The 72089-nt window shown below is 30.9% G+C and overlaps 7 protein-coding genes across 10 annotated transcripts; 3 read left to right on the top strand and 4 right to left on the bottom strand.

Moving 5' to 3' along the window:
- The first annotated feature begins 6169 nt into the window (after positions 1-6169).
- LOC100776269 (pentatricopeptide repeat-containing protein At4g13650-like) lies at positions 6170-10602 on the top strand. Its single transcript, XM_026126288.2, is given in 5 exon segments — positions 6170-7502; positions 7505-9148; positions 9151-9790; positions 10022-10194; positions 10279-10602. Coding segments are annotated over 3 exon segments (2655 nt in total). The 5' UTR covers positions 6170-7015; the 3' UTR covers positions 9675-9790; positions 10022-10194; positions 10279-10602.
- Positions 10603-24571: 13969 nt separating this feature from the next.
- LOC100776805 (GATA transcription factor 9) lies at positions 24572-26346 on the top strand. The gene is made up of 2 exons (XM_003548012.5): positions 24572-24873; positions 25364-26346. The coding sequence occupies exons 1-2, from the start codon at positions 24778-24780 to the stop codon at positions 26105-26107; spliced, it is 840 nt and encodes a 279-aa protein (XP_003548060.1). The 5' UTR covers positions 24572-24777; the 3' UTR covers positions 26108-26346.
- Positions 26347-28558: 2212 nt separating this feature from the next.
- On the bottom strand, positions 28559-32193 carry LOC102666963 (glucan endo-1,3-beta-glucosidase 8). The gene is given in 3 exon segments (XM_006599373.4): positions 28559-28921; positions 28923-29786; positions 30795-32193. Coding segments are annotated over 3 exon segments (1449 nt in total). The 5' UTR covers positions 31139-32193; the 3' UTR covers positions 28559-28680.
- A 5043-nt stretch (positions 32194-37236) lies between these two features.
- On the bottom strand, positions 37237-51112 carry LOC100819202 (general negative regulator of transcription subunit 3). Its single transcript, XM_006599371.4, has 16 exons — positions 50822-51112; positions 50615-50746; positions 47342-47479; positions 47164-47214; positions 45984-46073; positions 45753-45899; positions 45468-45575; positions 44806-44868; positions 43422-44120; positions 41708-41878; positions 40843-41008; positions 40468-40610; positions 39221-39496; positions 38986-39120; positions 38728-38909; positions 37237-37528 (listed from the first exon to the last, which is right to left on the bottom strand). Exons 1-16 carry the CDS (start codon positions 50912-50914, stop codon positions 37462-37464), a joined length of 2661 nt encoding a protein of 886 aa, XP_006599434.1. The 5' UTR covers positions 50915-51112; the 3' UTR covers positions 37237-37461.
- A 1983-nt stretch (positions 51113-53095) lies between these two features.
- LOC100790855 (E3 ubiquitin-protein ligase SIRP1) lies at positions 53096-54935 on the top strand. The gene is made up of 3 exons (XM_006599370.4): positions 53096-53213; positions 53363-53436; positions 53542-54935. The coding sequence occupies exon 3, from the start codon at positions 53583-53585 to the stop codon at positions 54549-54551; it is 969 nt and encodes a 322-aa protein (XP_006599433.1). The 5' UTR covers positions 53096-53213; positions 53363-53436; positions 53542-53582; the 3' UTR covers positions 54552-54935.
- Positions 54936-55439: 504 nt separating this feature from the next.
- LOC100790331 (pyruvate kinase, cytosolic isozyme) lies at positions 55440-57848 on the bottom strand. Its single transcript, XM_003548889.5, has 3 exons — positions 57547-57848; positions 56578-57039; positions 55440-56377 (listed from the first exon to the last, which is right to left on the bottom strand). The coding sequence occupies exons 1-3, from the start codon at positions 57778-57780 to the stop codon at positions 55565-55567; spliced, it is 1509 nt and encodes a 502-aa protein (XP_003548937.3). The 5' UTR covers positions 57781-57848; the 3' UTR covers positions 55440-55564.
- A 5730-nt stretch (positions 57849-63578) lies between these two features.
- On the bottom strand, positions 63579-66779 carry PHR28 (MYB-CC domain-containing transcription factor PHR28). Of its 4 annotated transcripts, none has more exons than XM_006599366.4 (7): positions 66359-66779; positions 65984-66194; positions 65825-65901; positions 65332-65392; positions 65134-65218; positions 64952-65021; positions 63579-64622 (listed from the first exon to the last, which is right to left on the bottom strand). In XM_006599366.4, exons 2-7 carry the CDS (start codon positions 66189-66191, stop codon positions 63870-63872), a joined length of 1254 nt encoding a protein of 417 aa, XP_006599429.1. In that variant the 5' UTR covers positions 66192-66194; positions 66359-66779; the 3' UTR covers positions 63579-63869. The 4 variants fall into 4 exon arrangements, with proteins under 4 accessions (XP_006599429.1, XP_006599431.1, XP_006599430.1 ...); XM_006599368.4 differs by having other exon boundaries at positions 63579-64619; XM_006599367.4 differs by having other exon boundaries at positions 65332-65389; positions 66359-66777.
- Positions 66780-72089: the final 5310 nt, after the last annotated feature.

Below are 72089 nucleotides of genomic sequence, written 5' to 3'. Positions count from 1 at the left end.
ACGGTATTTTAATCACTAATTCCTTAGGTGAAAAGATAGAAGTTCATTCGTTAAATGTCAATCCCTTGTATATTTGATAAAGGAACTTGCTTTAAGTGTAATAACCAAAGATAACTAATAACCTTCATTTTATTCCTAGCTATGAGAGTTAATGGGTGTTCTACCACAAATCAAGATAAAGAGAGTATTTTTCAATCACAATCTCATCATAAAATCATAACAAGCATTAAGAGTAAAGGCAAAACACTAACATTGAAGAATAAGATACATATATAAACATCTTTCAAACAAAATACATGAGAGTATAAAGTTTAGTTACAATCTAACCCCAAGCAATGACAAAATGTAGCTATTCATTCCCATGGGTAACACCAAAATGTATGATGGAAGGAAGAAAATGGAAGAAAAGAGCAAGGAAAGCCTTTTTCCTCCCAAAGGAGTGAATTTTACAAGCTAAAAACGTGTTACCCTCAAATGAGCACAAAATCTATTTATACAATCCCTATAAATATGAACTTTAGTAAAGATATGCTTAAGCAAAAAATTTCAAGCTTAAGCCAAATAGCTTTTGACTTAAGTTGATTTGTCCTCTACGGCTCCTTTGCATCTTCTCTAAAAAAGAACTTCAATTCAAGCCCACATTTCCTAGCTTGAGTACACTTTGCTACAAATTTTCACTTCAAGCTTTCAAAAATTTTGTTCCAAGTCACTTCAAATTCCTATAAAATAATTCATCCATAAGCACATGCAACCTAGCAAAATGATAAGTTAAAGAAAAAAACTACAAATTCACAAATTAACATAAAAGACATAAACAAAGTCCTAAATAAGATAAAAGATGAAATAATTGTCTAAATTAATATCTCTCAATTAAGTATTTTTGATAACTATCAACTCTTCATGTCCTTATCCTAACAGAAGACATGATAAATTCATATTTAAAAATGTAGATTTATATTTTTTTAAACCCATCTGTTGAGTTCACATGATAAGTTCACAAATTTGGATAAAACTATGAGGAACTCATCACATTCTTTACAATTTTAATTTACTTATATAATTATAATTTGATTTTATTTTATATTTTGTCTCTCAGAGAAAATATTTCAGTTCAGTCGTTATTGTCTATCATCAATAAAATATCATTTCATATTAAATATTTCATATTTTTGTTCTTTATTAATATACTAACACTTAGTTTTTTCATTTATAATTTGAGTTTTTGTTTGTTTCTTATTTTGTTAAATAAATAAATATTTTAAGTATATTATCATAGATCAATTACATGTTGATATGTTAAAATGGACTAGAAATTCATTTAGAATGAACTTATAAAGGTAATACATAAAATAAAAAAAGAAACTAACAACCAACATAATAATACTTCTTAATCACATGTCACATCTTAATTTGAAGAAAAGAAGACATAACATACAACAATAATTTTAATTTAGTTATAAAAAACAACCTACATAATATAAAAAAAAAATGTTAGAGAACTATAATCTTTTTAAAAATTTTAGGCCCCTTTTAGTTGTAGATCTTGTGTCGTCGCACCTTCAGACAAGTGTTAGTCGTTATTCATAAGTTAGTTTTATGTTGAATATTTGCAAGGAAATAATGCCGTACCTCCAATTTATGATTTTTTTTATAGGAATTGTACATATTTTTATGTTTAGTATGATTTTATAGAGTAGATACTCTCATTCTGTGAATTAATGTTGAATCCGACTCAGTTTTAGGCCAAATAAGAGAAGATTCAAGTAGCTGATGACTCGCTTAGCGAGGAAAATCCGCTCAGCGAGTGGCATCCGCTCAGCGGGTTGGGAAACCCTAGAAGAGGATAAGTCAGAGATGTGCTCGCCCAACGCGCAGCCAGCCCGCCCAACGAGGATGGTGTCTTTTCTCACACTCAGCGCGCCCAATCTCACTAAGCCAAAATTCACTTACTCTAGCTTAGCGAGCCAATCTCTCTAAGCGAGCCTTTGGAAGCTGAAAGGTTAAAGAGTCTTTAAAACACTGAAGTTGGCAGAAATAAGCATAGAGTTTAGAGAGAGCGCATATTTTGAAGAACAAAAGACAGAAAGAGAGCAGCACAGAGAGCTTAGGTTAGAAGGAGTGAATCCTCAACCATCTTTTGTCATTTTCTTTCACTCAAAACTATTCCTTCCTTGTATTGTGAGATTGCATTACTTGTAATGGAAAGCTAAACTTCTTTGTCGGGGAGTTATGCTGAAAACCTTGATGTAACATTCTTTCACTATCTATTTAATGTTATTTTTACGTGTTCATTGCTTCTATTTATGCTTATTTTACATGCTTGTGGCTTGATCACCCATTTGTATGTATAGTTATGATTTTTATCATTGGAAAATGCTTTAAAGCCTTAGAACTTGGTAGAGCAAACTAGAAATCTGTATGCTAGGAATGGAGTGTAATGATCTAGTCCATATTATGTTGTAGGCTTAATGCAACTCTCTTAGACTAAGTTTGTTGAGGGATCAAGGACGAAGTTTAAAGAGAGTTAGGCTCATTTACTAGAGAGATCTTGGTTTGAGTAGTTTCTCAGCATAAGAACACTAGGATAACGTTAAATAGAGAAAAATACATATTAAACATCAAGAGAAATTCAGTTGAACGACCCAACATTTTTTTACTTGATAGTTTTCACCTTCATAATTTTAAATATTTAGTTTATGTTCAAATAAATTTTAGTACAGAATCCAACTTGATATTTACCTTGCTTTTAATCCATACAAATGTTTGCACACTAAATATACAAATGTCTGAGTGAAACAAATTCCTTGAAGATACGATACTCGGTCTTACCGTTTTATACTACTTGAGTGAATCGATACACTTGCCGACCTTCGAACAACAGGGCCTAGGACCACCCCTGAATATATATTAGTAACTGTTTGCAGTGATAAAATATTAGTAATTGTTTAAAATTGTTTTAAAATAGTAAATATTAAATATTTTATGTGTTTTTATATAATAAATATATAGTTAAGGGGCTCTAGGTTGGTTGAGCAGGTTGACACTGTCTTCAATCTTCACAGATAAACAAATAAAAATATATAGGATATCAATACTACAAAATGATGTAGAAAATAATGAGGATGTCACACATAAGATACATGTAGGATAACTAAAATGGAGATAGACATAAAAAATTATTTGTGATTGAAAAACAACTACTAGACTCTAAATAAGGCAAGTTTTATCATACTATTTTTATGTCTGATTATATTGTATAAAAAACTTGACTCAAGTCCCACAAGAACGTAAATTCATTCTCGCTCTTAATATGAAGATATTATTAATAGATAAGTGCAAATAAATAAATAAAAAAATGAACTAGACACATGACATGAGTCTTCCCAATGCATACTCTAAAATCACTAAAAAAAGAATTTAAATTAATTTAAAAGGAAAATTAAATATATTATATTAATCAGATTTTTTTATTTAATCATAAACTATTATATATATAACAGTATGGGAAGGAATTTTAATTTCTTCCTTTTTAATGAGAATTTGAAATTATTTCAAATTAGTATATTAAAATACTTTATTAAAATGATAATATTTTAATTACTTTCAAAATACCCCATCCAAACATATTAGATTATTGGAAGGTAATTTAATATCTCTGTTGAAATACTTTACCTTACCTGATTAAATTTTTCCATCCAAACACAATTAAGGCAAGTTTTATCATACTATTTTTATGTCTGGTTATATTGTATAAAAAACTAGACTCAAGTCCCACAAAAACGTAAATTCATTCTAGCTCTTAATATGAAGATATTATTAATAGATAAGTGCAAATAAATAAATAAAAAAATGAACTAGACACATGACATGAGTCTTCCCAATGCATACTCTAAAATCACTAAAAAAAGAATTTAAATTAATTTAAAAGGAAAATTAAATATATTATATTAATCAGATTTTTTTATTTAATCATAAACTATTATATATATAATAAAATTATTAATTTTTATAATAATTATTTTAAAAAGTATATATAAATATTTTTTAGTTAAGGAAATTAAATTCATATTTTCACACCCATGGTACAAATGTAATTGTAGAAATGCTAATGACATACTCTCAACTCATTTTTTGAATATTCTTTGTTATTACTTGAAAATTATTAGAAATTATATAATTTTGTGACTCTTGCTTCTTTATTAATAAATTTCACTCATAAATTTATAATTTTTAGAAGTTTTTAATCAATGAAAGATAGCATATTACAAATAGTGTTTAGTACATGTGTTACACTACTAATTATAACACTACTCCTATAGTTATAGTGATATTTAGTAAGAAAGAATAAAATAAATTGAAAGAATAAAAAAAAAGTGATGTTAGTAAGAGGGTAATATGGTCAATTGGACAACTTATGTCATGGCCTGAGTCTTTTTATTTAAAGCCTCGCAAGCATCCCGTGAGGTCGTGACTCCTCAGGAGTTTCCCGCCTTTGAAAGTCTCAGTTGAGGATTTGAAATAATATATTAACTAGAAAGAATTCGTAATTTGGGAAAATAAGAGTGTGTTTGGTTTGCTTTTTCATTTTCTGTTTTTATTTTCTGAAAACTATTTTTATTTTAAAAATATTAAAATTCTGAAAACATGTTTGGTTTGACTTCTTGTTTTCTGTTTTCATGAAATAAAAATACTGAAAATTTATGATATATTGACTTCGTGTCTTTTTTTATTTTTAAATTTGCTTAAAATTACATTCATTATCACCACAATTTCATTTTTACCCGAAATGAGGTTTCTGTTCTCAACTGAAAACACCGAAAACGAGAATGTATTGTTTTCATTTTCTGGTTGTTTTCTATTTTTATTTTCACTAAAAATATTTTCAGAAATCCAATCAAACACATTTTCATTATTATTTTCTGTTTTCAATAAAAATGAAAATAAAAAACAACCAAACCAAACACCCCTAAAATACCTACTACCTATCACCACTCCGTTAGATTCTTATATACATTGGCATCTAGTATATTATGGCCATTCCAAAATGGTTTGAATTTTTGCAGAATAAATTCAATAACCTGATAAAATGTGAAAGTTGATTAAGTTTTTCTTAATGAGGGTATATTTTTAATTAATTTATATGATTAATCAAGTTTTTGCTCTCTTAATTTTTTTATATTATAATTTGCACGAGTTTCTCTTGTATTTGCAAGCATTTCTTGTTTTTTTTAATGACTCATGCAGCTTGGATTCAAAATCTAATAAGAAATTTAATGTGGAACACAAAACAAAGATTGATCATGAAAAGATACAAAACAAAAACAAAAAATTGCACAAGAAATAGAATAGAATTTGACCCAAGAAATTAACAAGTTTAACATAAAGAAAAAGATGGTTGATATTAGAAATATTTTTTTTATAGGATTTAAATAAAGAAAACTCAAACTTAAACACATATAAGAACACCATAAAATTTTAATTGCCACAATATGCGTTGATAAAATTATATTTAATTCTTTACCTTATAACTAAAAAGAAAACTCTCACAACTTATGAAAATACTTCTCATTCAAATTCAATTTGATTTTTCTAAATTGAAAAGTTTTTTTCCCCAATGGGACATGACATAAAAAACAAGTAATAGATAAAGTTCTTAATAATAGCAAATCTATGATAGTATCCTCGTCTTGATAAAGTAAATAAATACCAAAAATAAATTAGAACAAATACTAATAAAAATTAATAATTAATATATTAAAATCAATCTCAAATCCTCGTTATATTTACGAAGAATAATTTGAAATCCCACAAAATAAAATAAACAATTCCGCTCTTATTTTCTTTCTTCATTTGCTACACTATATTTTAGGTCTTCATGTCTTTGGACTTTATAATTCAAAATGTTATTATGATTCATATCATTCTTCGTCCTCTTTTTCTTGAATTGGAGTTATCCTCAATTCTTCAAGATCTACATCTCTCTCTCTTCATCATGAATTCCACTTTTGTTTTGTTGAATTCAGGACTACTTAAAATTCAACAAGAAACTGTATTGGATCATGCTCTTCCCAAATAAAATTCACAAAGTTTTACAAATAAGTAGCAAAAAGGAAATTGTTTTGACAAAACTATACAGTAAAATATGTAATTAAGCTTATAATTTATAATTTATTATTAAAAATTTAACTATTGTGAGAACTTTTGAAAGGACAGAATTGATATAACAGAAAATAATAATAGTTGTAGTATCAATTTTTCTTTCAAAAAAGTTCTTGGAGCAGTAAATTGGGCAAAAAAAAAAAAAAAACAACAAAACAGGGTTTCCAATTCAGTTGTGTTATTGTCAATTCCAACTGTTTCATGAACAAAACTGAAACAACATTCGTGACAACTACCCTCTATGCTTATTTCTTCCCTTTCTCTTCGTCCCTTCTTCTTCCTATGTCCCAAGGCCTATTCTTTTCCACACCAATGCAAATTCCCACTTCAAAATTTTCCCAAACCCATTTTCAATGATCACAGGGCAATGCTAAATTCGAAGTTACTTGGTTATACTCACAGTTCTTGTGCTGAAAAGTTTGATTTTTTTTTTCTTTTTCTCTGTACAGTTACTGTGTGAAAATTTGAGTTTTGCGGCTTTCAGTAATACTGCATTGAGCTATGCCTACAGCAATGACGAAGGGGAAGCAAATGGAATTGATTTCTTGCACCTCATGGAAGGGCGTGGGGTTTGTTTGAATTCCCAGACCTAATTTTGGCTTCTAGAAGGTTGTTTGAGTTCTGGGTCGTTTTCTGATGGTTGGAAGCTTCATGGGAAGATTCTGAAGATGGGTTTTTGTGCAGAAGTGGTTTTGTGTGAGCGTCTTATGGACTTGTACAGGCATTTTGTGACTTGGATGGTGCAGTCAAGGTGTTTGATGAAATGCCTGTAAGACCGTTGTCTTGTTGGAACAAGATTTTGCATAGATTTGTTGCCAGGAAGATGGTGGGTCGTGTTCTGGGTTTGTTTGGGTGAATGGTGCGGGAAAAGGTGAAACCTGATGAGAGAACTTATGCTGGGGTTTTGAGGGGTTGTGGTGGTGGTGATGTTCCTTTCCACTGTGTGGAGCATATACAAGCAAGGACTATAACTCATGGTTATGAGAATAGTTTGTTGGTATGCAATCCTCTGATTGATTCATATTTTAAAAATGGGTTTTTGAATTCAGCTAAGAAGGTTTTTGACAGTTTACAGAAGAGGGATAGTGTTTCTTGGGTAGCTATGCTATCCAGTTTACCACAAAGTGGATGTGAAGAAGAGGTGGTTCTTCTGTTTTGTCAGATGCACACATTGGGAGTCTATCCTACCCCTTACATTTTTTCGAGTGTTCTAAGTGCCTGTACAAAAGTAGAGTTTTTTAAGCTTGGAGAGCAGCTCCATGGCTTTGTTCTGAAGCAGGGGTTCTCTTCAGAAACCTATGTTTGCAATGCCCTTGTGACATTATATTCAGGTTCGGGAACTTTATATACGCTGAGCAGGTTTTTAATGCGATGTCACAGAGGGATGAAGTTTCATATAATTTGCTCATCTCAGGTTTAGCTCAACAAGGATATAGTGACAGAGCTTTAGAGTTGTTTAAGAAAATGTGTCTTGATTGCCTAAAGCATGACTGTGTTACAGTTGCAAGTCTTTTGAGTGCCTGTTCATCAGTTGGGGCTCTTCTGGTGCAATTCCACTTGTATGCTATAAAGGCTGGGATGTCTTCAGATATTATCTTGGAAGGTGCACTGCTTGATCTTTATGTAAAATGCTTGGATATAAAAACCGCCCATGAATTTTTCCTTTCAACTGAAACTGAAAATGTGGTGTTGTGGAATGTGATGCTTGTAGCTTATGGCCTGTTAGACAATCTAAATGAATCATTTAAAATATTTACTCAGATGCAGATGGAAGGCATTGTACCAAATCAATTCACCTATCCAAGTATTTTGAGAACTTGCTCTTCTTTGAGGGTTCTTGATCTAGGAGAACAAATTCACTCTGAAGTCCTAAAAACTGGCTTTCAGTTCAATGTGTATGTCTCTAGTGTGCTTATTGACATGTATGCTAAACTTGGAAAATTGGATAATGCCTTAAAAATCTTTAGAAGACTAAAAGAAACAGATGTTGTTTCTTGGACAGCCATGATTGCTGGGTACCCTCAGCATGAAAAGTTTGCTGAAACTCTTAACCTCTTTAAAGAAATGCAAGATCAAGGGATACAATCTGATAATATAGGATTTGCAAGTGCAATTAGTGCATGTGCAGGTATCCAAACACTTAACCAAGGACAGCAAATTCATGCTCAGGCATGTGTCTCTGGCTATTCAGATGATCTTTCAGTTGGTAATGCACTCGTTAGTCTTTATGCTAGGTGTGGGAAAGTACGAGCAGCATACTTTGCTTTTGATAAAATATTTTCTAAAGATAATATATCACGGAACTCATTGATATCTGGTTTTGCACAAAGTGGACATTGTGAGGAAGCACTGAGTCTATTTTCTCAAATGAATAAAGCTGGACTAGAAATCAATTCATTCACTTTTGGTCCTGCAGTTAGTGCTGCTGCCAATGTTGCTAATGTTAAACTAGGGAAGCAGATTCATGCTATGATTATAAAAACTGGCCATGATTCAGAAACTGAAGTTTCTAATGTTTTGATCACATTATATGCAAAATGTGGTACCATTGATGATGCTGAGAGACAGTTTTTTAAAATGCCCAAGAAAAATGAGATTTCTTGGAATGCCATGCTTACTGGTTATTCTCAACATGGCCATGAATTTAAAGCATTAAGCGTTTTTGAGGATATGAAGCAGCTTGATGTATTGCCAAATCATGTCACCTTCGTGGAAGTTTTATCGGCCTGTAGCCATGTGGGTTTGGTTGATGAGGGAATTAGCTATTTTCAATCAACGAGTGAAATTCATGGTTTGGTGCCAAAACCTGAACATTATGCATGTGCTGTGGATATTCTCTGGCGGTCTGGTCTCTTAAGCTGCACAAGGAGATTTGTTGAGGAGATGTCAATTGAACCAGGTGCAATGGTCTGGAGGACCCTTTTAAGTGCTTGTATTGTTCATAAGAATATTGATATTGGAGAGTTTGCTGCAAGTCATCTTCTGGAACTGGACCCAAAGATTCAGTAACCTATGTTCTGCTTTCAAATATGTATGCAGTAACTGGGAAATGGGGTTGTAGGGATCAGACAAGGCAAATGATGAAAGATAGAGGTGTTAAAAAAGAGCCTGGTCTTAGCTGGATAGAGGTTAATAACTCAGTTCATGCATTTTTTGGTGGTGATCAGAAACACCCTCATGTAGATAAAATATATGAATATCTCGAAGATTTGAATGAACTGGCAGCTGAAAATGGTTACATACCGCAGACCAATAGCCTTTTGAATGATGTAGAATGACGTCAGAAGGGTCCAGCACAAATTATTCACAGTGAGAAACTAGCAATTGCTTTTGGATTACTTAGTTTGTCTAGCTCAACTCCTATCCATGTTTTTAAAAGCCTTCGTGTTTGTGGGGATTGCCATAACTGGATTAAGTATGTCTCTAAGATTTCAGATCGAGTAATTGTAGTGAGAGACTCATATCGCTTTCATCATTTTAAGAGTGGTATTTGTTCATGTAAAGATTACTGGTAAGATGGCCGAAGAAGGTTCACTAAAATGAAAGAATCCCCCAAGATTTGCAGGATGGACCAGGATTTATGACGAGTGTTGCAGAATATTTTTCATTGGTCAGTTTGCCTATGCCATTGGTAAGAACTCTAACATGAAATAAATGGAAAGATTTTAGGACAAGAAAGTCTTGATGCTTATGTTCTTCAACTTTTGTATACATAGTATGTTGTGTTCTCTTCTATACCTTTACTTCATCTGAATCAGTTTTCGAGTACTTTAGTTGGCTCCCTTGTATTAAAAATCAACGTTATGTTAGTTATTTTTTCAGTAAGTATTATGAAGCCATGTTTTTCTATTCTTCTTTTCAGGTGAACAATAATATCTGAAGCATTTCATGACCTTTATCTGCGTGTATTCCTTTTGATCCAAATATCATGCTTGAGCTTTTGGTGACATTTGGTTTGAGCCACAATGGTGATTTGGATATCTCTTCCACGGATATAAATACTCAAAATTGAAGATCTTATAAATAGGCTTGGAGGTATTTCCGTTGATCCTTCTAGGAGATCGTACACAAATCATCTTTTATCAACGTTGATTTATTTATTTTTTTGTACAAGAACAGTCACAGTAAAAAAGGGAACACCTGAAGAATGGCGTCAGGATTTATCAAGATCCTCTTCAGAACCATGAATTAATCCTCGGTAGCAGTTGCACATGCCCCGATGTCATGTCATACACATTAATTATCCTACGGAGATCCACATAATTTTTAGGTCATTCTAAAAAGTCATTGTAATTGTATGTTAAGTTGTATGTTAAAATTGCCAGATATTATAATAGCTTGGACTTAGTTTTGCAGCTGCTTGCTGGCTCATCTGCATAAGGGCTAGTATTTGTTGGCCCTATGAAATGATGTATATGATTGATATGACAATCTTGGATTTTATCTTCACCTACTGTGGGCATGCTTATGCTGTGAATTGGTGAAACCTTATTTTGAGGAGAAAAATAACTTGTCATCCAATAAACAGATTACCCTATCGTGTTTGCGATGGTGTTACTCCTATATACTTCATGAATACATTCTATCTCTTATGTTCCCAAATTTTAAAACAGTATTATAGCCCATCTTAAGTTTATTATTGGCCAACTATATTTATGTACACTTTAGATGTTTATTCTCATACGCGAGAGTGTTGTTATTGGACTACCCACATCTATCCACACTGAAGATATGAAATTTTGAGGATGTATGATGTGTTGAAGTCCACATTAATTGGAGCTATAATCAATGTAGTCTTTATACAACTTAAAACTTAGTCAATTCTTACATTTTAAGTTAATTTTGTGGAATTGAGTTAGATTTTAAGTAAACATTTTAAGAATTTTAAATTTTTAATAATATTAATATCAAATTCTTTACTTTTCACCTTCATTTTTAATGAGGAAAAGTTGATCCTAGAAGTACAAAAGAGAGATGTAGTAATGTGATTTACCTAGCTCTATATTCAACACACCAATTTTTTTTTAATGAATAAAAAGTGGTATAACATGGAGTTACCCTCAATAAATATTGTTGAGTAGGGCTAATGACATATTAAAACAACTAGTAGACACCACTCAGTAGATTATTGCATAAATCTAAACTGCAAACAATTTTACTCGGTTGCAACTAGTCATAAACTAGTTGTTTCACTATGTCAGGAAATCTCCGTAAGAAAGGTTGCCCACCAAAAGAGATTTTAGTTATTTCGGGAGGAATCAAACTTGCATCCCTGACAATGAGTTGGTGTACATGTCACAAAGCTGTGTATGAATTATTCATGCAAGTGCTGACCAAACACCAACACATCATGCATATCACGTCCATTGCAATATGGGAAAAGCAACGCTAAAACTGTAATTTCAGCACGAAAAAACTTGAAATGGGGCCCTCGAGTCGGTAGAATTTCTGAAATGTAGTCATACTTGAGAATCTTGGTGTAAGAATTTTTTTTCTTTTTGTAACAGTGAACTAGAATCATACTACGTTGGTACTAAACTGAACATATGCAATGTTTTATATATCACTCAACTATTTATCGATTCCTGTTGAGGATATGTTGGCACTTGGTATGTATGAATTTTATTTGTAAATGTAAATTTCGAGTACCTTTTATATACGCAGGGAAATTTAAAAATCTCAAGTTTGAATAGAATTAAAAATCATCAAAATATGCTTGAAATGTTTAAGAATATGGATATCTTGAATTTTCAAACATCCTACGTTTCTCTTGCTTTGGCATGATGTCAAGACAGTTAAGGCATTCAAAATACAGGATTTTGATTTATACGAATTGATATTGAAATGCTTAGTTGACTGTTACTACCTACACAAAATTGTAATTACAGTTAGGGGCATCCGACACATATGGCTCTCATAGGGGATGTTTGGTTAAGGAGATAAAATAAAAAGAAAGAAAGTGAAAGAAATAAAATAAGAAAGAAAGAAAATGAGTAAACATGAGATTATTTGTTAAGTAGTTTGGTAGAAAAGAAAATGAAAAGGAAGATAAAATTTGTTAATCTCCTGTTTGGTTGGATAGTAAGTGAAAGAAAGGAAAAAAAAAGAAAAAATAAAATTACCTAAATATCATGAATAGAAAAAAAAAATGCAATACAAATAAGGATAGTTTTATAATTATATAGAAGAATAACATAATTTTAATATTTTCTTTTCTTTGTAATTCATTCCTCACACTTTCTTGTATTTTAAACTCAAACTTAAAGTTTGAAAATTGTACTAGAAAATCTCAAATTCATCATTTCTTGATTTCTCTCTATAAGAAAGGAGAGAGAAAAACACGAATTTTATGAGACACTCATATGACAAATGGATTCCACTTAAACTTGGTGATTTTTTTTTTTAATCTTTGCCACATAGTGGTTGGAGAGGATTCAAGTCTTTTACATCATTATTTACATGTTTGAAGAGATGGTCCATAATCAATTCACCTACAAGCTTAATGGAAATTTTTTCATTCTGCATTGACTAGTATTTATCACTACAACTTGTAGTTTTGCCATTTACATTATTCCAGAGTAGCAGGTTCTGAATGACTTATACTCTTGTGAGGACAAACTATATCCAAATTGAAAGTTGGCACCTTTAATAGATACAAATGATGAGACTCAAAGTGGTCTTGCAAGTAACATTGCCATGAAAGTTGCATATCCTACATGGGGAGAATAGTTCCTCACAAGACTTTATTATGCTCACGAAGAGGTGCACAAATAAGAGGTGGATTCAACTAATCTCATAGGATAGATGAGGATGCATAATTAAAGTGTGCAAATAGTAAGATGATATTGGTAAAAGAACTTTCAGCACATTGATGGATCATAAAAAAACAGACCCATCATGCATATCCTTGGGGTAGGTGGCTGTTTCCTTTACCACATTATTGTATATTCATATGCTTGCGTTGAAATTGCTGGTCACACTCACGCCTCAGCCGATCAAATTATTACTACACAAATCACTTTTTCATGGGTCTCCAACGCCCTTCTTCAACCATACAGTTATGATCACTTATCTAGTCCTTTCCACTCACACCCAAAACTAGGAAAGTGTGCTCCCTTCATAATTTAGCTGCTCCCCTTTTCTTCCTTCTCTAGGCAGTGCCACATGAGATTGGAGCTTATTTCGGCCATAAATTAAAATATAGAGGGTCAAAGCATAGTTTGTCGAACACAACCTAACAATGAAAGTTGCTTTGGGGAAAATAATGTACAGAGAGTATTTGTGGTCACCTCAGTCATAGGAACTAAGGGGAGCATGTAGAATGATTTTAGGAAATGATGGCGATGGTGTTTGAAGCTGTGAGGATATTCTATTGGAACTATAGGACTCGTGACCATGAGATGGATGATAATACAAGTTTGGTTATTATTGTAATTTGCTGACAGGAAATAAATACTTAAGGCCTATTTGAATAAACAATTTAATCGAAATCAGGTCCTTCTTTTCAGGTTGAGTTTGTGTTGTCAACTACGTCAGACCAATGGAATTAAATGTTATTAAATGTTAATTTTTAACTTCTAATTTTTTATATTTTCTTAAATTTTTATTCTTGATATATTCATCAAATTTTTTAATTACTTTTTAAATAAATCATGATTTTATTAATTTTTTTTCATTTTATATTTTCAATTAGTTATTTCAACATGTTATTTTATCCAACACTTATAATTTAATAAGCTAGTTTTTTCAACTATTAAATAGTTTTTTTTTTCGCTCCAATTAACTTTTCAGCTTTGAGTTGGCTTCAATCACTTATTTTTTTTAAAACAATTATCATAAAAATTATTAAAAACAAGATAAAAATACACTTATTATAAATCATATTTTATTTTCATAAGACTGAGGTAGTGTTTATTTATTTTTTACTTTTCTTTTCCTTAAAAGGAGAATTTAAATATAATACATTTAGATTACCATTGACCATGTATATCAACTAGCATAGTTTGTTTCAATATAACTAGTGGTCTTTAAGTTCAAGATGTAGGTTACACACTTGTGTTTATGTGAATGATGCATGTGATCTTAAAAAAAAGTCAGTTAAAAATTCACCCGAAAAAAAAAGAGCTTATTTTTTTGTAAAAGAAAATAGGGAAGTGGCATTTTAAAAAAAAAAGAAAGAAAACTAAAGTAGTTTTTGAAAAAAGTTACGTTCCTTAACCCCCTCCCCCTCTCATCCTAAACAATGGGATAATAAAACGGAGCTTTTGACTACAACGCATGCCAATGGGCTAAAATCAACAAATAATTTCCATTTTACTTTTATTATAATTTTTAACTAACAATGAATATACCAAACATAAATTCTGTATGCATAAATTTCTTATTAAATATTTATAGAAGAAAAAAAAAGACAAAAATGTAATTTTCTCTCCTAAGTTAAAATTAGTTTGTGTATAAACTAATTTGCAAAACATATCTCATCTAACTTTTGCAAAAATTGATCTTAATGTATGTATACGTTAGTTTTATTTTATATGTTAATTCATTCTATCTTCTTCTTTTTTTCTCAAGGTTTGTTGATAATTTTTTTCAAGGGTCATAATAAACTTTGCAGAAAATTAATCTTCAAATGTCCCTAATTTAGTAACTTCATTAATGTTCATAATAGAACATATTGAACTAAGTAAAAAAAACTTATTAAAAAGTTACAAATTATTTTTTTATTACCACATTATTAATATAGAGTATTCATCGATTTCCAAAATCAATTCTTATTAAAAAATCTAACTTATCACCTTTGACAGTGTTTCCTCTCCTAATCAAGTTTTTTTCCTCCATAATACTTCAATTTGAGACTTTTAAATTACTTTCTTAAAAATAATTAAACACATTTAAAAAATAATAAATACTAACCAGTGCATTAAGAACATTGATTAAGAAACTTAAAATAAAAATATTTTTATTGAAAGACAAAAAATTATGTTGTTAATGATTTTTAAATGTAACTATGATTTATATAATAAATATTTTTTCTTTTTAATTTCTTAATCAATATCTTCAATATATTGATGAATAAGATCCTTTAAAATTAGGCAGCATAAGGGGGGGTTTGGGTTGATAAGAGATCAAAGGCCATTTGCCCGTGGGAGTGAGGACAAAGGACTATAGAAGGGCCTGTTAATTCATAAGCAGTTCCTTCTCTATCTGTCTCTTCTCTCTTCTTTGTATTAAACTGCTTCTTTCAACACCATTTATTTTCAAATCATCCAACGACTGACCCACCTTAAGATTCATAATGCATTTACGTTTTGTGTCAAATCTAGTAGTCCTCCAACATTTGCCAATTCAACTTGCATGTTAGTTCACGAGTTTATAAAATCAAATTCAAATTATGTACGTATGGAAATAATTTTGAAATTTCTTTTATGTTAATTCGAGCTATTTTAATATTTGTGAGTATTAATCGAAGTCTGAAGATGATATGCCACTTCAAAATTACATTTTTTTGTTTGTGAAAATACAATTCTTTCTGAATCCCGAGGACCTTCATGACATGCTTGGGACACTCCATTTATGATGTTTGAAAAAGATTGGGACAATTTATACTTCACTCAGTGACCACATATTTAACAAGACGGGACTTTTTTTTTTTATCATTTGGAAGTAATTTTTTTCCAAAATTACTAAATGGAAATATTTTTTGAATTAATTCTCATTTAGAAATAAGTTATAAAAGTAGCCACGACTTTATAAATAGAAGTCGTAAATCTTTACATGATTTTTTATTTTTTATTTATGTAACTTCAATGAGGACAAAAAAACTCTACCTAGTTTTAGATTTAAGTAGAGCTGTGTCCTTTTTCCCCATTTGGTTTCCACCCCCCTAGGGTCTCTGGTTTTGCTGTGTCTTTTTTTTCCCCCATGAATTTGGTTTACATCCCCTATGGTCTCTTGTTCTTGTCTTTTTTCATAAATTTATTTGTGGTGTTCTGTTTGGGTTGAGTGGTTGTCAACTTAGCTGATATTTGCTTCAATCACTCTGTTTTCCCTTGCATGCCCACCTTTTTTGCGTAAAAAAAATGAGCTGAGTTTATTTTGCTCAAATGAAGTTTTATTTACCACAAATTCCATAAAATTGGATGAGAGGCAGACTTATTTGTCAATTATATATGTCACACCATGTTGATCCCAAAATTTCTCAATTAAGCAAATTAGAGTTTTACTAATAAGATGTTGAGAAACAATTTTTTTTTTTTAAGAAAGAAACCAAAAAATGATGGATATCAACATGATCATATCATGCTCTAGCATATCACAGTGCTAAAAAAACAAGTATTTGCTAGCTTTGCACTCTCCTCTCGCAATACATTTTTTTTGGTGGAACTTGATTCCCAATTTTGTGAAGGGCGAGTTCCTTAGGGATAAACATTCTCTACCTAACTATAAGTTTTGTTAGTTTTCTTATTGGATTTTGGCATAATCCCCCCAATTGTTGCTTCCTTTTTGCTAATTTTAATTTGACGTTCTTTGGGGTTTGTGTGACTGAGTGGCTTCTTGGAGGCGCTAACCTAGTTGGGGTTTTCCTTGTCACTCTCCTATCAACCTCAATTTATTAAAAAAAAAAAAATGAAAAAAAGTCTTTGGGATTGTCCCTATCCAGGCACAGATCAAGAAATTTTAATTTTTTTGGGAGCAAGACTCGTATATGTAAATTTATAGGTGTAATATACTCATTTTTATTTTATTTTAGGAGTGTAATATACTTGTGAATTAACTTTTGAAATTATGGGAACAATTCATAATTATACATACATATATATATTATATTAAGAAAAGTTATAAAACTTGTGGGGCAACAGCCATACAAAGCTGATCAATGTGAAAATTCATCCATAGTCCTATCTAGTAAGAACTCAGGGTTGAAGTGTGGAGCCAATTGCTCCATCATGAATGAAATTGAAATTGGAATTGGAACCTCAGAAATTAAGTAGCATGAGTCATGGTGAAATACAACTTATACTTCTAACTTCTATGTCTAATTATACTAATGCCTAATTTCATAGACAAATTCTAATTCAAGATACATATATCTATAACTTCTACAATTTAGGATGTCTCTATAATTATTCATATATTTTTTTATAAAAAAATTCAATAGAACTAAATACAAAGTTATATAGTCAATAGAAGAAAGTATATAATGATGATAAAGAATAAATAGGTTGGTGGAAAGTACATGTTGACATCGCATTAGCTACAAATATAAAATTAAACCTATCAATTTTATTGAATTAGTTTAAGAAACTTAGGCTGTTTAGATAAAAGCAATGGATTTTATTTTTATAACAATAATTTGTTGACTATTTTAATAAATTATCAATCATTTTTTTTTATTTTTTTTAATTAATTAAAATAAAATAATTAAAAATATGAAGAAAAGGTATATATTTTAAGAATGAATTTAGTATCATCCAACCATATGAGTCCAATTAAGTTTCAGGGACGATAATTTTCCTATTTTTGTGTTTTACTGTAATTATAGAAAAAAGTGAATTAGAAGTGTATTGAATTAGAATTTTGAAAAATTTTAAAATATCATTTTTTTATAACAAAGTCTCTCGTGATATTCAATTAGGATTTTAAAATAACAAATAAGTTTTGTGATATTTAATTAAGACTTTTAAGATTTTTTTAAGGAAGACAATAAAATTTGATAATATTCAAGTAAGATTTTTTATAACTTATAAAAAGTCTTTTGGTATTAAAGAATATAAAAATTTGGGTAGATTGTTTTTTTAAAAAGGATTTTGATGAATTTGATGAGATTTTTTAGTATAAAATATCTATTAAATAATCTCACTCAAATAAAAACATATCAAATATATTCTTTTCCTATGCACTTTTTTCTCGTTATGTGCTATGACTAATCATTTTTTCTTTATATTGACTATACTCATTGCCTACTTAATGCAATATTTTTGTATTTGTCACCTTTAATTTCATTATTCACATGATTCAATAATTCTTCTATCAATTTTTTACTCTCACTATTCCCTTATAATATATGTTTATTATTGCATCCCATTTAAACATATCATTAGATTTATCATGAAATAATTGTAGTAATTAAAAAAAAATCTAAAAATTAACTTATAATTTCAAATCTATTGTTCAAATCCAAAAGGAAGAACAAGATGTTATTACAAGAAAGGTTAGTATAGAAAAACATAAAATTAAAATCAATATAGTTATTAAAATATTAAAAAAAATTATATTGATTTTACTCTTTTTTTTATCCAAACCTTATCATTTCTTATTATTTTTTTATTAACTGTTGTAATTTTGAATGTGTTTTTAAAAATTCATAGAATTCTTTCAAATTCTTTAAATTCTTATGATATAAATTCATTAAAATTCAAACTATCATAAAAGTCTTGTAAAAAAATATGATAAGTCATAATATTTCTACATGATACTTTAAAATACATATGACTTTTTTTAAAATAGTCTTTTAAAATCATAATATGATATCACTCTTTAGTCTCATGTTAGAGTTATTCTTGCCCAAGTTAACTTTTTCCCATGGTTAATTCTATGTTGCTATTTTAAAAGAGTGAAAAATAATTTTGGCCTAAAAATCATGATTTGTGATGAAAAAAAAAAGAAAAATGTTCGACAAAAAAATTATATATGAAGAAGTTTTCCAAAAAAATATAATGTAATGTATACTTTGTTTATATTTTGTATTTTGTCTTATATAAGATTTTTTGTACTATTACATATTTTTTTAAAATATTTTATACGATTAAAAATGAAATTGAAATTAAAATAGATATTGTGCATGGTACTGGTGGAAAACTAGTTAACAAAACACAATTTGAAAATATTACATAAAAATTAAAATATTTATAATAAAATATTATTTCGAAAACAATGAGGAAAGAATAAGGATGTTAGTATGTTACATAATACTTTTAAAGATAAAATGAGATTTTAATCATTGATTATAAATTTAATGATTGAGAGCTTAGTAATTTTTCAGTTTGCTATAGGTGTGAATATATTTTATCACAATATTAATTGTTAAATTTAATTAACAGTTGCAATTATATTTCATTCTTTAAAGCACAAAATTTCCGTATAGAAAGGCTAATTCCCAATTTGACACCAATATAATGCTTAAGGAAATATCCTAATTAAGGAACAAAAAGTTACAAGACATTTGTGAGAGTAAATGTTAGGTGAATAAAATATCTTAATTTTGTTTTTAAATGGAGTGGGAACAAAATATCAGTTTGGTTTAGAACTATGGTTGAATTGTTTTAAACCGTTTGATTTTTAACATACTTTTTCTTTGCATTACGTTTTCCTTAAAAAATATTGTTTGTTTTTATTTTATTTTATGGAGCAACCCAAAGAAGAGATTGATTTTCTCTTGCAAAGGAATTGAAATGATATAATTTTAGCACCGCAAAAATCGAATGAGAAAAGCAACTTGTAATTTTAATTTAGGAAAATGCAAGACAGATTTTGGAGAAAAAAAAATTATGCTATGTCAAGTTGCTTTCACTTCAATTGGCGTAAAGCCCATACTTGAGTGTGATGGTGATGCCATGTCCTAACTGTTAATACTTACATCTCCATTCTTTTGTCTTTTTCAATGCATTCTAATTACTTTTAATATTATTGTAAATAAAATGCTTTAAAATACATTAAGCTTTATTCATAGAAAGCAAAATTTTCTCTTGAAATATTTAATATAATTATATGTATATATATATTATCAAAATTCGAATTCAAAATTACTAGTTAAAATAAAATAATTTTATGTTAGTTCATGCGCATATGTCATGGTTTACTTCCAATATATGTTATCCTTTTTTAACATCTTACTTCAAAACTCAAACAAAAATCTTTTACAAGAAATGAATACTGAAATTAATTTTATAGAGATCGTTTCATGGAATAAAATGCAGTATTATTAAATATAATAAATCATTTATATTCAATGAAAGTAAATAGTATAAAAATAATTTTTTTAAAAGAAATGCATGTATATATTGAAATATCAATTATTTAATAGCACTACACCCATACAGTAAAGCATTTTTATATTATGGTTCAATCATAAATTATTATACAATTATAGTTTTTAATTTTTATACTTAAAATGATTTAATAATATTTTTATTGATACTATATCCATATTAAGATAATAAAATTATATATATATATACATATTAGAAAATTAATTTATTATTTTAAAGTTTACAATGCTATATATAGTTACATAATGATCTAAACAAAAAAAGGATAGACAATAGTTTTGTTATTTTTAATGTGTATTTATCCTTAAAAATTTGATAAAAATATATGAAAATGACACTGTTATATTTTATCCCCAAAATAAAAACCATATAATTGAACCTAAATTTAAGAAATGCAAATGCAACTTATCCTAATTAATGAATGAAAAACCCATGTGTCCGTACGTAGTTTCTTTTGACCACATGCAAATGAAGTTTGAAGGTGCTCAAAATCAAAACTGAAGTTAAATTTAAAAAGGATTTTCAAAGAATCTAAGACAGCAAGCAGGCTGCCACTACCAGTCTGTGCTTGTTCTGGCTGATGCATCTTTTGAGATTGCAAAGTAAAAAAAGAGAAAAAGATACTGCAAATATCCCTCCATCGCGTAAAGGAGACACTTTTAATATATATATATACAAATTGCTCTCACTATGATTGTTTAGGGTCTTGAAAAAAATATTTTTTATTTTTATTAATGCTATAAAAATATTACAGTATTTTTATTTTAAATATTTATACACAAAAAAATATATTATTTTATTAGTTATATATGAATGATTTAAAACAAAAATAAAAAATTGACACAAACAGGTGGTATGGTATGACATATTGCTAAATGAAAAACAATAAAATAAAATATGGATGCCATGAGATATTGCATTCACATGTATTCATATAAGCATTGTACATTTATTTACAATATTTATCATTCAGGTTTTTTTTTTCATATGAAATCATTTTTAAATTATTTTTTTTAAAAAAAAAGATAAGACGTAACTGGTGGTATGACTTAAGAAGTCATAACTTAATATTTTTTTATTCTTTTTAACGGAAGTCGTAAATTTTTTAATGACTTTAGTTTAATTTTTAATTTTATTTATAACTTTAGAGTGGTACATATTTTTTTAACTTATGATTTCAAAGTCTTAAGTTTTGTTTTTTATTTTTTTAAAATTTTTTTACGACTTGAAAGTCATATTTTTTTACATTTAAATTTTTTTATTTTATAATTTTTAATTTACTTGTATTTTCTTTTTTTATTTTGTTTTCAATTTTTTTAAAAAGTTGTAAATAATTTTGTTTATTTAATTATTAAATAAATATTTTTAATTTTACTTATTATCAGTTTTATTTAATATCTTATATATATTTTTTATATGGTTTTATTTAATATTTTATATATTTATTATTTTAAATATTTTATATAATTTTTTAATAATATTTTATCTAAAATATTTTATATATTTAAAATTTAGATAATTTTGTATATTTTAATATTTTTTATATTTAACATAATTGTAGTAATTGTGCATACAAATAAGTAGACGAATAACATAATTTTTATTTTTTATATTTCTTTTTAAGTTGTATTGTTTATATTAATATATTCTGTTATTTTTTATTTAACAACTAATTTTGTTACTAATATTAACTTATAATTATGAAATAATATTATTTATTTTGTATAAAAGAACTTACTATTAATAACATCTAATAATTTAGTAACAAAATTAGTTGTTAAATTAAAAACAACATAATACATTACTATAAAATGAATCATACAACTTAAAGAAAAACTTAAGAAGTAAAAATTATATTAATTTTCTATTTGTTATATACAGTTACTATGATTATGTTAAATATACAAAATATTAAAATATACAAAACTATCTAAATTTTAAATATACAAAATATTTTAGATAAAACATTATTAAAAAATTATATAAAATATGTAAACTAAAAAATATTTAAAAAATATATAACTTATTAAATAAAACCATACAAAAAATATATACATGATATTAAATAAAACTAATAACAAGTAAAATTAAAAATATTTATTTAATAATTAAATAAATAAAATTATTACAATTTTTAAAAAAATTGAAAACAAAAAAAAGAAAATACAAGTAAATAAAAATCATGAAATTAAAAACTTTAAATGTAAGAAAAATGACTTCAAAGTTGTAAAAAAAAACTTACGATTTTGAAGTCATAAGTTAAAAAAAACATGTACAACTTTAAATTCGTAAATAAAATAAAAATTAAACTAAAGTTGTAAAATTTTTTACGACTTTTGTTAAAAAAAGAAAAAAATAATAAGTCGTAATACTTGTTACGACTTATCCTCTTTTCAAAAATAATTTGAAAATGACTCCATATGGAAAAAAAATATGCACAAATGGTAAAACTCCTGGTTTCTTTGTTAACATAACAATTTCATGATATAATAGGGTTGCATACATAATCACACTCAAATCAATCAACACAAGCTATACATTAGGAATACTTCATAAATGTCACTTAGGTTATGAATCACACGCACAAGAATGCATGCATGCACAAGAACAAATAGAAATATTTATTAAAAGTTAGGTATTTAAATATATAATGACAAAGGCTAGGGTGGGCTATCTTAATAGGTAGGCCAAAATGAACCATAACTTTGAAGTGTTATATTGATCTCGTTCCATGAATCACGATTTACATCCTTTGTACAAGATTACTCCTCCCCCAACTCTCTTCCGGGCAATTGTTGTTGTCAATCATCATTCGCCACTGAAATAATTTGTGTGAGGGAGAAGAGATCTAGCGTGAATAATCCTATGTTATTAGATTAATCTGATGGTTAAAAATAATGGTTCACAATTGACTACCTATTAAGGTGGTCCATCAAAGCAATGGCCTTAAATAATTTTGTATATTTTTTTTTGCTCCGCGTTGATATATCTTTGGATCCGTCCTGTCGATCAATATTGGAAAGGGTTCTCCTTATGATTTATTCCTAAAACTTAAAAATTGTGGTGTTATACATGCAAAGAAGAAATGCAAAGGAAGAAAAACAAGTTAACACTCATTGATCTCGCGTCAGGATGTTCTAGCATCACAAAGATACTCCAACTCATAGGATCAACATGAGCTAAAACTAGATTTCAAATTATTGCACTCCCAAGATCAGAGTCATATGCCAATTCATTCATGCGATCTCCCCGATTGGATTCATAAATATCTTTCACTTTAAAACACATGCAAACAACATGATACATGATACAACTCATGAGGACTAGGTTGCGGTAACATTTTCACAACCCATACACATGCCATGTTATATTGCATTCACATGTATTCATATAAGCATCATGCATTCATTCATAATATTAATCATAGACACATTCCTTCATTAACATAGAAATTTCATGGTATAGTAAGGGCAAAATATATGCTATGAATAATCCATAAATTTTCATTTAGGTTATGAATCACATGCATAGGAACACATGCATGCACAACAACACATAGAAAGAATTACACGGGCAACAACAGACATATATACACACTCAAATTTACTAAACAATTATTTATTAAAAATTAAGTATTTAAATAATGGCAAAGGCTAGGGTGGACATCTTGATCGGTGGTTCCCGTAACTCTGAACCATTAGATTAGTATCGTCCCATGGGTCATATTTCACAAACTCTGCACAACATTACTCCTCTCCCATTTCTCTTCCTGACAATTGCTATTGTGGATCATCATTTGCCGTGGAGGAACTGATGGGAGGAAGTAAGGATTTGGTGTGAACAATCCTATGTTATTAGATTAATCCAACGGCTAAAAATAATGGTTCACACTGAAGCAATGACCAAGTGCGTAATTTTTTTTTTACTTCCCCTTGATATATCTCTCGATCCGTCCTATCAATCAATATTAAAAAGGATTCTCCTTATGATTTATTCATAACACTTAAAAATTGTGGTGTTACACATACAAAGAAGAAATATGCAATGGAAGAAAAACAACCATGCAAGCAAGAGTTCAGTCAATGAATTCTACCCTTTTACTTTTAACCCAAAAATAAAAAGATTTTTTTCTTTTACAAAGGTCTTGTAAAATATTTTACTATCATATTAAACAATTACTTTAGTTATTTACAAAAAAAAAACAATTACTTTACTCTATCATTATCATTATCATTATTTTCACGACAAAAGGAAGAAGACACGAGGTAATAAAGGGAGCGTAAAGATGAATTGATGTTATGGAGTAAACATGGTAATGTAAAACTAGAGATGTTGATTGGTGAGTGTGTGCATGAGACAGGGATGTTAACTTTCTCTCGCCGATTGATTTTTGAAAATTTGATTTGTTTTCTTTAGCCTTTATCTGCCGACAAAAACTCAGAGGGCCATAAAGAGAGAAAGAGAAAGAGCATTTAGAGAGTGTTGAGTTGTGTGACATGTAACACCAAACTCACTCAAACCTACCTTTGTTTTTCTCCTTCTTTTTCTTCTCAGTTTCATTCTCTTGCTCATGGACATGGATGTTTGCCGAAATATATCAGTTTCTTCAAGTGAGTGTCAGCAAGAGCTTCCCACCCTTGATGACCTTTTCTGTCATCAGAACACGGTTAGTAGTGTGTTTTGCCTCTTCATTCTACCTTTCTATTTTTCTGCTTTTTGCACTTATTTGATAAAATTTTCTTACTTTGCTACTTGTTTGCAAGTTTTATCAAATGGGTTTTCCTTGAAAACCCCTCCTCCCTTTTTTGTTTTTTTTAAGTGATGAAGAAGTGATTCTTTTGTGTATGTAAACATATGAACAAAATTTAGATACAGTTTCTTTCTTAAGTGTTGCTTGTATCAGTCTTAATTTTGTGTAATAAAGGTTTGCTTTTAAAAAGATTAAGTGGATTATTAAAATAAAACTCCAATTCTGATTGAAAAACTGCACAAATAACACTTTAAGAAACTGTTTTTTAAGTTTTTGTCCTTAATAAACTCTGCAAATACTTTATAAAGTTTCAGTATTTGTTGGTATGTGTGTGTATATAAGTGTTTATATGCTGCCTTGTGTGTGGATTGTTCCAACTAAATTTGGCACCAAAAAATGTGAGCAGGAAGTGGATTTTGGCATGGAATGGTTATCAGTGTTTGTGGAAGACTGTTTCTCTAGTAGGCCAAGTTGCCTCTTGCCACCCTCTGGTGGTGGTGTTCAAACCACAAGCACTAGCACCAAGCCTTCTTCAGGCACAATAATGCCAAGACCCCAACAAAGTCATCACTGTCCTTTGCAGAATTTTGCTGTGCCAGGGAAAGCAAGGAGCAAGAGAAAGAGACTTTCAGCCCCTAGAACAACAAAACACACCCTAAGCACATGGTCACAACATTTCAGCTCACAGAATGATGGGGTGAGTTCTGACCCTCCTCTCTTGAAACAAGCATATTGGTTGGCTGATAGTGAACTCATAGTCCCCAAGAAGAAGGATGTTGAGCAAGAAGAGGGGGTTGTTGTGGTGGTGAAGAAGGAGAAATTGGGGGATTATTATGATGATGATGAGGGTGATGAAGTTAACAACAATAATACCAACAATAATAATAATGATAATGTGCAGCACCCAATTCCAAGAAGGTGCACACATTGTCTAGCTCAGAGGACCCCACAGTGGAGGGCAGGACCATTGGGTCCAAAGACACTATGCAATGCATGTGGGGTGAGGTACAAGTCTGGAAGGTTGTTGCCAGAGTATAGGCCAGCCAAGAGCCCTACTTTTGTAAGCTATTTGCATTCCAATTCACACAAGAAAGTCATGGAGATGAGAATGGGTGTTGGTGTTGCTGTTCTTTCTACAGACAAGAAGTAGTGAAAATCATGTGTTACTAAGGTTTTAAATATCGGTCGCAGTCGCATGCGATTTGTTGACATCATGGAAAATCACAGATAAATGTGACTGATGCGATCTCGACTGCGATCATCAACAATTAAAAAATATTGATGTTGTGATCCAAATCTAAGTCGTGGGCCTTTTTTAAAACCTTGTGTGTTACTATATACTTTTCATGTATAATCAAACTTGAAATTAAGGAACAAATTGTTTGGAAACAGATATACCATCGAGGGGGGAGGAGAATGTGTTACAATGACATCTACATATATATTATGAGCTATAGGAAGCACACTTTCAAAAGTACTAATACAAGTGCAGATTATAGCTTGTAATATACAAGGAATAATTTTTGTTTTTTAATTTCACCATTTTTATTCAAATCATGGCTACTATACTCAAATGTAGTTTTCCTATGTTATAATCCAATTATCCAAAGTTGTACACACAAATTACAATCCAAAGTTCAAAACATGCTACATTTTGGTCTTAACATGCTACATTTTGGTCTTAACATGCTTGTAAGTTCAAAGCATGTTCAATTAGACATTCTCGGAGGAATTAGATATAATATTTTGCATATGTATAGCAGGTGAAAGCATGCTTTAATATCGATCTTTATATAATAGCATGGTTTCATGCAAAATAACATGCTATACATAACCAAAGTTCAAAGCATGCTTGTAAGTATCATGCATGTTCTTATAAAAAATGTCTAGTTGAAATAAGCCTTTGGTCTTAACTCTTGCCTATATAGTAGTATATGCCCACACTATTGTTGCCTTGTATTTTTTTTCCCCAATATTTCACCATTTTCCTAATTTTGGTCTTTTTGTGCTTTGAAATTTCCATGTCAACGTCATGAATTTTGTTCCACTCGGTATCATATGCTTTCACAACAAGCACGTGAGGGTGTGTCTATTTGTTCAAATTTTGCAGTTGGCATGCACTAACACTATCCCCCTCCATTACGATATCCACATGCTCGTGACTTTTGATTTCATCATACTTTCAACTAAGAATAAGAGGAATAAAAAGGAGGGTGGTGAAAAGAATTCCGCAACTTTAATTTCATTGTTTTCTTTTGCACTCGGTTTATTGATTCTTGTTTGAGAATGGGTAAGGAAACGGGCTTTTCAAGAAACTCTTGTCCTTATGGCCATATCTGGAGAAAGATCAAATTTTCCGAGAGTGAAAGTCGAACTAATAGTAACCATCTGTCTAATTAATTTTTTTAATATACGTTTAAGAGTGGAGTTTTGTAATGAAAAAAAGGTATTTTTTATTTATAATTTTTTTCTTTACTTTAGTTTTTTTTAAATAAAAGAAAAATAATAAATTAGTATGAATTTAATAACTTGACTTTTTTTTAGACAGAAAATAATAAATTCCTCTCATTTGCATAAGTCAAGTTATTAAATTAGTATGAACTTAATAAGTTGAAAGTATAGTGAAATTTAATAACGTCTAAGAGTAGGAATAAAGTTTTAATAGTATGAATTTAGGAATAAAGTTTTAAAAATAAATTACTATGAATTTAATAACTTGACTTTTATAAATATTATATAACTATTTTAATTTAAAAGTAAGAAAATCCTCTCTCTCTCTCTCTCTCTCTCTCTCTCTCTCTCTCTCTCTCTCTCTCTTATTTTTAAAACTTTATTCCTAAACAACCGCAAGTGTAATGATTTGATTTTTCTATTAAAAACATTTTCTTCTTTTTATTTTAGAATAGAAGCACTTTGCTCTTAAAGGTCATATTTGATTCATGCAATAGTTTTAGACTTGATTCCTCTAAATTATGTAAATTCAATAATTTTATTAGTTGATAAATTAACCCAACAATTGATATTCCGTTACAATTATGTTTTATTTTACATATGTATGTAATATCCATTGTTGTGTGTGTATTTGTTTTACACAAATCATACTACCAGGCACATTCAACACAATTTCTGCGAGAGAAAATTTTAGTGTTCAACGTGATTGAACACCAAATCAAGCACCGCCTAAGAGCATGTTTGGGTTAACATTGAAGGTGCTTCCAACGTACTTTTTTCAAAGCAACCCTTTTATTACTTTTCCTTCAACTGCATAGGAATTTGTGCAATTAGTGCTTCAATGTTAAAGCAAATATGTACTAAGATTATTCACTTTGTTTTCTAAAATAAATTACTCAGTTTAGAGGAATTAGATATAATAATTTGCAATTTTTTATATAAGCACATTTTTCTTTATCAGTTAATAGTAATTTGCATATGTATAGCAGGTTAAAGCATTCTTTAATATCCATCTTTATATAATAGCATGTTACGTATTACTAGCCCATACATGTGAGGTCCGCAAAATTAGATCACAGAATAAAAAGTCAAATGCATTTAAGAGCAACTTCCTGCCTTTGCAAGGCATACGCTTACCATCCGATCTAAATTGCTTAAGTCTATAAAATTCTTTATTAAATGAATCTTGAAACTATAATACCAAGAACAACAACTGATGAAAATATCCATATAAATAATAGCACCTATAATAATAATGTTATGTACAAGATCCTACAAAAATAGAATCAAGGGTAGTAGAGTGACAAACAAGGAAGCTACTATTGGGGGCCTTAAAGAAGAGGACAAGGAAGGATTTATCTGAACAATAAAATTGCAAGTAGGTGTTGAAATATTGCTTGTTGTGAGTCTTGCCAAGCCTTCAAAATTGCAGGCCATGTAATTCTGATCCTGTGTCTGGTAGTACATATTAAATGCATATGAGGCATTTCCATTGGCATCCAAGTTGTTGCAGAGAACCATATCCAATTGCAGTGCAATCAGCAAAGGTGCATGCATAGTTTATATTATCAGCAAGTTTGCTTAGGTCCTGTGCATCAGGGTTAAACATGCACCAGTTTGGCTCAAGATAGTGCACATTTTGTGCACCAACTAGTAGCTTGTTTTGGCCTTTTCCAGAAAGGTCCATTGGAAACTTGGGCTTCCCATCATACCCAAAAATGCCCCAATGTCTCTCAAAGTTCCCTGGGGCAATGGTCTTGGCATCCTCATCAATGAGCCCAAATAGGTAAACTTCAATAAATCCAGGCCTAAGTGGGGTCCCTTTGTTTATTGCAAGCCTCGGTAAAAGCCCATTATAGAACCTAAATGCATTGCCTACATTAGCATTTTTGTCACCATCTGTGGGCCACCCCACCTCTCCTACCAAAATTGGCATGTTCCCATATCCTACTTTTTCGAGGGCAGAGACCAAGGTATCAAAATTTGCATCAAAAACATTTGTGTATGAAACCCCATTATCATTTATGGGATTGGCCACACCATCAAAGAAGGCATAGTCAAAGGGGAAATTATCATTCCCATAGAGGCTCAAGAAAGGGTAAATGTTTACTGTGAATGGTGCATTGTTCTTTGCCAAAAATTGCACTATTTGGGTCATTAGGTCACTTATATCTGGCCTAAATATTCCTGCTGACGGCACAGGGTTGTTTGGTGGAGACTCATACACATCAGCATTTAAGGGCACTGTGGCCTTTATGGAGTCCCCTAGGCCTGCGTCATTGAGGGCATTTTGAATGTTCTGTAATGCAGGGAGGGTGATGTTCAAGAATGAACCATTGTAGGATTTTAAAAATGGCTCGTTCCCAACTGCTACATACCTGTGAAAGAATACAGATGGAGAGCAAAATGAACAATCACTTAGTTGGGAAAGAAAGGTTTAACTGCAAAATTTTACTTATGGAATCCGAATATAAAACCCATATGCACAATGGATAATGCTTTATTCACCAAGTTACCAAGTTCAAACATCTGAATTGAGAAAATGGCTTTCAACATTCCTTAAAAAATGCCTTTTAACATTCCTTCAAGATCTATTGTTTTCCACTTATCAAAGATGTAAAGGAAAAAGTGAAATAAGTTTTCTCAAAATTATTCATTTTCAAAGTGTAAATTTTAATTAATATTCTAATTACAAAAGGAATAATTAATATGGATCTAAGTGGTAGAATCGGCCAATCAAAATCGACTTTCAAAACACTCTAAAAAGAAGACACACCACAAGTACCAAAAAAGAGAATCTATATTCAGAGAAGGTACTAGTTGAGTTCACTTTTCTATGTCTACTTCTTAAAACCAGATTCAGTACAGTCAAATTTGCATGCATTCATAAAATACTTATATTTTTAACCATTAGATGAACATCAAATGGTTAAATGGTATCATAAATTTGATTTACTGAAATCCTCACACAATTCCAAATTATTGAATGTTTGAATACGTGAAAAATTGAATGCAAATAATCCAAATCCCTGCTTCCCACAATATTTCCTATCCTCCCTAAACTCAAACAGAAAAACAAGGCACAAAACTCTCTTTTCGTCAATGATATTTGATCACACTGGACTTCAAATTTTTCATAAGCTAAGGTAATATATAGGCCATATCATGAAGCAAAATCAAAGCAAGGATCCAAAATAACAACTAAAACAAGAAATCAAATAAACACTCAGATCAGATCAATGATTCAAATATTAAACAACTGCATACTAATATTTTACTCTCCCTCGAGATTAAAAACATCCCACATTCACAAAATTGACATCCTTCAATGTTAATTAAAAACAAAACAAAACAAAAAAAAAGTGAAAGTAAGTAAAATGACTCACTTGATGTTAATTCCACCCCTGAAGTTGTAACGAGTGACATTCTTCTTGACCCACTGCAAGGCACGATCATAGTCATTCATCTCAGCAAGCTGGTTATTGGGAATGGCAACCATGACTTCAATGCCAGAGCCAGATAGAGCACTCATGCTAGACTCATCTGCATCAAACAGTTTCACCTTTTGGATCCCATTGTCCTTCAGCATCTCAACCACTGTGTCTGCCTTCAACTGGTGTGTGGCTTGAGTCCCCCAATTCACTCCAAGCCCTTCCACACACCACCAACACCAACCCATCACACCAATCACCATAACCAATCTCAAAAACCAACCTTTTCCCATCATCATCACCCCCAGAAAATAATAACAAAAGGGTACAAGTACTGTTTATTTGCTCTTTGAAAAAGGTTGTTTGGGTGGAAAGACTAATCCTTTGAGATACTAATCCTTCGAGATAGTACGTAACAAGTGAAGGTGGGGCTTTAGGAATGAAAAATTTAGAACACTTTTTCTTTCACCCCCACAATGAATGAGAATGAGTTGGCGAAATTGAAAGAATTTTAATTAATTTTGAGACTAATGTGATGACTATTTTTTCTCTAATTTTTCTTTTATCAACCTCTGTTGAACTTTGAACAGTGTAAACCGCCAAAAGTTCTGCCTACTAATATAAATCTACGAATTTTGGACCGATCCTTATTCGTTAGTTCTATTGTTTATTGAAAGCTAAAACCAGAGGAACAAGATTACAAGAAGAATCAAGTTTCTTTGTTTCCTGTATTTTTCTAGAAAACATAGGGGAGAAAGTGAGATTGGAACATGAGAAAAAAATTGAAAATTGTCGAAAAAGGTTGGTTGAATTTGAATGAAAATATTGTTCTATAGTATTGCCGAAGTGAAGAAAGACAATAATATTAATTACCTCCACATATTTTTTTGTGATTGGGGGGTAAGGTGGCACCAAATTGTGGATCTAGAGAAAGTTCAAATAATAGCCTACAATTTAAGAAAGTTTTTTGGACTTGGTAAAGGGAAGAAAATAAATGTGATTAATAAATGAATGGTATGAAAAGAAAAATGGAAGTTTGAATTGCTGGAAAAGAACGAGTTGAAAGAGAAAGGTTTTGCTTATTTAGGAAAAGGAGAAGAGAAGAGAGGTTTTGCTTTGTTTTCTTATGTGTCGGTTTTGGATGAAAGATGTGAGAAGTGAGATTAGAAACATGAGCGAGCGTTGATGTTATTTGTTGTGTGAAGTGTGAACTGGAAAGTGGGGAAGAGGTTTTAGACAGAGAAGAAACCACGTCAGTTGGTCACGGTTTCCAAAATAAATCAATTTATTTATGGGGTTATTAAATATTGACATTTAAGGTACAAATTTATGTTGGTGCATTTAAATTGTTATTTTTTTTGCTGAAAATTTAAATTATTGTTATTTTTTTGTTGAAATAATTTTTTTATTTATTAGTATTACTAGAAATGTTTATGGGGGGGGGATACATTTATGACTATGAAAATTAAACTTAAGTTTTCATATATATATATATATATATATATATATATATATATATATATATATTACTTTAAACTTTCGTTGCTAGACAGACTTTAATGGATTATTATTATTAAGAATGTTTAATTTTTTTTCTTTTTTTCTGAGAGGATGATAATTTTTTTTTTTATTATCTAAATAACGGCTATTTTTCTTTTTCTCACATATTTTATATATATATATATATATATATATATATATATATATATATATATATATATATTACATTTTGTTTCTTCTATTTTTCTCTCTCTTAAATGAAACATTTTCTTTTTAATTTCACTCAATCTATTCAAGTTTATTATTAGAATTATTGAAGGTTGACTCTAATTTTGGGTAGATAGGTAGATTGAAGAAAGATAAGTAAACTGTGTTATAATTGATAGGATAAAAAGAAAGAAAAAAATAAGGAGAAAAATTAGGTGAAAAGAAAAAGCTAAAAGAGAAAATAAGTGAATAGAGTTTGTTTTCTAAGTCAAACAAACAAGCGTTAAGTTTGAGCTGTTGTAACTGTTATATTGGTCTTTTTTGGTACATAACTGTTATATTGGTCTACATGTTCATGATTGAAAAGACAATAACTGAAATAAAATTGTAAAATGCTTTGACAAGTATTTTATATATTATAAAATATTTATTGATGCATACAAAATATTAAAATATATGTTAAAAGTATTATAAAATATTAAACTAATGATGATAAAAAATAGAATAAAACCAGAATTATAACTTTATTCATAAATATTACTTTTATAATATCTTATTGTATTAAATGTTAATTTTAAAAATTAATTAATTAAAAATTAATAAAAATAAAATATTCTTAATTAAATAATTAAATTGAGAAAATATTAATTAATATATTGTATATTATTTATAAATATTTAATTAACTTGAGACTTTTTAAAATTTAATATATATTGATGACTTCCAATATGAATATTAAAAAAATAATTTTAAAATTATAGTAATATTTAATTAATGAATTATAATTCATATAAAAGTTTATAAATATTATATTAAATTTAATATTAAATAAATAATTTATATTTGTTTTTCATAACTATTCTCCTTCAAATAAGAAAATTTGTTTAAGGTAGTATGGATTATTAAATACGGGTACCCTGCAGAAATTTAAACATTGTTTTGTGATGCTGTAAAAAATTTGTTCATTCTATTAGATCTAACTCTTATTTTTATTTTTTAAAAGTTAGACCTAACTCCTGTTAATATTGAATAAATAAATTTAAGTATTAGTTAAAATAAAATTTAGTTGGACAATTAGTTTTCAAAAAATATTAATTTAATTTAGTATAAAAACCTTCAAAATTAGAGTTGGCATAAGGGTAAGGCTAATAAAGCCCCCACTTTATACCTTTAAAAGTTTATCCTAGATTCATTAAATAGGATACCTATCATATTATCTACATACCAAACCCAAAAAGTGTTGGATATGAGAGGTGTGTTTTGAAAAACTCAAGTCATTGGCTATAGATAAAAGCAAAATAAAGTATATAAACGAGAGACAACTCTCACTCTATGAGCTAACATTTGAAGTTTAATTAAATCTAAATTTACATTCTAAGATGATATTAGAGTCTATCCTAGAGCCATTGATGGACCTCCTTTGTTTGTCACGCTACAAGCGATAATCTTAGTATGAGAGAGAGTGTTGGAAAATTCACTTAAATTATGGTCACCCCTAAATAGAAGGGTGTATTGAAGGTTCCATATAATAGGTATTAATTTAGCAAAAAATAAGATATGTTGAAGTTTCACATTGCCTAAAGATAATTTTGCGATAAATTATATAAGTAATGAACAATTTCTATCTTATAAGTCAATTTTATAGGATTAAGTTGAACTTATAACTTATTTTTTGACATAATATTTTAAGAAAATAAGTAGTACTTGATAAAAAGATAGTAATTAATCTATTAAGAGTAATTATATATTTTTATCTTAAATATATTTTTAGTCTTTGAAATTTAATTTTTTTTACCCTTGTAAAATCATTTTTTTATTTTTAGTCCTTAAAGCACTTTATATAATATTTTGAATAATAGAGAACTAAAAAAATCATATTTAAACCTATATTTTTTTTAAAAAAAAACCTAAAAGTGTTAAATCAGTAATAATTATAATTAAATGCATGTACATGCATAAAAATTTGTATAATTTTTTAAATTTCAATAGTGACTCTATTAGATAATGTCCATAAATTATTGTTTTACTTGCTAAAGTGACTCCCTTCTTTATTTTTATGTGTAGTGAATCTCTTCTATAGGGAATAGTGTTATGATCTCTATTCTCTTCAACTTTTCCTAAAGAAGAAAAAAGAGAGTCAACAAGGTGATAGACTTATTAATTGAGTTATAAGGTTGGTCTCAGTCTTTTATTTGTTTTGTACATGTTAAGTTTATGTGAATGTGTTAAATTGACTTTTTTTAGTTGTTTCCTATTTTATATTTTTAACTTCTTTTGGTAATTCAGAATCTAATTTTGTACATGTAATTAAGTTAAAACCTAAAGGTAAAACTATCTTCATTTATCTATCATAATAATTTAAAAAAGGATGTTGTATACCAAAAAAGTTTGGAAGATAAACTATTAACAAAAACAGACATTTTAATAAAATAGTAGCTAACCTTAAAATCATTTTATACTTATCTAAATCCAACTTAAAAATTCCTACGATCTACTGATCTAGTGTTTATTTTAACTAATAAAGGATTTTATACCAAAATTAATTCTTATACTATTTACTCTACTTTTTTATTATTATTGTTTTTGTATAATGGGGTAGTATCGAATATTGATGCTACCGATGCTCTCCTGCGGTCAGGTGGTCGGTGAACTCAGCCGTCCTTGCACCATTACCTGTACACATGGGAAGTTCCCTCTGACTGTGTTAAGAGGAGAGACTTTATTTATTTTTACTGAAATGTTAAGAGTTTCTTTTAAGTAATTAAAAATATATTTATTTTTAAAAAGTTACATATATTATATTTCTGCATATCTTATCATATGCATGCAATACATATTTTTTTCACTTTTAATTGTTTAAAATTAACGTTGGACTAATACAAATAAACATATTTTTTTTTTACTATATTTGCATGATACTAAAGTTCGTGAAAACAATTTTTTTTTACCCAAAAGATGTAGTATATGAACAATTTTCAGGACAACGAGTTGTATTCTGATGCTCATTTATCTTGCGGTAGGAAGAGTCGTTTTAAGTGTGAGTTGTTTTTTACTTTTTATATTGATTTCACGTATAATTGATGTAAAATAATCAAATAAGAGACTATTTATTTTTTTCAATTGAGCCCTAACGTATATAACTTATTGAATTAAAGTTTTCCTCTAATAAGCTCACTCGTAATACAAAAAAGATAAAACACTGCTTTAAACTAAACAATATCAAACTTTAAAACCAATGTCATACTTGTAGCTCGATCAGTGTTTACCGGAATAATATATGAAAACTATTGAACCATTAACAATTGAGCAAAGCTGTGGAGTTAATTATTTTGACTTATTTAAATAAATAATGCTTGCATTTTTGTTATTTCGCTCTCGGATATTATTGATTGAGAGCCAATAATTTGTTCTATTGAAAGGTGGAAAGTAGATAGGTATGGTGTACCATTAGTGGGTAGCAAAGTCCCAACGACGACGTTTTGTTGCCTCTACGAGTATACAGTAAACACATGCATGCATGCGTTGCATGTCTCGGTCAACTTGTAAAATGTGGTGGTGTTTATGAGTAATGCCTTGTAGGTCCTGCAAGATGTACATTTATGAAAGAATCACATGAGCCCAATTTTGAGGCCAATTTTTATTATATTCTATAAAATAAAACAAAGTTACAATTTTTTCAGAATTTATTTCTATCATAGCAAATACTTTGAAAATTTTAGTTTACTGTACAGAAAATTATATTAATTTATCTATTGAAAAATATATAAGATAAATTTTACTATTAATATTTTAAACTATAATTAATATTTATTACTCATTATCAAATGTTTTCAACAAGCTATTCTTATCATAAGAAAAACTTAAATACAATTTTATTATTCTTATTTTGTTCCATCCACAATTTTGATTCCTCTATTGAACTTTAGCTTTTCTATTTTAAAAGTTTGTAATCTTGATCCAATCTTTAATTTTATCCATGTTTATTTATTTATTTTTTGTCTAGTTGAACTAGATATAACACATTCATTTAAGATACTATAAAAAATTATATAATTAATTAAAATATAAGAAATCAAGGAAAATAAATTGCGAATGTGATTTCCAATTAATCCATTAAATCTAATCCAATAAAAACCTAATGATAAATTTTTTCATGCGTCGAACTTAAAATTTATAATATAAAACACACAATTGTTTGAGGCCAGTTAGTTTTCGTGGTGCAATCGGCCATTTTGTGCAAAGGAAAAAAAAATACTTTTTTTATATCAAAAAAGAAATGTTACTTTGAAATAAAGTTACTGAGAAAAAAAAGAACACATGATAACCATAAAAAAACTAAAAACATTTTCGTGGTCCAGATCATGGTGCTGATATTACTACTACACATGCAAAATTACATCCTACATTATTTAAGAAAACTTACACCTAAGTAAAAGTATCTGATGTTTTACCATATTTTCTCCACAAGCGTAATAAATATAGTACCGTTCACTCCTCACATTGAGCTCGGACCCCCTTCACAGATCATTATTCAGTATTCACACCACTCATTCCAATTTGTGCAAAAGGCCCTATGTCATTGGCAGATCAGTCCATTAAAAAACTGACCAGTTGCAACCAATTTACGATTGTTAGGGATAGTCGGAATGGAATGAAACATAATACAAGCTATAAAATCAAACATTGGCAATTTCTTAGCATCATCATTCATCATTAAGAAAAACTTTGCGGAAAAGAAAGATTGTGCATGGAAACTTATTCAACATATCTGTGCTGTTCTCTTTACACAAGACATTTTTCCTTCTTTGGAAGGTAAAAGTCGTTTACCGATGCAATAAAATGCTTGTGAAAACTAAAACACTAATAAGAACCAAGATGCTACATATTTACCAGGAAACATCTTTCTAAGAATCTTCTAGACAATAGGCTCATCTTCAAGATAGTTATATTCAAAGGTGAAGTCGGTCTTGATTCTTTGACACCTGAGAATAATCAAATCAAGGCACAGATAACTCAGGACAACCAGAAATGCCGTGTCGAATACCAACAAAATCAACCATTTCATGGACAGAACCAGAAAAGGGAAAACTAGAAAATACAATCAATAGGATTGTTTTGAAATAAAATTGATAGTAGCCAGAAGCACAGCGCCAAACAACAACAAATTTCATGTAAGGAAGGAAGGCAGGCCAAGTGTTTGAGTAGAGTACTACAATGTCTGTCCCCATACCCACATTTTAAAGCAATACCCGTAGTCAAACCCATACCCGCATGGGTAGTAACTTTAATATTTGTACCTTTACTCAGACCTGTTATTTGTATTTTAGTAAACTTGAATATGGTCTCTCATTATGCATTTGCTTGGCAAATTAATAATACGTGAATGCAATTATAATACCAAAATTAATTATGAAAAACCAATAAAAGAAGAATTGATTAAAAGTAAAATAAGAAATTTAATTGGAGAAAATATTTAAAAATAATCCAATTCCAAATTATATAGCATTACAGAGAGAATTCTTTAACCGAGTTAAAAAACTATTTTAGAAACTTTTAAATTGAAATTATAAAATATAATAAATTTACTATGTGGGTAGGAGTAGGGTTGGATAATATAGTGCCTATACTTACACTCATGCTTGCAAAATTTTCTGTAAATACTCATTTCCGAGCCTAGACCCATTTGATGGGCAAATACCTAATTCATCATGGACAATTTTTATGGGCACCCATTAGGTTTGGGTCTAATTGCCATCACTAATTTCATAGACTGAACCAGAAAAGGGAAAACTTGAGATATAATCAAAGTTGTTTTAGAATTAATTTAGAGTAATATCCAATTTAGTCTTTCCAAGATATGTGTGACATCACATTAACCCTTCATTTATCTTCGACATCAAAATGGGCCTTCAATGATAACTAAATGCCCGTTACTTTTGTCCTTTAAGGAACCAAGTTGATGCCACTTTAACTACAAATTTGATGACTTAAACTGACATTAAAGGACCAACTCTGTGTACATATTTCTAAATAGACGACCAACCTGACAAAATGTATCTAGAAGACGAAAATGGATATTTGCTCAAATTTTTAAGAGATAGCCATCTCCAATCTTTCTATGAAGTAAAACATTAATTACTACGAGTGCAGATAGATGAAATTATAAGTTCACTAAGCTTACCAGCCATGCTGCAGATCATCATTTGCAATATGGAAATCAAAGTACACATACGTTCCCTGCTCATATTCATCTGTTGCAACTTTTGGCTCTTCATGCCGTTGAAACCATGTGTTATACTTCCGGTGATATCTCCAAGACTGCTTCTTTAGCTCTTTTGCAGCCATATACTGTTGGTAAGTGTTCTGCAGAAAATAATGAATGTAAGCTTACATAACTGAATGAGAGTAATGCTAATCAGTATCCAAAATGTCCACATACCTGTTGATAGTAAAATGCAAAGAACAGGGTATCAGTGCCATATTGTTCGATACCTACTCTCTCCCAAAAAGCAGGATTATTAACAATAGGTGCCTGTACTTGAGGAAAACTAGGAGGTGTTATCGTAGGGTGTTTCTGCATAACCAAAACAAAGGGAAAAAATGGTCTTATAATCTTATTATAGATAACAGAGTATTCAATAAAAATGAGGATTACTAAAACCAAGAAAGCATACAGGAGTATAGGTCCTAGGACGTTCTGAGTCCTTAGGTTGTGGAAGTTTGAGGTGGGCTGCCTCAAGCATCTGTAAATAATATAATTGATCACGAACTCCGCCAGAATTAGCAGTTGATGCACTGAAGTTGTCACCAAGAGCTCCAAGGTCAGTTGAACTTCTTCCTATAACACCAAGGTTACCAGTACGCTGATTTGATTGTAAAGGTAGGCCAGGAGACAAATCAATATCTCTAGAAGTCTGAGCAGGCTCAGGAAGAGAGGCAGGTACTCCAGCCTGCAGCATAAATGACAAACAGTCAACTTGAATCACCCATGAATATATTTTATACAATATGCCCAATAGATTCTTCCACACCATGTTTAAACATGAATCAAAATATAAATAAGTATTTTTGCTGTCTACAAAGCATAACAAGTTCAGTTCAGCCCTACCCATCTAACTGCTTAAAGAACTATTCCTATTTAGTTAGCTTTATAGCTTTCAAGTTTCAAATCAGATGCTACATGCTATTGAACTAATTTGTTTTTGTATAATGACAAAATGGAAGGAATTAAGGAAACAAAGGTAGAATCAGAAACTGGCTACACCTGCATCTGCATGTGTGGTCTCCATTTTTTTTTTTTGCACAGCAAAAATCATAATATATTATAAATAAGATTCAGTACTAGGTGTACTGAAATATACAACAAGAAAAAACATAGGCAATGAAAAGCCAAACCCAACTATAAAAGACAAAAACAATACAGCTGACAAGATATGCCCAGCCCCTCTAAGAGAGTTCATCCTTCAAGTTAGTTGACCAAAAATTAAAATGAGATTGAAAGTCCTTCTCCATACACTTTAACCAGGACCAAGTAAGGACTTCATCCATGACTTTTTCAGGGTTGAAAGGCTGGTTATTGAAAGCCCTGCATGTGTGGTCTCCATGTACTTCAAATATATGTATATTTATATATTTTACATATCCTACCTTCTTAGGTGGACAATGGTCAGGATTGCTAGTTTTATTTTATTTTTTGGTCCATTCCTTTTGTCACCTGATCTATTTAGTCACTGGCTTTTCCAACTTATGATCCAGGGTTTATTGATATAAATCAGATGCATGCATGACAACAGAGTTTACACAGAAAACATAACATGTAGGTATGTGTGTGCACGTGTAAATATATGCTTCAGCAAGTTGTACAAGTATATAAGATAATGTATCTTAAAGAATATAAAAGTCCATGAGTTAGTCAGCATACAGGAGAATCTACAGCATATGTGGATTTCAATTCATCTTCATTCACAAAATTCTTGCCAATCCCATTACTAGCAGTAGATTCAGTCCCTGAATCATCAGGAAAAATCTGTTGTTGTGGCTCGTCACCCTTAGAATTGCCAACATCTGCAGAATATAAAAAACTGTGATATATCTCATCTTTCACAAAAATACCAATCAAGGTATATATATTTCTAATTCCAACATCAAATCTGGGATAGGCCCAAATAACGTATTATGAATCAATTTTACAAAAAAATATGAACTATTCAGACGCAAGAATGATTTTATACTTTTATAACATCTCTAACAATCTTCAACAAGTCATACGGCTGAATAAGAGTAACACAAAATATACCTGCATCTTTGGAAACAACTAATAGCAATGACTGTTGACTAGATGGGGAATGGACAGAATTTGGTGGCTGCGGTAATGAGGTGGAAGCAATACCACTAAGACCTGGTGACTGGACTCCAAGTCCCACACCAGATTGAGATGCAACAGATGAGCCTTGAGAATTGAACTGCACATATAGTAGGATGCTATAATAGAAAGAACATCCAAACCAGAGCATAAAAATTAAACTGCACAAATAGCAGCATGTCATGTAAAATATATATTTCCAATCCATTGTAGAAAAAAATCAGGTTGTTGTGAAGATGCATTTTATCATTCAATAAAATATTCAAGTATCTGATAGAGTCAATCACAGAGAAGATTATATATGTAAGAAAAACAGAAGAGAAATAAAATTATCTGGGGCCCAGCCCATTAATAAAATTGTTGAACATGGTAATTAAGAGTATCTCAAAGGAAAATTCTACCAGAATGCTATGAGACCGGTGATGCTCAATGGTAGACAATGTAGGGCAGTCAAGTGTCAAAAAAATAGCAAAAGAATTAAGGCATGTTTGATTGTGCTTTTGTTTTTTAGTTTTTAGAAACTGTTTTTTGAAACAGTTTTCAAAAACTAATTTTTAGATGATTAAAGTGGGGGAAGATGTAAATCAAGGATTCCAACCAATGCAAAAATCTCAGCAATTCTCCCTTTAAAAAGTCAGGCACTAAAGAAGTGTAGATGAAATGTTAATTTTCTAACTATACAATATATTTTTTCTGAAATTGGTAGCAGAAGAGTGTCACAAATGGGGCAGTTGGCGGACAATAAATATTCAATCTTTAAATTCTGGGTAAAAGAGGAAAAAATGCAGAGAAATGGTACCTGCTGTAAGAGAGGATTTTGTTGCTGAGCAGAAAACTGCTTAGGATTCCCTGCTACAAAAGATGGCATATTAAGAATGGCACTTTGCCCTTGTTGCTGCACTTGCTGCAACTTCTGCAAATACCTTTCCCTTTGATCAGGAGCTATTTCAGTTCTTCCACGAACCTGAACCTGAAGTATAAAATGAACAAGTCAAAGGTATAAAACATAAAATAAACTACACAGCATATATGTTCCATCCCATTGAAATCCTTACTCCCCATGTCATTATTACATATTTACATGTACTAAGAAGTGTGTTATGCTTCTACTCCAATTCTGCAAGCAAGAACAATGCATTTCCATATAACTAAAAATTTATAGCTTTACAGAACAACTTATGAAATACATACTCTCATTCAACTCCTCAGTAACAAAAAAAGAAAAGGTATCTATATTTAGTGACCTATTTGTAATAGTACAACAAGCCTTAAAAGTTAAAATTGACTGTAAAATCCAGCATCTGATATACCCCCAACATAGGTATATATATGTGCACCCATGTAATTATTTTCCGTGTAAATAGGCCTACATACATATCCAAAAAATACATTCATATATAGATTAGCAGAAGCGCGGAGCTCAAACGAATGAAACATCACAAAAGTCACTAAAACAAGCATGAAAGATTTTTCTAATCTTTGATAATCAAATAATTAAGATAGAAAAGAGAAATGCACGAGAATAAGAAATTCTCAAGAAGTATACCAAGAGAAAAAGGAAAAAGACAAAAGAAAAGGCATGAAAAATCTTAATTAAAGATTCACCATAAAACTTATGAAATGGTCAAGTTCTGGCTACAATCGTTAGCTGTGATGAACTCCATTCACCTATAAGATTACTCATAAACCAAACATTTATTGAATACATAATTCATTTTGAAAATTGCATACTTGTTCTAGTCTTCTGGAAATCTCCATACATATCATTGGATTCCCTACACATGGCTCAAAACACAGAATATTTTATAATTTATATACATCAATATATAGATGGTTTAGCTTGTCTTGTCTACTACGTGAAAATTTATCATAAATCAATATTATATTTATATGATAGTGTAGGAGTTCCCCTATAAAGAGGGGCTCTATGTTAGGAGAAACAAGGGGGTAGCATGGGATCAAAACCTTGAGGCTTTGTAACAGAATAACAGTATGTTAGTTCTAGAATAGAAGGAGAATATAAATAGAAAGGGGAGGGATAGAGGGGCATTAGTTTGGTAAAGTAGTATCAGATAGGTAGTATAAAATTAAAATACAATTAAACTGAGGATGGCTTGCAATTTAGGTACCTGTAGGTATGACTTAGTTTAATAAAATAATGGATTATATATATAAGACGCATGCACAGCTTCAGTATTTACAATTTTAGCTAGATTTCAATTGAAGAACTTGGTATCCTATACCTCTCAGTAACTAAATGAACAACAACCAATAGCACAGCACAATCTAATTGCATATTATTATTTTCTCTGATATTGTCTATTAATAACATTACAAATCTATCTTCAGTTTGAACTTTGAAATCAAGTAAACAAGTTGCAAAGAATAGAGCAATACAGGCATATTTCAAGTTAGAATGCATAACATAATTGGAGAACAAAGTAACCAACAGCTCATACTTCAAATACAACAAATCAACAATAGCAAATGAAAATTCAAGAGAAAAAGTGTACCACATCATTCTGATTCTGGAAGGGGCTTCCAGATCTCCATTGCATGCCAGGAACAGCAGAAGGGGAGAACACTCTCCCAGATACAGTTGCAGCTTCGTTGACACTACTAGAGTCAACTGAGGAAGTTCCATCATTAGGCCTAGCAACCTGAGGCATGATCATTCTATTACTTAAAGGGGATACAAGAGGCTGCACCATCCCATTGCTTCCGAGTCTATCATCACCTACCAATATGTTTCTCTTGGTTATTTCAGGTGCAGAAGGCACTGAACCAAGGGGCCCATTGCTGGAAACCATATTGCCAGAAGCAAGAGGTATGCTATTTGTTGCTTGATTTGATACGCTGTTTCTGCTGATGTTCCTTACGAGTGTAACATCAGAAAGCGATGGAGATGGTCTTTGACCAGGGAAACTATTAATCTCTTCCTCCTTCATAGTGCTAGACTGATTAACAAAAGATGAAGCATCCACAGGACTACTAATCTCCAAGGAACTCTGAACAGAATTTGAACCAGGCATGACTGATGCAATGGCTGGTGGACTCGACAAGTTAGGCACAGGAACATTCATAGAAACAGGAGTAGCAAAATTCCCTGCTGGTGTTGTAGCAGTAGGACTAACTATACTACTTTTAGGAGGTGGAGTTCTTGCGACAAAATCAGAATTGCTATCCTGGGAAGCTGTATCATCAGCTTGCTCCTGGAAAGAAGCATTCAATGATTAGAAATTGGAGTTGCCCAGAGAGGGACCAATCAACAATAAATGGCATCTAACAAGGATATAGGATTTTCTGTGTTAACTGGTAGTTCAGCCACATGCACTTGGTGGAACTACTACAATCATGATCAATCAGCATGTTCTATTCTCAACAAGGTTACTTAAGAAAAATGTCATCAGAAAAATTGTTAAAATTGAATTAACTGGTGCCATATGTAACATATAACTAGGGCTAAAACTACTATTTTGAGTACTTTCTCCACTTCTTATGTACGTGATCTTTTTATTTATTTTTCTTTAAGCTATTTATCAATTTGTTATGATGTCTCATAAAGTCATGCCACTGACAATAAGTTATCTCATTTGACAATTAAAAATCAAAATTCTCATAAACTTGGAGTTAAATACATATATCCTTACCCAAAACGGAATAGAACCTATCCAATATTATTTATATCATTTAAAACCATCAAAAAACAATTAGAAAGGCAAAGCAAGCCTCATGTATCCTGTATGCAATGATATGTCTTTTGCTGGTGCATCATTTTGGAAAATAAACTGCATAAATATTCACTGGAGATTTCTGAAAAAAATCTCTACTTTTCAAGAATAATCTCTCATAAGAAAAATTTTCAGCTCATAGAAATAAGAATTAAGGGATACACACAGATGTTTGTGATGCTGAAGCTGAAGCTGCCACAGAAGGCTTCAAGCTAAGCACAGGTGTCACCTGCCGAAATAGAAAATAAATTAGGAGCTTTGTATATAGAAAAATTCTAAAATATTAACATAAAGGAAATGTCAGCAAAAAAATGTATACCAACAAAAAAATGCATTAAATTAATTTTGGAAAGAAAACATTCTTGCAACCATTCATAGTTATCAATCCCAAATAAACAAGGAGCAGCCAGATCCCAAAACCACTATAGCTGAATCACTACACTGAAGTTTATAGATACAAATTAATTAATTTATGTTATACCTATATAAATTCTAAAAAAAATACCCAAAATAAGGCATATTGGTATTTATCAAAAGTCATAATTATAAGCTACCTAACACACAAGTGAATAATAACAAAAGTCATGTATCATTGAAAAAAGTATAGCATGAAAGAGCAATGTAATCTGTATATCCCAAACCCATTTGGAGAAATAATTGCTTTATTTTGCAGTTTGGTGACAGAGCTTTTGTAACAAAAGAAAGACAATTATTTATCTAAAATTAAGCAAGAAAATATGCAACTACAAATGCACCAGTATGTGTTAGTGTGTGTGGCTGTGCACTCTCTCAGAATTTGCAACAGAGCAATAACCATTAAACAAATACCTTAGCAGGACCAGGGGGAATTGTAACAATATCTTCAAGTGACTCCACCTTGTCTAAGGGTAATGAACTATATAACTCATCAACATCACTAAATTCTTCAAAGTCGTCCTGTAAAATAAAATGAAAAATAGGAAAGACAGAAAATTAATACCAATTCATAATTTTTGCATGGTATCAAACTCTAAGACTTTCTTTGAAAGGACTACACAAAGGGTAAATTTCCTCGGTGATAGTTTTTATTTTTTAAAAGCAAAATGGCAAGAGTGCAAGCTATAAAAGACAAACCTGATTACGGTCTACATAGTCATCCAGGAAATCTTTGACATCATTAACCTGCTCTGGACTTAGTTCATCATTATCTAGTAGCCTCAAGATAAATTCACATTTCTTTATATGAGCCTTGTGCCGAGTAATTGATGTTTCTAGATGTGTCTGACAAACAAAAAGAAACATTTGAATAGCCATGACAGATAAATCATCAACAGTCTCATAAATTGTGTTTCCTTTACTACATACCAATCTGGGAGGCCTGTTCTTTCCTTTCTTGACAGAAAGTCCTTCAAGCTCAGCTTCAAAGTTATCAATCTGATTTTCTAACTCCCCAACCTACTCAAACATTTAAAACAATAATGTTTTCCAGAGAAAGAAATATAAGTACACTATTCGAACTAAATATAACCTCTTCTAAATAACACATGAATACAGAGACACTCCAATGTGAATCGTGAGGTAAGCAGGCAGTAGACTTGTATAAACATCATTATGGAAAGCAAATTTTAAGTACCAATTTGAACTAACAAATTCCCATTAGTGAAAAGGTCACTTAACAGTGAACAGAGAACCTGCATTATTTTCCACATTGTAACTTGGAAGAACCATTAGGTACAAAGCAAACATGGCTGTTCATTTGCCTAACACTATGAAGTTACATTAAATTAAGGTATACAAGCTATCGAAGCAACAAGTAACTGCTATACTTTGATCACAACTGTTGAGATCCCCTGTCAACTACAGATATGGCCAAAGTAAAATTTATAAAGGCTTGTAAAATCCTTATCTAATGATATAATTTTGGCAATTGAGGTAGGCCCAACCCAAATTCAAGATAGTATCCGAGCCTATGATAGATTTTATATTGAGCAACCAACTATCCAAAAAAAAAACTTGGCCCCACGGATTTCCAACACAATCAACCCGGCCCTCTGACTTTCCGAATGCAATATTAAAAAAAAAGTCGTACAATCTCCACACTCCATATGTCAAGTCCTAGGCACGTGGGAGGGGGGTGTTACTGTTGAGATCCCAATCAATTACAAATATGGCCAAAGTATAGCTTATAAAGGCTTGGGCAATCTTTACCTCATGAGTAGCTTTTGTAGTTGAGTTAGGCCTAGTTCAAATTCAAAATTGTATCAAAGCCTATGATCGGTTTGATGTTGGGCCACACCCAACTGTCCAGAAAATAGGCCCCATAGATTTCCTAGTGCAATCAACCTAACCCTACTGCTTTCCTAGTACGGGTGAGGACTATGTGTTGAGATCCCACATTGACTACAAAAATGGCCAAAGTAGAGTTTATAAAGGCTTGGGTAATTCACACCTCATGAGCTAACTTTTGGGTTGAGTTAGGTTTCAACCCAAATTCGAGAACAACAAAAGTAAAAATTAAAGTTACTCATAGCAATTGATTTCATACCACATTGTTCAACCAATCCCTTGTCTCTGATTTAGCCTTCTCTCTAGGATCCTGTCACAAAGCATTGAGAATAAGATACTCTTCATCCCCTAAAAAGGAAGCATAATCATAATACACCTAGAAAAGCCAAAAATAAAAATAAAATAAAAAAGCATATTTCCCTGTGTCAAAGACTCACAGTTTTAGGCTGTTGACCTAAGCCTTCTTTGGAGAATGCTTTTGTCTTTGTCTCCTTCTCACAGATCTTGAATCTTTCCATTTCACGCTCAATAAGCTTGCGTGCATCCACCAGAGCCTGCTCATATGAGGCACTAACCTATGTCACGATGTGTTAAAAGAGAAAACATTGTCAAATTCAAAACCAAGTCAAAAATCCAAATTTTAGTACAAGAATATTTCATACCACCCAATATCACACAAGTCAACCCAGCAATACCATCATCTAAGCCATAACCAGAAAGAAAAGCGCAATATACAACAGATGAACAGACAGGACAAAACATAGTAGCAAACGTTATTCCGCTAGATCCATACTAAAATATGCTCTGATTACAGATTACTAGCTATTCAGTCAAAGAGAATAAGAAACCATTTGCTCCATATTAGCCAGAAAATACATCATTAAAATATAGGATAAGACTTGAGTGCAGTTTCTTAGGTGCTTACAGTGTTGTTTTCCTATCAAAATTGGATTTCACCTCAATAACCAGTGTGACTTTTATCATGCAGCTTATCAAGATGAAACTTCAATTTTAATTGGATAATGGGATCAAAAAGTACTTTAGGAACTACACCTATAAGTTCTGTCCTAAAATGTAAATTTGCTGGAAACAAATTCATTCATCAATAATTTCCAAGGCTTTCCTCTACAAAATTTACAGCTCATTTCAGAAGCCAGCACTCCACACACACACACACAAATGTAAGGTAAGAAATACCAAAACTGAAATGTATAACATGGTTGAGAAGTTAGAAAGAAAGAAAAAATTCAGTTCTTGTTTGGCTTCCAACAACTGAAAAGCACACAACGAATTCTAACAGGACCCTCTAAAACACACAATATTTTGCATATCTCGTAATACAACTACAACAACAACCAAAGCATCCATACTAGATGGGATCAGCTACTTGTTTAAATTCAGTCAAAAACCAACTCTTCATAGAGATCATTCAAACAGTTCCACAAGAGTTTTTTTCTTAGTCTTCCTCCACCTCTATTTATTGGTCCCCTTCATTTGATCAAACTCTAGTTAGGGTTCTATTGGTCTTCTTCTCACACTTCTCACATGCGCAAACAATCACGCTTATCACATGTACCCAAACATCAGCACCCCTTGTGTGGGGCATGGTATCTTATTTACTCACTAATATCTTTTTGACGTTCAAAGTCAATACGTTATTAATACATGTAAAAACTTGCCTATATTTGAATGCAAGAATGTTTAGTCAGTAATACTTCTATTGGAAAATATTCCTCCACCAACTTGAGATATGAAACCTTTTATTAAATAATAAATAGTTACCTGATTAGGTACATTTTTTCACTTTGACTTAAAATACAAGCCGTTTGTCCATCAGTTACAAGAAAGCGGCGATGATTTGACCGATTAATGATTACTTTGCTTAGGTCGTGCTCGAATCACATGAGGTTTCATTACGTATTGCTTTTGGGTCCACCTAGTTTGGCCATCTCCCTTTTTTGCTCTAAGCGAATTTCCAAAACGACATAGCCAACCAATTAAAATGTGTTAGGGAATTAGAATGAAAAGTTCATTCCCACAACATTAGGTTTTTTTCTGGAGGCGGGTTATACCAAAACATAAGGATTGTGTGTGGTAAGAATTTTATCATGACCCTCTGAAACCCTCAATAATTCACATGCCTTGTACTATGCAACAACAACAGGCAAAGCATTTTCATAATAGATGGGGTCGGCTACTTGTTTAAGTTCAGTAAAAACACCAACTCTTCATAGAGGTCATTTAAATCTAAAATTTAACTCCCCAAGGTTTGATCCTGTAGAATGACCCATTTCATCATTGAGCAAAGAGTGTGAAATAAATCAGATCAAATTTTCGATCAAAAGTACTATGTGAAATCCTTAGTTTTCCCCCCTTCTCTATCCCTATCACATAGGTAGAGCTTTTGAATCAACAGAGAACCCTTTTCCTATATCTGTATAATCGACATTATTACATTCCAATTCCTTCCTGATACCTCCTAAGGAAAATACCAAATTGACGGATTAGTGTGAGCTTACTCATAAGGCTATGCACCCTTTGAATAAGAATCCATTTTTTGAAAGATTTTGGCTTTCATGTGTTGGTGGGGCTTCCTAGAGTTTTTTTTCCAAGTCTTCCTTCACGTCTATTTATTGGTCTTTCCTTCATTTGAACAAACTCTTGTTAGGGCTTCTATTGGTCTTCTTCTCACGCTTGTCACTTGTGCAAACAGTTACATATAAAACTATTCATCTGCAAACAAACACCTAACAGCTTAAGAATAGAAAAGAGTTAATTCATGATATGATTTCAAAGCCTCTATGGCCACGTGATCAAGGATTCAATCCTTGTTATCCTCATTCTTCCAAGTAGATGCTTCAGTGGAAAGTAAGGGCTGTTTGTTTTACCCTAGAAATCAATTCCCCACACTGCCACCATAAGATTTGCGGTAAAGATTAATTTAGGCACACATCCTGTTAAGAATAGTCCCACATCGGGTAATTCATGAACATGATAAGTGCTTATATAGCTGGGTAGACCACCCCCTTATGAACCGGTTTTTAAGGGGACCTTTCGGATGCCTTGGCTGCACTATAAATTCCCTTGGCTGCACTATAAAATTTAATACATCCCAATAAGTTTGTGTTCAAGTGAGCGTTGACAAAATTGATTTTGGTTAAAATCGATTTTGAAGTAATGCGATTTATATTTGGATATTTTTATTCTAAAAGCAAGTTAATAGGAAACTCAGAATCAATTTTTATCCAAAACAAAAGCTACCTAAAGGTGCTTCAACTCAAAATCACATTAGCTGCATTTTTTTTTCTTTTTTGATCAGCTAATGTTAATTGTTAGTTGTTAGTGGAGGGATTCGAACCCACGACCTTTCCCTTCTTTCCTTCTCCCTTTACCACCAAGCCAAACTTACAACCAGGCATCACATTAGCTGGTATTTCAATGAGATTCTAGGTAATCCAACATGAAACCAAACACACGCCAAAACAAACTAACACTTTGTCAGGCATGCACACACATTATTTTCCCTCCTTAAAATGTTGGCTCAAGACACAAATTAGCTTAGGAGTGATGACTCTATATCTCATATCATATCATATAACCATACAACAATAATACAATTCGACATTGCGTGTGCTAGGTTCAACTTAAGCCAATTGAAAGAAAGACAGAAATTACAATAACCAGCACAAGATTAAAATGAGAATTTTCACCTTCTTGTCTTTGATCTCACTGGACTGAATCCAAGTCTTAATCTGGTCCCTGTACCTCTGCAGCTTCTTAATCTCCTTCTTCAGGTCCGCCTCGAACTTCTCCTTCTGGTTCGCATTATCGGTGTCGTAAACCTAACGCACCAACGCCATGTGTGAGCCAAAAACAGGAGAAAATTCGAAATAATCGAAGAAGAGAAGAGGACCTACCTTGTTCCAGATGCTATCGAAGACTTCGACGCCTTCCTGAACCTTCTTAAGAACGCGATCAATCTCGCCTTGGAGTTTTCGACTCGCTCCCATTTCCACCGATTCCACTCATGCAACTCGGCCCTGAATTGAATCACTTTCAGTACTATGATCAACTCTGCGTGCGTGCGTGCGTTCATTCAACCTCTGAGCAGTGTTTGTTTGTTTGTTTTTTCCTCTTGTTCGCGAGAGTAAGACCCACTCTTTCTTATAAAAAGTCGTTGTTATCATTGGGCGTGTACACATTTATCCACTCCATGAGACCCACACCAGCACCATTATTCAATTAATCAAATTAAAAGAATAAATATATTCCGATTTTTAATAATTTATTTGTTTATTTAGGTATGGTATAATTGTAATTTTAATATGAATATTTAAATAGGAATATTCATATAAATACATTAACGTTAACTAAGGTTATTTATTTCAATTCGTATTTCATAACAGAGTTTATAAAAGGTGTGCTGTGGAAGTGCTTGTTTTAAAATAGGTCAAATTAATTTATAAACTATTTAATGATTTTTAATTAGATCTCCGAACTATTTGTTTCTTTCAATACGGTTTGTGGACTTATATTTATTTTAATTAGGTCATGGAAGGACCCGATTCAACCTTTAAAATATAAAAAGTTAAGAAGATTCTAATTTTAGCTTTAATGATTTTGATTATTAAACTATTGGTTTTAGTCCTTTTAGTTTTTTTAAATATCCAAAATCTGTTCCCAGTATAAAGAAAAAAAAATATTAGTTTTAAGGACTAAATTTTGGATATTTTTAATAATACCAAGACAAAAACTAATGATTTTGAAACTAACAGTACTAACTAATATCCTATAACACTAACTACTCATTCAACTAACATTTACAATTCTTAACAAATAACAACTATACCGGTATGGCTTAGAATACCTTGGCCCATCTTAAAGATACCTTTACCTTCATGATACCGAGAACATCTCGACCCATGAAAGTATTCTTAGAACACTTAAGAAAAAGATATTAGGATAAATTAATTGCCTTAATGGAGTAATTATCAGGTAAATTTGGATTAACAAAAGTGATAATCGAAAGGTAATGCCTATCGAGCCACATAATCCATTAAAATATATAAAAAGGTTAGACACCCTACCCACTAAATACATACAGAAACAAAATAGAAGAAAAGAGATCAGTGACATCCAAATCATCACTCAATAAACAAGAAGAAATTTGAATTTATCAAAGTACCTTCGTGCATATACAACAACTAATTAAGGTGAGGGTTGTATAATTTTTATTGGTAAAAATTGAAGGTGTCAAAAGATTTATAATAACTCATACACTTTGTTCAACTAACTGAATTTGTCTCCTCAATAAATAATCATAATCTAAATATTAATAATAAATAATTAACTATTTAATTATATCAGAGTATGATAACAAGTGTGAAAAAATAATATTCATTTGACTTAGTAACCCATGTATCACAAAATAAAGAAGTCAAGTAGCTATGTAGGAAGGAAAATAGATTTTCTCATTATTCAAAATAAGAAATTTAAATTGTTCCGGATGATTCAGACTAATGAAGATTGACTTAATGGTAAGAAGTTCTTGTTCTGATTGGGTGAAAGGGCTGCATACTTCTAAAATGGATAAACCCCTATTTTAATTTTTGAGATTGCAAGCATCAATCATTTTAATCTTAATTTTAAAAAATTCTAACTTCAGTATTTAATTTTCCAAAAAAGTTTTTACTATTATTTTATATGAAAAAGACTAAAATGATTTATCCTTTATATAGTTAGTAACTAAAGTTAAGACTTTGTAAAGATAAAAAATAGAGTTTAAGAGTGTGACATGGAGTAATTTGTATGACATGTAGTTTAAGAGTACGAGTGAAATCAGCATCGTATATATAGCACAATAATCTCTTCTAAATCCGTGGACTCAATCCTTTCATATGGATGCTGAAGATTGGGGTGCCATACACATGGACGAAATTTTCTCCTAAGTTCTCTCTCATCAACTTTTTTTATATAAAAAAAAAAAAAACCCATATTCAGATTCGCAAGTTGTGATCCAAAATGAAGTTGATGTGCTTTGTCAGATGTTATAATCTTGCTAAAAAAGATTACATTCTAAAGTTTACCATCCAATCAACATAGCTTTGCATAGTAAAAGCAAATCAAGCAAAAACCGAAATCTAATTTAACCTTAAAAAGCCATAATAGAGCAAAAAATGATTGGTGTAACCCTTCTACCTAAAACAAACCAAAACTAAAAAAGAACATTTGCAGGAGGTATAAGATGGCATTAGAAAATTGAATGTTATTAATTTCTTCATCCACTTCCACTATTTCAAAATCAAAATGGTACGAATGAAATTTCATTTATAATTTGATAACCAAATTTCATTTGATGTTACTTATCTTGGTCTTGATAGTAGCCTATGGGGGGCAATCATATGTAATCTTAATCTGAAATTTGATTGTTTGTTCTTTGCATAACATGTCTATTTCAGATTCTTATGTTCTTCCTTGGATGATGGCGCTTCAACTTTGCTATATGTGAAGGGAGTTCTGAAAAAAACTTGAGGTAGCTAGAGAAGGTTGCCGAATATGATTATAATTTCAAAACAAGACCACCTTCATTGAATGTTTTTTATTGATTAGCTATTATTGTTTCCAATTTCATAAACAGGAAGAAGAAAAGATTTCAATAAGCTATGTTGATAAAGGGAGATGGAGAATGATATAGAGGGTGTGCATTGGTGCAACATATGCTCTAAAATGGTGAATCCAATGAGTGATGATGAGAACATATGCCCTTTTTGTGAGACAGAAATTTCTGAGGTAATGGACAACCTAAGGGACCAGAATGATGTTGTTGACTTAAGGTCAGCTTGGGTGTTCTCACTCTACGCCCCGATTTTTCTCGGTTTGATGGGTGTTTTCAGCCCTTCCCTAGCAAGAATTGCTTCACATGGAGGCAGCAGCTCAAGGGGGGTGGAAGAAGAGGTTGAGCAAGAGAGGGAAAATGAGCTTGTGCTTGGGAGAAGGAGAAGAACTTCAACTTACATGATGCACCTCTTTCGTGGTCTTCACGTTAGGATGGTGTCTGAACTTGAAAACCCTGAAGACAATAGGAACATGGATGGCAGAAGCATACTTGTGATTGATCCATTCAGTGAAGGTGCATTGATTTTGAGGGGCCCTAACTTGAGCCACACAAGTAGCCCAAATGAGAGTAATGCTGTTGGCAGCTCCTTGAATGACCTTGTGGTAGGATCTGGCTTTGATTTGTTGCTACAGCATTTGGCTCAGATTGGTCCTGGTGGGTATTCAAGTGTGAACCCTCCGGCACAGAAGGCGGCAATTGAGGCATTGCCTAGTGTGACTAGTGAGGAGAAGTTGCAGTGCACAGTGTGCTTGGAGGATGTTGAGGTTGGGAGTGAAGCAAAGGAGATGCCATGTAAGCACAAGTTCCATGGTGATTGCATTGTCTCATGGCTCAAACTTCATGGTTCTTGTCCAGTTTGCAGGTTTCAGATGCCATCTGAGGATTCAACTCTTGAAGCCAATGTGGGAGTTGGAAATGGGGACAATCAGAACAGTGAGCTGGTCAGAGCTGGAGAAGAGAGACCAAGAAATGGAAGGAGGAACTGGTTTCCTGTGCTGCAATCATTTAACAATTTTCTTCCTTATCCTTGATCAATACTTTGTTGGGTTTTAAATTGCAGTCGTGGTTGTGGCTGTGGTTGTGGTCTCCTTGTGATCCTTGACTTTGTGAGAAACTGCAAAAAGATGCGATTGATGCTGCAATTGTGATTGCAATGCTGTCGCGGAGAGCTAAAGAACCTTGATGCTGCTGCCAAAATTGCTGTCACGGACCGTTTATTAAAGCCTTTTGGGGTCTAGTTTTCCTCACCCTCATCAAGCATGAACAGCTAAGTCTAGACACTGTCATGCCTCTAAAATCCTTCCTAATTGTATATATCATTTAGATTTCCTTGTCTGACTTTCTTGTACCATTCAAATGTATATGTTTGTCAATAATTTGCAAAAACAGAATAAACTTAATTATTATTCTCTACTCAAATTGAGTTCATTCTTTTTCTTTACCAATCTCAAAAGACAATGAACATGGTGCCACAGCTATGTGTAATTCCTGATTAAACCATAACATGTCTTTGATTACAATAGGTCCTAAAATTACCAAAAATAACTTTTAGTATTTGAAATTGGCAAATCTTAGTCATTTTAGAAATCACGTTGAAGGTCTGTCAATTTGATAGCTAACTTTAGATATTATCAGTCATTTAAATTCTTAATTTTGGTACACATCATGACATCAATCAATTTGGTCTCTAATATCGTGGTACATTAGTCAATTTGGTCTGCAATGTCAAGGACCAAATTGACTTTATAATGTCTAACTCAAGAACCAAATCAATGATGGTGTCAATTTGAGAGACTAGTTTAATTGTTCTAAAAGTTAGGAACTTTTGTAATATCAAAAAACTAAATTGAGTAATGCTCAAATTTCAGGAATAATTCAGTATATTATTCTTTAATTCTCACATTAGATACCATCGTCAATCAAATCAGAAAGAGAACAAAGAACTATTTTCTGAAAACCAGAACAAGAAAACAAGCCTACAAGTAAAAAGTGGAAAACTGAACAAAACAAGGGATTAGTCCTAGTCCTTGACTTGCGACTTCAGTTAACAAACATCCAATATCTTGATGACAGTACCAGACTCAAGACGGTGAAGTGCTACAACAGAGTCTCCAGGCTTGCACAAGTCATTTTTCTTTGCATATGAAAGAGCAAGCTGTATGGTTTCTTCTGTTGATTCAGTCATGGAATCTCCAAAAGAACCTGTGCCCAAAACAGGTATTAGTCCCCGGTAGATAAGGCTATGCCTTGCAGGGGCTTCCTGACTGCAGAACCATTCAAAAGAATCTGTTGTTATCTCAGGAACCACCAGTGACAGAATAGGCATGCTGGGTCTATACTTTGCCACAAGTTTTGAAGTGGTTCCTCCTCTAGTTAGAACTAAGATGAGTGCAGCATTGATGCAATTTGCAGTCCTAACTGCCGCTGAAGCCATGCTCTCCAAAGGACTCATTGGAGTTGGAGCTGTTTCCATCACTCTCTTGAATAGGTCACCATAGTCTATGAAACTCTCTGCCTCTGAACAGATTCTGGCCATGGTTTGGACAGCAATGTCTGGATAGGCTCCTGCAGCAGTTTCCCCGCTAAGCATAACACAGTCTGTGCCATCAAGGACTGCATTGGCAACATCGGTGGCCTCGGCTCGTGTAGGCCGAGGAGATTTGATCATGGACTCTAACATCTGGGTGGCTGTCACCACAGGCTTGCCTTTAATGTTTGACTTGTGTATCATAACTTTCTGAGCTAGAAAGATCTTCTCAATTGGAATTTCCATTCCCAGGTCACCTCTTGCCACCATGAATGCATCTGAATTTTCCAGTATTTCATCAAAATTTGCAACACCCTCTTGATTTTCAACCTAACAAAGACAACAAATAAGTACAATTTGGGAGATTAATCAATGCCAGAACTTTGTTTCTTGTTTTCATAGACTTGTACGGAGAGCTTATACGTATGTTTGAAAATAGAATCAAAGTGAAAGTAAAATGACATTTCTGTAAATTATTTGAAGAGTTAAAGTAAAACAGAATACATTTACTTGAGAATAAGGATGGATACCTTGGACATGAGAAGTATGCTTTTTGCATGCTTTCCAAGTAGATTTCTGACCTCCACAAGGTCTGAACCTTTTCTAACAAAAGAGAGAGCAATGATATCAATCTTATTAGGAACCCCCCACTCCAAAATGTCCTCCTTGTCCTTCTCTGTCAAGATTGGAAGATCAACAACCACTCCAGGAAGGTTAACATTCTTCCTCTCCCCCAGAACTGCAGAATTTTCGCAATGACATCGAACCAAGCCATTCTCTTTGTCACATTCTAGCACAGTGAAACTAATTGTCCCATCAGCACACAGAATATTACTCCCTGGACTCAAATGGTGTGCCAACTTCTTGTAGCTCATGCTGATCATGTTCTCATCACCCTTTATGCTGTAATCAGTTGTGATTGTGATTTCTTGTCCCCTATGGATTTGTATTGGCTTCCCTTCATTCAAAAACCCAGTTCTGATCTCTGGACCCTGCCATGTTACATGTGACATAATCATTCTCAAATCTTTGTCAAACCAAGGCCAAAAAGAACAATTCACATATTTGAAAACTCTGCATAATTTTTTAGAACATGATGGAAACTGGACATTGAAGTGTACAGTATCCAAATAATTTTCTCTTGTAATGCATATAACTTTTTTAATATCTGAATATTCTTTTAGATTGATCATATTTATACTATTTTTTTCTTTTTCATAAAAGGAACTAAATTGACAAAACGTTACATTTCAGGCATAAAAAATGTACCTCAACCTTTTATAATAATATACTAGTGGAAAAATGTCTGTGAGCATTTTAAATTTTTGGAATTAAATTGTTGTATACGTAATTAATGTGATTTTTTTATCAATGTAAAACAAACTGTTGACACATAATGCAAACCAAGAAGAAAAACCTCCAAAAGAACAATAACAAGAAAAATAACAAAACATAAAATAGAAAAAACATACACAACACAAAGTTGTAAAGTTTCAAACCTTGGTGTCCAACATGACAGCACAGAGAATGCCGGTGTTGTTCATTGCAGTTCTGAGATTATCAAGGGTCTCTTGGTGGTAAGAGTGAGTGCCATGAGAGAAGTTGAAGCGAGCCACGTTCATCCCTGCCTTCAGAAGCTTCTCCAGCATCTCCACTGACCTACTTGATGGTCCCAAAGTGCACACAATCTTGGTCTTCAACTTCCCACAATTTCTCCCTAACATCTTTTCCATTCCTTCCTTAGATATCAATGTGCTGTGCTTTCCCTGCTTATATGTCACACAATGTCAATGTATATATATGAAAAATTATGTATTGATGAAAAAATGTTATATAATTTATGAATAATTTTCTGACACATAACACAAGGCATATATAGGTACATGGCAGCGTCAAGATGCTACAAAACTTGTTTGACAAATTAGCGTTAGCTAGCTTGAAATCCAAGCAATTTTGTCCATGCAATTTATGTGCTTTCGAAAGAAAAATCATTATGGACGATCAACTTTTGATGGTTGAAGCTTTGAAATAGAATATGCTCATATAGCTAAGTACACATGTGACGAATCAATAATTAAATCGAATAGAATTAATGTACCATCTAGTTGGCTTCCTGAATAATGTTAAGACTTGGAACAAGAAGATTTGCTATTCACCAGAAAACAAAGAGAGCAAGAATAATTGGAATTCACCGAAACAAAAGAAAGAGCAAGAAGATTTGGAGTGAAGTGAAGTAAAAGGTGAGAAGAGGCCCTTATATATAAGTAATGGAGAAATCATTTAGCCGAGCATCTCGTAAAAAAGATTATATTGTAATATAATTATGATTACTAATAAGATAAAAGATTATGGTAATATAATCTAAAATATCTATAACTCCAATCCTTATGATAAAAGATTTGTAATATAATCTATCTATATATCTATAACTTGACTAACGATAATGGCAGCTGTAACTATCTACATGTGTCTTCAGAAAAAAAAAAAAAAACTATCCACCTGTGTATTTCAAAGCTAAGTCCTCGCTTTTGATTTTTTTTATTATTTGTAATCCTTTCAAACAATATGATTTCATTTTAATTTTAAATTTTGAATCTTTGTATACTATATCAAATTGAAGATCTCTTTCTTTTCTTTAGATAAATTAAATTTTAATGTTGTTGAGATAATAATACATCCTAGTTCGAATTTAATTTTTAAATAATAGATTTCTACACACCAAATCAATAAAGATGGTGTTGCTTAAAAAAGTTAACAGCATAGCTGAAAAAAAAAATCAAATGCATCGCTTAATTAATTTTTTTTAAGGTTAAATAAATGGACCATAAATCAGGTTGGGACAAAAGCCCGAAGAAGTGGGCATATGTATCCAATGATGTACTTTTAATAAAAGGCATGCATATCTTATATGGAATTATTCCAAGAAAACGAAAATCCCTAGTTTTTTTTTTTCAATTTATTATTATTATTTTTCATATGTAAGTGTTTCCTAGGGATAATAACGAACTGAATATTACGGGAACAGTGTTCGCATATGAGGTGACAGCAGATGGCCTATTTTCTTGACAGCGTTCTTCCGTTTTTCCTAGAATGTTTTTGTCAAGAAAATATTATGATATTTTAAAAAATTTATCAAAAAATGTATTTATTTTTAGACTTAGTTTACATATTTATTCGAATGAACTGGCTTTAATTTTTTTATATAAAATATTAAAACTACAATAAACGTAGAGATTAAAAATAAATAAATTTTATAAAAAAATAATGATATTTCGAAATATTAAAAATATATTTAATCTTTTATTTTTTCTTCATGCAGGGAAGGCATCGTTGTGAATTGTGATGCTCTATCTTTTTGCTTTTAATCTTTCATTCCTTCCTACAATATAGCGTACAACAATTTGCATGTTTTGGGCCACTAGCAAAGAATCAGGCAACTGAAACATAAACGTGGAGATTATAAATAAATAATTTTTTTTATAGAGATAACAAATAAAAATACATAAGGGATAGTTTGGTTGTGTGGATGAGAAATTTGGAGTAAAGAGCAAGAAGTTTTGGAGTTGGAGAAAAAGATGAGACGAGGCCATTATGTATATGAAATGGAGAAATCTTATAACCAGAAGATAAAAGATGAAATTGTAACGGGTGGGATGGATACACGTATTGTCTTGTCTTCGATTTTTCGACTCTCTAATATATATTGAGAATAAATATCTATATTCAAGATTTAAATCATTATATTATCAATTTTATTAAAAAATTATTTTTTATTTTATTATCATATTTATTGTTTTATTAAATAGTTAATTTGACAAATCTTTAATTAAAATTAGAGACTTGTTATCACGATAGAGAGTATGATAATGAGAAACAAGTCTTTTATAATATTAATCTAAATTGTTCTAGATCGTAGGATTATTGTGAATAAGACATCAATAATCCGGATAAATCAATATGTATGTAATGATTTTTATTGGATAAAGATTAATATATCTCGTTTATTAGATTGCATATATAAATGATGATGATGTATATGTGGATGTCATCATTGAACTGACTCAATTGAGGAATTTATAATAGTTAATACCACCTTGATATGTCAATAGGAAGTTCTCAGGAAGAAATATAATAGTTTACTTTAATGTGAAATTATTATAGTAATTAAGTTATTTGTTATATTTTAATTTCGGACCTCTAATGTCTTAGGACATTAGTTGAATGAATATTGGATATAATTAAATACTTGTAGAATTAATGATTAATCAAGGAGAAATCCATCAACTCTAAGTGATGAGTTTGAGCTCTATGATAGAATGACCCTGGCTGGCCAAGGCAATTGAATGAAAAAAAAAAAAGAATTTCTTTAAACGTGTTAGCTTATTAGAATTTAACAATAATAATATACTATAGAGTTAACCTTGAGCGATGGAAGAAAATATTAGATTATTCTTTTGTTGGTTCTTGAAGGTAAAATATGTTATTTTATGCTATCCGGACATTAAGAAGTGTTACTATAGAGTTTAGTATTGAACCTACGGGACACACACAAATGAGTGTTTCAATCTTTGTAAAAAAAGGAAATAATGTATTTAATAAATAAATTAGAGAATTTAATTTAATCAAATAAATATTTTAGTGAAATATTATTATATTTTTTGCTAACACCAAGAATATAATTAATATAAAAAAGGGGAGTATTATTTTATAAATGGGGGAGTTGTTCATAAGATAAGAATAATGTTCTATTGCTACATACGAGAAATATGATTAATTATTATAATTAGTTATGTGATTAATTATAAATTATTTTTGTCTTACATTGGGTAGGAAGCTCCTCAAATTCATATCTCTTTAACATTATGAATAGAATCAGCTGCCTAAGTCAAGGTGCACCAGACACAAACTAGAAATATTCAAGCCTAGTTTTAGACCTGAAAAGTAGATAGGGGATTTGCTTTTTAGAGTTCTACTCATCAAAGAGTTGATAGCAGATATTAGTCTCGGTGTGTAGATACATGAGTCTTCACACTATGAAGAAAAATTAATTTTGCTGCTTCAAGAACGCATATCGTACACAAACTTTTTTTTTTCTATTTATTATTGTTGTATATTTTTTAATGTAAAATAAATCATAATTTTCCGCTGTAAGTGTTGAGAACACTTTTATATAACTATCAACATGTACCCATACCCGTCCTCCATGCCCGACGTGTTAAAATTTGTCATCACATCCTCGTACTCATTGGGTATCGGGTATCCCCGTCCTCGCTCCGTTTCCGGTTCATATTTGTAAACTATCTTTTTTAAAAAATGTTAAAAATTTGATTTTTGAAAAAATAAATTGATTGTTACACATTTATTTTTAACTACTTATCTATCAATAATTTCATTATAATGCATTTGTCTATAAAGATCGTCAAGAAAAGAATATTAAATTATATAAAAATTCTAAGATAAAATTAACAAGTAATAAACAAAATTTTAATAATTTCATCATTAGAGAAGGATATGGGGACATGTAGGGCAGGTAGTGACATCCTCATTTTCGACTCCGATCCCAATTGAAAAAGTCAAATAATCTTCGAATTCAAACTTATATCCGATCAACTTAAATATTCTTGGTCAAAATCAAGACATGTTGACACATACCGATGAGTACGGACTTTGTTGCGATACCTAGTTCCTCCATGTAAATTATACATATCTAATTATGTTCATGCCATCTACAGTTCGGGAGGATTTAAGCGATAAATCATCATTAAATTCCCTTTTGTAAAATAGACATGTGATCAATGCCATTCGGGCAATGTCGTTTCACAAGGATATCTAGTTATGACTACCGCATGTAATCCACATAAATTTAAGCAAACAGTCAATCATGTATTTTAATTAAATTAAAATTTTCACAATTATTTAAACTTATTTTTAATTTATTTCAATAACTTATTCACTAATTATAGAAGACAAATCTTGTAAAACTTCTGTTGACATAACACCGACGACATGAAACTAATAACATGTCGCTTTGCATATGTAGCACATGGTGATGTTATCTTTTGATCACATGACACAATACTTCCCTTGTTTTGTTCAGTTTTCCACTTTTTACTTGTAGGCTTGTTTATCAGCAAAAGATTCTGCGCTACAAATATTTTTTTGTTTTATGATTTTTTCCATCCTCTTTTTTCTTTTCTAGTAGTTATAACCTTTGTAAATGAATAGTTTATTGGCAAATTGGTATTCACCTGAATAGTCCATTAATTTTTTTTTACAATGCACTGAACAATAAATATACCTATAGGCTATTATTCGTAATTTTATACTCTTTAAAGGTTATTTTTTTCTTCAACCTTTATTCTCCACTCTTTTCCTCCTAAAAGAGAAGCATCATAAAAAATCAAAAGTCAGAGCGTATGAGAATCTCTTCCCTATAGGTAAGCACATGTACTTTTATACACCATTTTTCCTGGAAAATCGGTTCAAATTTACGAATTTTCTTAGATATCAATGACTTCATGATGAGCAAAACAATGAATCTACCCTTATTAATTTACTTCCTATATAATGTATTGTATTTTTATCACCTTTTAGGTAAGTCATTCATTAATTCTTACGCGTTTACGAGTATACTTATATTCTGTGAGTTGATTCTTGAGTAAATTTTTTTTAGTAGACTCTATAAATTCTAAATAAACTTATAGACTTTTTCGAGTTCAATAAGTTAAAAAAATTAGACTAAAATATAAGTCATTTTAGGTTGTTGTTTGTCTGTTTAATATACAACATACCTTCGTTTAAGTTGTTATTCTCAAATACATAAATTCTCACATTTAATAACATTAAACTCTTATTCTCTAATAACATCAAACCCTCCATGTGAATGATCTACCACTACTATAACATCTATAAGTTATCATTTAGTAATGATGTATTACTAGACTTAGTTATTTAAGTATTGTGAAATTTGTGATTTATTATTTATTTTTATTATATCGTTGAAATGTTTAATTGATATGTTATTTATAAATATTTTATTATTATTTTTATATGAAATAGACTCGTTTAGTTCACAAGTCAAGTTTATGAAATTCTCGGGGATCTATCGGGTTTGATAACCTTGTGACATTGTTTATGAATTTGAATAAAGGAATCATTGCTGAAGAAGTTATAACTCCTTGAGATAAATTTTAATTATCCGTTGAGATAAATTAAGAGTGATAACGATATTTTCTATGTGCAAACATAAAACAATTTCATGCTATACGCATCACAATAGCCGGCAATTCTTGGAATTATAGCAAGTTAGCAGCTACCGTACTCACAATTTAGAATGATAGATGATTGCCAAATGAGTTATAAGTTACTAAAGTAAAGCGGTTGGCGCAAGCCATAGCTTATTCAATGTTTTACTTCCTTTTTTCTCTCCTTCGTTGGAGAATTTATTTAGAATCACTGTTTCTGATAATTTGGATGCCACTTTGCCACAAAAGAAATGGGCTTTTACTGCTTCATTTTTTAATATAATCAGTTTGAAAATAACCTTTGAACTCTTGAATTAACATCACACATGTAAAGGGTCATAGTGTATACTCTACTCACTTTTGTTTGATGTAGTGTACATAGTAATTCTACATGCAAGTCTATATTGGATGGAGCGAATTATTCTGTTCATCTCAGTTATTTTCAATGGGTTGTAATTGGCTTATGCCAAAAACTTGATGCAAGTTACTCACCAAAAATGAAAACTCATATGGAGTAGGAACTAAAGATGAAACCTTCTTAGCCTTTCATGTCCAAATGTTACATACTGTGGTAAGTCCTAGCAATTCCAGCTGAAACCGTTCAAATCAAACTGTTGGCAGTGGGAAGAAGCATCATTATCATCATGGGAATTCAGGTCCAGTTTCACATCAAAGTTTGCAAGTCTATAATCTTGAGAAATCTTCTCGTAGTTCAATTTAACTGGCACTCTTCCAGTTTCAGTGCTCTCTCTTCTCTTCCAACCTTCTTCCTTTGGAACCGTTGTTCTACCAAAATTTTCTTCTTCTTGAACTCCTACATTCATGGACAAGAGGCTTGATGGCCTCTCTGATAAAAAATCACCCTTCACTACTTTACTATTACTTGATGAGGAAAGAAACATCATATTCTCCTTTACTTCATCACACAATCTGTAATCAGGCTTTAAATGCATAGACTCTTCTGCACACCCTTTTGAAACTGAAAATGGAGGGCCATTACAGGCTCTCAAATTCAGGTTCATGCTATGTGTTTCTCTGTCTCTTTGAGATTCCTCACTATAGTTTAAGAAACTTCCCATTGAACAATCAGTGGCTTGGCCTTCTTGTGTTTGTTGAGGCCACAAAACCTGCAATTCTTTCAGTTCTGAAAATTTAGAGTCAAGGCTTTGAGGGGATACTCTGGATGCCAGTTCAGATAGTTGAACTTTGGCTGCTTCAACTCCCTCAGCGCCTAAATTTTGTCTTCCTAGTGTCTCTTGTGCTTTTTCCAACACTGCCTGAAGGTACTTCCCTTGTGCCTCTATCCTTAGCTGTAAGTGTCTCTGTACCTGCTTAAAGAGTGAAGAAAAAGAATCAGAACAGAAGCAATTATAACAACTTACAAACCTTAATGTATACTGAAAAGAACTTTTTTAAATCAATGTTCTACAACTTGGATGCTGAACACAATTGTGAAAATATTTGAGTTTTATGTATGAAACTGTTGATGAGCTAAACAGTTATTCGGATGAAATTAATGTTATCATTCTAAATACAATGATATAATAATGGATAAGTGTGGTACATTCATGAATTCTCATCTTCATTATGTAAGTTAGAATAATTTATGATTTTACTTTTGCATAAAAAATTAAGTTAAAAAGTTAAAGATGTTCTATACCTCAAGCTGCTCATGTAGTCTTCTTTGTACTTCAATTTGCATCTGTAATGCATCATTTATTTCTGAATTTCTGGATTGAGGGTTAATTCTTGTTAGTGTTGCCTCCCATTACAAAGAATTCTTTTTGAACAATAAAAACTTGATGACAGAATAAATTGAAGGCAACTGGAAGTTGTTCTTACTTGTTTGTCTGGAGGCCTATGCTTAAATGTTTCATTTGAACTCCACTTGCTTCTGAAATTCCGGTTGCTGCTTCCATGGTTGATGCTGGTAAGATAAATTCATTTTCAAATTGCATGCTTGGTAAAAGATAGGTTCTTTGTAGTTCATAATCTGCTTATGATATTCATGTAAAGCACATAAGCAAGATGTTCCCTCACCAATTTTATTGTTGCTAGTATTGGTTTGTCCATGCATATTTTTACTGATCCTGTACTTCTGCTATCAAGAAAAAGTAATTAATAACTAAACACATAAAAGCATATATGCACAATAAAGATAATTAATACAAATCATTTCAACAGTCTTTCCCCATGAAGGCCAGTGACTAGAATGAGGTTTTGGTGTCATTGAAATTTACTTTTCATACCAGTTAAAACAGAACAGCGAGCAAGTTCTACTATAGAATTAATAGATTTTTAGGTCAAGTTTCAAAGATTGATGTTGTTTTCATGTTGAAAGGAACATTAAAAAGCCAAACCAACTATTTACATATAACTAGTACCATCATGTGTCTAGGTGTTCTCTTTCACTAATTGAATTGCAGTCTTTACATAACATTATCACAATTATACTGGCAATTTAAATAAATAATGTAGCCAAAATTAAATAAACCTTATCTTAATTATACTGGTAGTTGAAATGATATGCTACCTGTAGATGACTCTTTAAGTGGTAGAGAGTAAGTCCAGGAATCCCCATTAGTTTCAGTACTGTTTTTGGTGTAGCTTCTGCATAGCAAGAGCAATCAAAATTAGCTTCAAAATTGTCATTTTCTGATTCATGATCTGTTTATTATTTGCATAGACTCACTGTCTGCTCCTCCGAGTTGATTGACTGCTTCGATGAACCTTTCATGAAGATCTGGTGTCCATTTTAGTCTAGGCTTAGCATCAGTTGAGAGAACAAGTCCTGGATCACCAGCTCCATTGCCTCCTTGCAACATCATATGCCTCTCAGTGGGGCTGTGCATCCTTAAAGCATGCATGTTCTTAGCTTGTTGCTGCTGCTGATAGTACATTATCTTTCAAGGAAACGAAATGATATCATTACTCTATATAGATGCACAAGATAATATTAAAAGGGCAATCTAGTGCACAAGGCTCAAACTTTATGACCTTGACAAGGCAACAACCTTACTGTTGTGCCGAGGATCACCCTCAAGATATTATTCAAAATCATTTTTACCTGTTGAGTATTACTCCTTCTGGATACAAACAGCTAAAGTGAAATTTGATTGTCCTGTATTCTTGAAGAGCACTTCTTTGGTGTTTCAACTAAAATACATGAAAGTTTCTACAACTGCTCTTGCATGTCTTTTTTCTCCTTGACAAGATTTTCACAAGCCTTGGTTGTACTCAAAGATGTCCTTATAAAGAAAATGCCCTTAGGAAAGTGGCCTTGTGAAGCATAGAATCTTGGACAGAAGCAACTCAAAACTGAACTTGATCCAATATATTTCATAGCTACTTAAAAAGAGATGGCATTCTTCCTACTTTCTTCATTGTGGGCTCTCTTCACCTCCACTTTTGATTTAGAGAAAGCACTTGTCCATTGGAATTGTGTGCATTATACTTTCTGGGACACCTCACCTCACACGTTGCATTTGGTATCAAAATTGACCCATCAATTTATATCAGTGTACACCTGCATTTGTTTTTGTCCCACTGGCAAATGCAGGAATCTTATTCCAAAAGTTTAGAGAAGAATTTTGTGACTTGAATTATAGAATCAACTTTTCCTTTTTCCTTGAAAGCATCAGAAACCACACTTCTCCCCCTATGTTTTTCAAGAAATATTCTTGGCTTGGAACTCCTTAGTCCTTGCCACTAGCGTAGATAATTGAGACAATTTAAAGGTAGATGATTTTACCTAGTAATACCATCAATAATGCCAATGAGGATTGGCTGAATGCAATCTACACTGGAGACTATAGCAGAGGAAATCAAATTACCAGTACGTTCTTAAATATAAAGCAATACGTCAATAAAAAATAAAAATAAAAAGATGCTAACTACCACTAATAGAGAGAATGTTATGTTTTTTAATGAATAGAATTTTATTTGACTAAACTATAATTTTGGTCCTCATTGAATTTTTTGTTTCAATTTTATCTCTTTAGTTTAATTTTTTTTAGTGTTTTTGTTAGACCAAAATGGTCCTTCTATTAATTTTTTTTCCCTAACAATATTAATTTTTAATGCATGATAAAAAATTATCTAATTTAGTATTTCTGATGGTATGTTTGGAATGAAGGAGAGAAATTAGATTGGAGAGAAATGTATTTTTTTAGGACCCATACCTTTCATATTCTATTTTAATTCAAAAAAATTTCTTATATCTTTATCTTTTCTATTTTTCTCCTCTAAACCAAACACACTCTAACAGATTGTCATGGGCCATTAAATTAACTAAATTAGTGTGTTAAACTGACAGAAGTACTAACTTGGTTTAACACAAACACCTTGAGCAACCAAAATTATGTTATTAATGTAAAATTAGTTATAGTTGAAAATTGTAGAAAACAATAATCTTGTAATTTAGAAATCCTAGAAATAGATATGGTGCAGATACATTCAAGAAAAAGAATAATAATGGAAAGATGCTCTTCTTCAAGTCCTTTGATTTTTATTTTTATTATTTTAAAGAGAGGAATAGAATAAGAACACATTCTGTTTTGTCTTGTCTGGTAAGTTGTGGTGCTTATGTGACCAATAGAGAATAATTTTTTTTTTAAAAAAGGATGTAGAAGTATTCATGCTGCCGGCTTTGCCTTGACGAATCCTAAGTTGCTGGGACCATATGACAAGACAAAAAACTAGTGACTAGTGAGTGTACTTTGGTTCTTTTATACTTGCATTTGATTTTTAACATTTGTAGACAGTGGAGTGGAACACTTGTCCTTGAGTGGTTGGAGTTGCAGATTCTCTTATGAATCCATGCACACACCTCATTGTGTTTAATATGGCCTTAATTTGCACTCTATTGGACTCATAAACTCATCCACGATATCTGTACTTAGTTTAGTTTTTACATCACTTTTTCTTTATAGTTGTTACACCTTTTGTAGTATGTTAAATCATTTGATTGGAAGAGAGAAATGAAAAAAAAATTATAATAGATAACAAAAAACTGATGTAAAAAATGAGAAATCCTCTTAGACTATATATACCTCTCTGATTAGCTAGAAAATAGAGAGGGGGGAAACTGGACTGGATTGAAGAAATATGACTTCCATTTATTGTTGCATGAAATAGTGGAAAATCACTTAGAAGTTTCAACTCACTTTCATGGTATTGTAGTGGCTGAGCCTGAGAATGGAGTGGTTGAGTTGTTCTCCACTTAATTAAGTTGTCTTCTCATTGTTATTGAATCGTACAAGTGGAAAGTGATTTTCATTTCAAAGTCTCAAACTACATGAATAATTAGGTGGTTTAATTATGTTTTTAGTGCTTTAAATTTGTTTTTTTTTAATTTTCAAATTAAAATTTATATTTTTTATCTCTTAAATTTACAAACTGATTTTTTAGTCTCTCTCAACTGATTTTTATCAGTTTAAATGCATAATTTATAGTGATTTTTTACCGCAAGAAAGATCTAAAAAACCTTAATTTGAAGATTTAAAAATATAAATTTTAATTTCAAAGACTAAAAAAAGACAGATTTCCAAAGTTGAAGAACAAAAACATACTAATTAACTCAATAATTATCCTTAAACTTTCAAGCGGTGCACAAAACATATGGAATTGAATGTACAATTAAAGTGAAACCCAAGACGAAACTTGCATTATTGAAATTTATAGGCTATTAGGATGAATTTAGCATGAACAATTTATCTTATTAAATGATTTTTTCAACAAAAGAATGTATAAGAATCAAGACACACGAAACTTGATATAGTCGAGAGATAAAAAAAAAGGAACAAAATTAATTTTATTCCTTACCTATTTATTAAAATTCGTTTTGGTCTTGAAAGATATATTTTGGTCCTTGGCCTTTTAAATTTAATTTAATATTGCACTTACAAAATAATTATCATTTTCGATTTTTCAACACAATTTTAATCATATATTTTACTCATTGAAGACAAAATATGTCTCAATGATTCACTAACATGAAAAGTTTGAACAAAAAGTACCATAAACCAAATGAAAAATAACATAAAGAATAAACAACTAGAATAGTTGAAAATTTTAAAAAATTAATAACAGATTCTTTTTTAGTTGCTCATGAGATTCAATTTTAACGCGATTTTATACCATCTGACATTTTTTAGTTCAAACATTAGTTGAGACTTCATAATTTTTCTATAAATAAATCTAGTAGAATAAATTTTACGTCTTGAATAAAAAAATTAAAATTGGACCAAAAAAGTCATTATTTCAAAAGGAAAAAAACATCAACCTAAATTTGAGAGATAAAGAAATCAAAATAAATCTTTTAAAAAGTAAAGGATCAAAGCAAATTTTAATATAAGATTAAAAATATTTATAATCCCTATAAATATTGAAAAATCTCTATTTTTAATCTTTAATATTTAGCCTTTTATTTTATAAAAAGTGTCGCAATTGAACTCAGTTATTGAATAAGTCAACTAACTTTAATAATGGTTTAATTTTTTGTTGTAAAAAGTTGCATGTAAATCACAAAATGTGATGATTTTCAACCACCCCACATTCTACCTTCATTCACAAAGGCATCAAAGGCAACGAGGATATAAAAAACTGTTACATTTTGTAATTTTATTTTATAATTTATAATTCATATTTTGTAGTTGTTTTTACCACAAAAATTAAATCATCATTAACTCTAGTTGATAGTGACAGTAACTAGATTTATTTGTGAAACATTTTATAAAATGAGGGACTAAAAATCAATAATTTAAAATAAAAGGACTAAAAACAAATTTTTTTAATATTTATAAAAACTTAAAATATGTTAAACCCTTTAATATAAGTAAGAGACCACAGCTATATTTTAGTCCAAAAAACAAGTTCCAAAAAATACAAAAAAATAAAGGTGTGTTGACCGTGTTTTAGTTTTTAGATAAAAGATTTAATTGTATTATTTACTCTCAACTTTTTTTTGGCAAGCTTACATGACATACTAAAATAATTATATTTTTTACCCCAACTTTTTCAGTTTTTGGTAAATTTTATTTTCAACTTTTTTATTTTTTTGACAAATTTATTTCCAACTTTTACACTTATGTTAGAATGCCACGTGAACTAAACACAAAAGGTAAAATTTGCAAGTTCTTTAAAGAGTAAGAGATAAAATACGCTAAATTAATTTGTTGGGATAAAATTCATAAAAAAGTAAAAAGTTAACAGAAAAATGCAATTAAGCCTTTTTAAAAATTATCTTGTATAATAATTTTCAAAAATGGATTTTCAGAAAGTAGAAGTAAAGGTGGGAGTGCAAGTGTAAGGAAAATTACGATTAACAGGAAATGGAAAATAAAAATCAAAATAACTTAAAAAATGTTTTGCTTTTCTAGGTTTAAAACCTATAAATGAGATACTACTTTTGAGTTTTTTTTATTATACAAAAACTACACCTATAAAACAAGTTTTTTTTTTATTTTCGATTTTTAAAAATTAAAAAGTTTTTCAAAACAGGATATAAGACCCAAAAATGTCCAATGAATCTTATATACTACGAAATGTTACCGTACCACACCATGTTTGTAATGAAGTGTTAGTAAAGAGATATCTTAATCAAGTTCGTTTCAAAAGCTTCTCCTACCTGGACGTAGCCTAAAATAAATTATCTCCAATGATGCTATAAATAAGATTCATTGCTATAAATTAATCATTTCAATTCCAATGATGTTTTAAAGGAAACAATAATCTATATATAGAAGATCAATTCAGATTTAATTGATATTGTCGTTAGGAAGAATTTCCAAAAGATTTGATAAGTGCTAAAGCATAATTCCTGAATAATTTGCCGGCATGTAGATAAAAAGAGCTGCAAAAATAATTAAGCAAAATTGGTGTCAATGTCAAGTGGTATAAAAAGAGGGGGCGCAGCACGAGAACTTCTGATAGTGATAATTTTGGTCAGTTCGTGTAAATATCTAATGGATTAAATATGTGTTTGTACCTATAAAATAAGAAATTTTTAATTTAGTCGTTTAAAAATTTTGTTTTGATTTAAGTCTTTTAAAGTTTTTTTTTTTAGTTTTTGTTGTTTAATAACAATGTTAAACAATAATATAATAATGATGTTGATAATACATTAATTTATTATGTTGTCAATTAGTATAGGGTAACTATGTGTAAACTAATGTGTTTTTAAATTTTCATATGTTCAAAATAATTAATGGCATCAGATAGTTTACAAAAAAAATTCACATGACTATCCTTTCAAATTCTTTAAAGGTGTAACAAATAAGTTGGTATTATGTCATCAATTAATATTATTATCAATTGATAGCATGGACTAAAACAAAAAAAAATCTTTTACGAACCAAAAAAAAACTTTAAAGGACTAAAAAAACATAATATTTTATTGGGACCATAGGGATATTTAAGCTATATATAACTTTCTCTCCAAAACATTTCATAACTCATATATGTTATTTGGTTTTCAAAAATTTGTGCATACAAAATATTTGAAACATAAAAAATTTTATTTTTACTTTTCATCTAATAAATAATTTTTTTCTCTTGTCACTCATTCATCACCGTCACAATATATTGTCACTCTCATCACCACTTCTATTATTATTGTTATTGTCATTGTTGTCATCACTTTCATCTATATCGTCATTATTATTGTCATTGTTACTATTATCGTTATTGTCATTATTATTATCTTTGTTGTTCTCACCACCACCTCTATTCCTACCACTTCATCCAACAATGTTACCACTTAATCCACCATTGCTACCACCACTTCTACCATTGCAATC

Source organism: Glycine max, chromosome 16 (genome assembly GCF_000004515.6).
Source record: "Glycine max cultivar Williams 82 chromosome 16, Glycine_max_v4.0, whole genome shotgun sequence".
In the NCBI taxonomy this organism is placed as follows: domain Eukaryota; kingdom Viridiplantae; phylum Streptophyta; class Magnoliopsida; order Fabales; family Fabaceae; genus Glycine; species Glycine max.
This window is presented reverse-complemented; position numbering and strand designations above follow the sequence as displayed.

Coding starts and splice junctions, on each gene's coding strand:
- LOC100819202 (XM_006599371.4), bottom strand. CDS start 50,914: ATGGGAGCGAGTCGAAAACTCCAAGGCGAGATTGATCGCGTTCTTAAG. Junction 45,900..45,983: donor AGAACAGGCCTCCCAGATTG/GTATGTAGTAAA, acceptor TTTGTTTGTCAG/ACACATCTAGAAACATCAAT. Junction 44,869..45,467: donor TTCCCCCTGGTCCTGCTAAG/GTATTTGTTTAA, acceptor CTATTTCGGCAG/GTGACACCTGTGCTTAGCTT.
- LOC100790855 (XM_006599370.4), top strand. CDS start 53,583: ATGGAGAATGATATAGAGGGTGTGCATTGGTGCAACATATGCTCTAAA.
- PHR28 (XM_006599366.4), bottom strand. CDS start 66,191: ATGTACTATCAGCAGCAGCAACAAGCTAAGAACATGCATGCTTTAAGG. Junction 65,022..65,133: donor ATAGGCCTCCAGACAAACAA/GTAAGAACAACT, acceptor CCCTCAATCCAG/AAATTCAGAAATAAATGATG. Junction 64,623..64,951: donor GACTACATGAGCAGCTTGAG/GTATAGAACATC, acceptor TCACTCTTTAAG/CAGGTACAGAGACACTTACA.
- LOC100790331 (XM_003548889.5), bottom strand. CDS start 57,780: ATGGAAAAGATGTTAGGGAGAAATTGTGGGAAGTTGAAGACCAAGATT. Junction 57,040..57,546: donor CTGTCATGTTGGACACCAAG/GTTTGAAACTTT, acceptor GTAACATGGCAG/GGTCCAGAGATCAGAACTGG. Junction 56,378..56,577: donor GCATACTTCTCATGTCCAAG/GTATCCATCCTT, acceptor TGTCTTTGTTAG/GTTGAAAATCAAGAGGGTGT.
- LOC100776805 (XM_003548012.5), top strand. CDS start 24,778: ATGGACATGGATGTTTGCCGAAATATATCAGTTTCTTCAAGTGAGTGT. Junction 24,874..25,363: donor TTTTCTGTCATCAGAACACG/GTTAGTAGTGTG, acceptor AAATGTGAGCAG/GAAGTGGATTTTGGCATGGA.